Source organism: Rhinoraja longicauda, chromosome 2 (assembly GCF_053455715.1).
Source record: "Rhinoraja longicauda isolate Sanriku21f chromosome 2, sRhiLon1.1, whole genome shotgun sequence".
Taxonomy (NCBI): Eukaryota; Metazoa; Chordata; class Chondrichthyes; order Rajiformes; family Arhynchobatidae; genus Rhinoraja; species Rhinoraja longicauda.
The window spans coordinates 85,067,492-85,139,580 of NC_135954.1; the positions used below are offsets into that span (position 1 = coordinate 85,067,492).

The 72,089-nt window shown below is 41.7% G+C and overlaps 1 long non-coding RNA gene across 1 annotated transcript; it reads left to right on the forward strand.

Moving 5' to 3' along the window:
* Positions 1-15,989: 15,989 nt before the first annotated feature.
* Positions 15,990-26,496, forward strand: LOC144610343 (uncharacterized). Its single transcript, XR_013549408.1, has 4 exons — positions 15,990-16,040; positions 17,696-17,749; positions 20,125-20,169; positions 26,469-26,496. It is a non-coding gene; the product is annotated as an uncharacterized LOC144610343 (long non-coding RNA).
* The last annotated feature ends 45,593 nt before the right edge of the window (positions 26,497-72,089 follow it).

The window sequence follows — 72,089 nt, forward strand, 5'->3', positions numbered from 1 at the left end:
AAAAACAGAATAAAGTTCAATTAGGTCTGTGCCGGTTCGCTGTGCGATGTGACGATCCAGCTCAGCAGGACCGGTTCATAGCAGCTATGGCCCTGGGGATGAAACTGTTCCTGTGTCTGGATGTGCGGGCATAAAAGGCCTTGTAGCATCTGCCCGATGGTAGTATTTCGAACAGACTATTGCAGGAGTGTGAGGAGTCTTTGTGAATACTGGTGGCTTTTCTGAGGCATCGTGTGTTGTAGATGCCCTCCAAGGCTGGTAGCTGTGTTCCAATAGTCTTCTGAGCTCTATGGACTACCCGCTGAAGAGCTCTCCTCTCTACCTCCGTACAGCTGAGGTACCACACAGGGATGCCGTGCGTTAGGATGCTCTCTATGGTGCAGCGATAGAAGGTCGTCAGCAGCTGTTGGGGCAGACCAGACTTTTTCAGTGTTCTCAGGTAGAACAGTCGTTGCTGCGCCTTCTTGACCAGCACCATGTAGACCATGTGAGATCCTCCGATATGTGAGTGCCCAGAAACTTGAAGCTGGACACTCTCTCCACATTGTCCCCATTGATAAAGATCGGAGCGTATTCCCCGTTGTATGATCTACGGAAGTTGATGATCAGCTCCTTGGTCTTGGAGGTGTTTAAGGACAGGTTGTTATCTGAGCACCAGTACGCCAGGTTCTACACCTCCGCTCTGTAGTTTGTTTCATCATCGTTGGTGATCAACCCGATCACCGTTGTGTCGTCTGCAAACTTGACAATGGTGTTGGTGTCGAATGCAGCAACACAGTTGTGTGTGAATAGGGAGTAGAGCATGGGGCTCAAAACACAGCCCTGTGGTGTGCCGGTACTCAGGGTGATAGTGGAGGACAGGTACGGGCCCATTCTCACTGCCTGTGGTCGCTCCATCAAGAAGTCCAGGATCCAGTCGCATAATGATGAGCTGAGGCCTAGCTGGTGGAGTTTGGTGATGAGCTTGGTGGGGATGACCGTGTTGAAGGCAGAGCTATAGTCAATGAATAGCATCCTCGCGTACATGCCCTGTCTCTCCAGGTGAGTCAGGACAGTGTGAAGAGCCAGAGAGTTGGCATCCTCTGTGGATCTGTTTGTCCTGTATGCAAATTGATGCGAGTCCAGTGAGGCAGGGATACTGGATTTGATGTGTGAGAGGACCAGCCTTTCAAAGCACTTCATGATTATAGGAGTTAGGGCAACCGGACGGTAGTCGTTCAGGTTGGTGATCTTTGCTTTTAGGCAAGGCATAGAGGGTGAGGCCCTAATGTGGACAAATGGGAATAGTTAGATGGATAAATAAGTTGGCGTGGATGTCTTGACCCTTCTTATGTGCCATACACTTTTATAACTAATATATATCTATACTATGCTTTCAATGCAAAGGAATAATTGATCAACATGGTTTGTTTAAGTTTCAGAGATGTTTTCCTTGTCCCAAGTTACTAAATTTTAACATTTGATTTTATTATTTGGTAAAGGGTTTCAGGTTTCACTGGATTCTCCCATTTCAGTGCAATACCATCTCAGTTGTAATTATGAGGTTAGTTACTTTTAAAAGGTGGAGGTATGTTGGAATTGTAGGAAGAAGCCGATGGGAAGTCATTTCTGGCTTTAACTTTTAAAGGCAATGAATAACATTGGTACACAGCTCACAACAGCTTTATGCAAATTTAAAGAAATCTACATTTCACAGAAACTTAGGAATATGTTTGTGTTATGAACAGTTCTCCATTTCCATCATATAGTTATTGATTTCAGTGCTATTGAACTTTTGATAGCTTAACGTAGATTTAGGTTTGATTTCAGACCTGCCGTATTTCACTTGTTCTCATATATCAATTTGAAATTGAAAAAATAATCTAAATGTATTATTGACTATTGTACAGGTTCACCACCAATTTTATGGCAACTGGTGGAGTGGCACCTCCTTTAATCCAGACAAAATTATAAGAGTGCAACTGAAATTCCAGTCACAAGTCCCCCCGAAAAAGTGTTGCTTGGCTGGGGGAGTCGGCCAATCTCAACCTCATCGGGATCTCCGCGCCGATTGGTTGGTCGAATTTGCCCCCTGTAACTGGGACTCAGGTAATCTAGCCCAGCTGGGGCCAGCAGATCCGTTCCTATAGCCAGCTTCCGAGGTCGATTTTGCAGGCCTGTATCTCGGCCCTTTGGCGGACCATTCCGATACTGTTGGACTCCTGTCGGACGCCGTGATTTCATTTGGTCTGGAAAAACAGATAATCCAGAAAGGCTCTGGAACCAAGGATGCCGGAAAATCAGTGGTGGACCTGTAGTACCTTTAGCACATACTTAGTTGCAATCTGATTTTGGTTGAATCTTGCTCAGAAGTAAATTTTACAAAATAACTCATTAATATTTAGTTATCAAAAAGAAATATTTAAATAATTCATGTTGTGACTTATGGTATGTTTGAATAAAGATTGAATATTAGTAATCTTATTCCTTAGTAGTGAAAAAAAATCACCTTTAATCTTATTGGGTGAAGATTTGTTATATTTATGAATGGATTCTTTAAATTGACTGAGTGATATAAAAAAGAACGAAGAAGCAGGCATTTTCAGAGAATTTTGCCTTATTCTCTTTGCATTGGTGGAAACCAAAATAAAAGATTTGATGCTTGACTACCTACACTGCCAATATAGAACCTGCATTAGTGTTTGTATGGTAATTCTTATAACTCTTCTGGTGATGCATGAAATCACGGTCACAAAATTTATTATACAAAATCAGTATGAACTTCGGAATGTTGTTCCGAGGAAGCTGAGAATTATGGTGAGAAATTAAACAAATTAAGTCACAAGGTTGAGTTATGTCTGCTTAAGTGCAAGGGAGAATTCATAGGGATCCTGGTGAAATATATTTCTGCAGATTGGGAATTTCAGCACTAGAGGGCAGATTAAAAACTAGAAATAGGCCTCTCACTAGTGAAACACTCGCACACACAGAGTGGTGGTAGTTTTGAAATATCTTCTCCAAACAACAGACCAATTATTACCTTTAAATTTGAGATTGATTTTTAATCAAAGTATTAAACATATACTGTATATGTATATGTAATTAGATAATAGATTAACCGTAACTCAAAGAGGCACCCAAACAGAATCAGAGCAATGAGAATCCTTGCCACTGCTATTCTAATGATGTGTCATCATCCTAAACTCAGAGCTAATGTTAAGGATCTGTCGGGAGAAGACCACAGTCTAGGGTCCTTCCGCTGCTGGACATTGAGGGGCTGAGTATGGTGTAAACACCCCTCAAACAAGGGAAGGAATATCACCCCAGATGGCCACATGAATGGCAAGGATGTTTCGTGTTAAGACAGGTGCTAACATAACTGTGTATGACATATGCAATATTGAATGGATATTAGGTATGTATTCACATGTTTTTTTTATGGTTTCTGTTTTGTTTTTATTTTTTAATTAGGAATAAAGTTTATTTTTGAAATAACCAAAAAACTGCAAGATTCAGGAATGGAAATTACATGAATTGTTTGCGTGGCATAAAGTGAACATCATCATTTGATTCTCATGATTTAAAAGTAAAATCTCTATTTAGCGCTGTTGGGTGCAGTCATAGAATCATGCAGCACATGATTCCATATACCCACAGCCCTCTCTGTAACAAGGTTGCCCCTCCGTTCGTTGTTGCAAATATTTGATCTGGAGAAGAAATTGCATGCAGCCTGGCTGAGATATTTAAATCATCATTAGACATGGGTAAAGTGCCAGAAGACGAGAGAGTAGATAATGTTGTGCCTCTATTTAAGAAGGGTTGCAAGGAAAAGTCTGGGAACAATAGACAAGGGAGTTTAACATTTATGGCAGGCAAGTTACTGGAAATGATTGTGATGGATAAGATATATAGCTGAATTTGGATAGACTAATTAGGGAGTGTCAGCACATGTTTTTTTTGTGGGAGATCATGCCTTACAAAGCTGATTGAGTTTTTTGAAGCAGTAACCAAAAAGGTTTATGTGTGTAAAGCCATAGAATTGTCTATATTGACTTCAGCAAGGCATTTGATAAGATTCCACATGGTAGGCTGCTTTGGAAGATTAGATTGCATGGGATTCAGGGAAAGCTAGCCAACTGGATAGAGAATTAGCTTCATGGAAAGAAGCAAAGGGTGATGGTGGAAGGTTGTTTTTCGGACTTGTGACTAGTGGTGTGCCTCAGGGATTGGCTCTGCAGCCATTGCTGTTTGTGGTTTACATCAACAATTTGGATGAGAATGTAAAGGCTTGACAAGTAAATTTGCAGATGACATGAAAGTGGGTGATATCATAGATAAGGTAGATGATTATCAAAAATTACAGCAAGATCTTGAGCAGTTGAGCAAGTGGTTTGAGGAATGTAAATCTTCTCTGCAATTTTTCCAGCTGAACAATATCCTTCCTATCACAGGATGACCAAAACTGAACGCAATACTCCAAATGCGGCCTCACCATCTTGCACATCTGTAACATAACATCCCAACTACTTTTCTCAAAACCCTGACTGATGGTCTAATGTATCAACAGCCTTCTTAACCATCTGTGTTGCCACTTTCAAGGAACTATGTACCTGCACTTATAGATCCCTCTGCTCTACAACACTTCCCATGGAATGCAAAACATCTGGCTCACAGGTCATTTCTTTCTGGCCCAACCTGAAGTCCTTAACATGATTGAGAAGGTGATCCACTAGTGGATATTCACTGGCGCTTAGAAGATTGAGAGGTGATCTCATTGAATCATGTAAAATCCTGTAAGACATGGGCAGTGATGTTTCCTCTATCTGGAGAGTCTACAACAGAGAACACAATCATATTCAATGCAGCAAGCTTAACGAGCCTTATGTCATGCTCCTCCATCTCATCTTATGTTCCCATATTTCAAAATAATCGGCTAAGAAAATGATTGTTACAGAAGAAATCCAGCTGTTCTTACCTGATGTCATGTTTAGTGCCTCTATGTATGCATTGCTCTGGTTGACACTTCACTTGTTTTATGGTGACGATAGTAAACTATTCAGTTGTATCAACAATGCCACGTTGGACGACTTGTGCCAATATCACCACTGTCCTGAGAATGAACATATAACAAAATATAACAAAAAACCCTGATGTCACTGCATGTGGCTTCAAAGAAGAAAGTGGAAATTATTCAATGTAGAGCACAATTTATTATATAATAGAATTGTATTCATATTCCAGTGCTTACCAGTAAGTATCCAGAAAAACACGGTTTACTAACAATGTTATTTTAGACAAAGATATGCTGGAACAACCTAATAATTATTTTTCTAGAATCTGTACACTAGGTCAGTATTTAATGTCTTGAGGCCAATATTTCATGTTTTGTAGTAAGCCAGCCAGAAGTGCCTTGTCCAAACTAAACAGTAGAGATTCCTTTTTACTAATTTTCATCAAAGCTTTGCATAGCAGCTATTGTTTCTAAATGCGAAAAAGTGACCTTCCACCATCCTTACCAGATATCTTGCAGCTTCCCTTTACAGTGAAGGCATGCTTTATCATAAATTGACACTACTCATTCTTCCCCATTCACTAGTATTGTTATGAAACACATGAATCCAGGCTTTGCATACTACCTTTTGTCCTTTCGCCATCCATAATTATCTGTTTTTTTCTCTGCATCCCCTTTCCTGGCAATGATGTTGCTTTATCTCTCTCATTTCTGGTGTAGTTGCTTAATTTCTTGCTTGAATGGTGAATGGACAGCCCAAGCTTTGAACTCCTGTTCTTGCAGCATTCAAGGTGGCTGTCTTTAAACATTGCCTGTGAAGAGTCAGCCAACATTCAATTACTTCTTTGTTTCAATCTATGGAACATAGAGTTCACGCAGCATAAAAGAATAACCTGTGTCCTTTCAAATATCAATTACATGGGATTCCTGGAGGAACTGTATTAATCAAAATACACATCTTTAGCCAGAGCATATGCAAGTATGGCTGGAAGTGGCCATCCAGTTAAGCCACTTCTATGCCTTTGTTTCATGAATGGTCTCAACAAGAGCCTACTGTAATATCACACAGAGTGCCATTTAGCCACATTTTCATCAGTCTGTCTTTAGGAGTGTTTGGGAATTCTTTCTTTGGGTTGAGTCCAAGATGAGTCCAAGATAATCTAAAAGGGCTATTCAGATCTCACAAGTTGCAAGATTTCTCCCTTAAGTTCAGAGGGCAATTTATGGAAATCAAATTACAGTACAGTCCTTTATTGTGAAATCTTGAAATTTTCTGCGGAGAAAGAGATTCCATTTCTCAAACATTTACAGCCGGCAGCGTCGCATTTACTCTTCAATGCCAGATTTTAATGAAGCTGCTCAATGACTGGTCAAAACTAAGGAACTGAGGCATAGAAGTTATGGAGTCTTAGATCATACACAAATGACCAATAAGAGGAGATATTGGTTGTTTTAAATGCACTAAGGTGGGTACATTGCCTTATATTCAAATATTATCATCGAGCCTGCCATCAAGGGAGGTGCCAGCAGGCCGACCTCGACCATGTTGAGACCAGGTGCCAGCTCTCAGACACCTCCTCATATGACCATGACCCCACAGACGAACACCAGGCCACCATCCCCCAGACGGTTACTAATCTATTCATCTCTAGCCATCATTCCTCCACAGCCTCCAACCTTATAGTTCCCAGCCCTGTCCTGCCCGCTTCTATCTACTTCCCAAAATCCACAGATGAGGCAGCTCTGGTGGACCCATTGTTTCTGGTTGGACCCTACCTTATCTCCCCTTATCCAGCCCCTTCTGACCAACATCCGAGCCACCTCACATGCCCTTCAACCATTCAATAACTTTCAATTCCAAGGCCCCATTGCCTCATCTTTACCATGGACATCCAGTCTCTTTACACCTCCATTCCCAACCAGGAAGGTCTTAAGGCTCTCCAAATCTTCCTTGAACAGAAACCCAATCAGTTTCCCTTTATTTATGCTCCCCTTGCGAAACTTCTCCTATCACTAGGAGAATTTCTCTTTTGAACCCTCTCACTTTCTTCCAGTTAAAGGTGTATCCATGAGCACTCACATGGGCCCTAGCTATGCCTGCCTTTTTGTTCATTACACCGAACAGTCCTTGTTCAAAATGTACATTGGCACTATCCCCCAAATCTTTCTCTGCTACATCGATGACTGCATTGGAGCTGTCTCCTGCACCCATGCAGAAACTCATCGATTTCATTAACTTTACCATTAACTTCCACTCTCCCCTCAATTTCACTTGGATTATCTCTGACACCTCTCTCCTCTTGATCTCTTTGTTTCCATCACATGGGAGAAACTATCAACTGCCGACTACTTCCCACAGTCTGAACTCCCACAGTCTGGACTAAACCCCCCTCTCATCCTGCCTCTTGCAAAGATGCCATCCCTACTCTTAATTTCTCTGTCTCTGCCATATCTGCCCCCAAGATGAAACTTTCTATTCTAGGGCATCCAAGATATCCTCTTTCTTTACTAAATGCAATTTGCCCCCATCTTTTAGGTAGATCCCTCACCCACATCTGCTCTGTGTCCTGTAGATCTGCTCTCGCTCTCCCTCCCTCTCAGACATAACAAGGATAGTTCCCCCGATCCTTAACTTTCACCCCACCAGCCTCGCATCAAACACATCATTCTCTGACATTTCTACCACATTCAACATGATCCCACCACCAATCACATCCTCACATCCCCACCCCTTTCTGCTTACTGCAGAGATCGTTTCATCTGCAAGTCTTTGGTTCACTCATCCCTTCCCACCCAAACCCTTCGCCCTCCCTACGTACTTGACTTTGCAACCACAGGAGATGTAACACCAGATATAATATCTCCTCCTTCATATCAATCTGTTCTAGGTGAAACAGAGGTTCAAGTACACCTCATCTAACCTCTTCTAATGCATTTGGTGCTCCCGATCTGGCTTCCTTTATATCAGCAAGATCAAGTGTGGACGAGGCGACCGATTTGTTGAACATTTGCACTCGATCTGTCAAGGCCTTCAGGAAGTCCAAATTGCTGACCATTTTAACTCCCCCTTCCATTCCTATATTGATCTTTCTGCCCTCGGCCAGCTCCATTGCCAGAGTGAGGTCACATGTAAAATATAGGAACAGCATCTCATATTCTGCATGGTTAGCTTAAAAACTAATGGTATGAAGATTGAATTCTCCAATTTTGGGTAACAAACCTACAAACACCCATACTTTTGCACCCCACCCCCCATTCTCCCCCTTCACCATGTAGATACGAAACACTCCAATACCTTGAGTCACACCTTGCATAAAGGAAAATGTTTTTGGAGGGTTAATCATTCCTGCAGCATTGTGCTGGACCCAATCACCTGCAACTACTTCCATCTTTGTTTGCTCATGTGGAGATGTTTGCTGCTGATTCCACTATGTTCAATTCTATTTGGAATTCAAAGCAAGACCTGAGAGCCATGGAACTTTGTGAGCTGACATGGTAAAAGTCCAAAATGGGCCAACCAGCAACCTCTGACTTTCGACGGGATTACTATTGCTGAATCCCCCCCACCATCAACATCCATTAACACTAACTTGACATGAATACGTTGGCATCAAAATCCTGCTGGATATCTTGCAGTGAGCAATTCACCTCCTGAACCCAAAACATTTCCACTATCTACAAGCCAGGAAAGTAATTGAATACTTGCCATGTAACTGATTCGGTGGAGCTCTAGCAATGCCTAATAAGCAGGTACTATCCAAGACATAGCCTCCACTTTAATGGCATTGCTAAACAATCAGTAAAAGCAGAAATAGAAGGATATAGAGAAAATGTCTGACTGATTTTCTATCTGAAGGGACTCGACCTGAAACGTCCCCCATTCCTTCTATCCAAAGATGCTGCCTGACTTTCAGTCTGAAGGATTCTGACCCGAAACATCACCCATTCCTTCTATCCAGAGATGATGCCTGTCCCGCTGAGTTACATCAGAAATTTGGGATCTATCTTCAGTGTAAACCTGCAGTTCCTTCCTACACAAAATAAAACATTTTTGTTGTGAAAATCCGAATTAAGAGAAAGGTAATAAATGTAGAATCCTGTAATCTGAAATACAGACAGAAAATGCCTTGCAAAGAAAAACATTTAACCTTTCATGTCAAAGGTTCTGATTCTGATGAAAGGTTTTCAAATTAAAACGTTAACTCGTTCCACAGAGATTTTGCTGAGTTGCTGAGTTTTTTCCAGCATTAAAAAAAAGATGCAATCTCTAGTATCTGGGTTTCATTAATGCCTAAGATCCCAATTGTAAAATGTAATGAGTTCGCAGTTACTTCCAGTGGAGTCAGTAGTTCTGGAAATGCGGAAAGAAGCCAAACAGCGTACTATGCTACTTCAAACAAATTGCTTAGAATGTTTCGTTCCATGGATATAAATATATTTTCTCAAGAAACCGCATGTTTTCGTGCCCTGCGCGTTATAGAACCAAAACGAAATTCTGGATTATATTTTTATATTTGCTGAATACAGATAATTAAATACAAAATGGACAGACATTAATTCAATACAAACTGATGCCTGTTAACTTGAAAAGCTTTGAAGACACTTCCCTCCCACCGCCTTGCGGTCACTAGTAATATTCATGACAAGATTCAATTCACCACAAACGCTTCGGGCGGGTGGGATTCTCACAAGTTCTCACAATTGTCGAATGCTCCGGGATGGAGTTTTGCGCCTAAGAGGGGCTCCAACTTCTCTCCCGATTTCAGACTGAGTAAGATTCGGACTGAATTTTGATTATGAAATCTTTGTTTCAGTTACATTATTAGTATATCGTGTAAACTTTGTTGGCTCATTTTCTTGAGAGGTGATTTGTATTTCAACTTTTAACGTCCTTATTTCATTTGTTATTCAGGGAAGAATACAGAGAATTAATTGCTATTTTAAGTTTCATTGGTGTTGTTCTTTACTGTGGACACAGAATTATGTATAACTGGTTAACGAGACCATCTTTTAAAGCCTAGTAATATTTGGAGAATTGCAATGCAAATCGATCAATGGAACGTATTAATTGTGCTTGCAGGAACTGCAGTTGCTGGTTTTCAAAAAAAGGCTCAACGTGTTGGAGTAACTCATCGGGTCAGGTAGCGAAACGTCAACTATTCATATTCTCCAAAGATGCTGCCTGACCCGCTGAGTTACTCCAGCACGTTGTGTCTTTTTTTGTAGTAAACTAGCGCATGCAGTTCCTTTTGGGGAAGGGCCCAGACCCGAACCGTCACCTATCCATGTAATTGTGCCAAATCCATTTTATTATCTTTTTTTTTCGCGAAGAGATACTGCTGCAGACCCGCGCGCGTTGTGACATAAATGATCATGCTTTTCTGTTACATGGGCATAGGTGCCGGGCCTGAGAAGATGGCAACTAAATTGACGAGAATGATTGCTTTGCTTCTCGTGTTTGTGGCTTTGGCACCAACTGAAACTGGCAGCCGTAACGTCGGGAGAAAGAAGGGGAGAAAACCTCCTGCGTCAATTATCCAACAACTCGACCAAGCAACAGGTACTGCAACATTGCCCACATTTACACATCTATTCGCTTGACAATTATCATCTTTCTTTTCTAAAGCGAAGATGTGATTGGAGATAGTCTCACTGGGCAGCGGTGTAGCATAGATTTATTTTAGAATAGTGATGTAACCGCATTTTACAACTCAATTCATCAGTAGTGGAAGAAAATAACTGTAGATGCTGGTACAAATCGAAGGTATTTATTCACAAAATGCTGGAGTAACTCAGCAGGTCAGGCAGCGTCTCAGGAGAGAAGGAATGGAGAACATTGTGATCTTCTGCGTATCCGAGAGGCGTCTCGGTACAAATGATCCCTTGCATGCAAATAAAGTTTCGTAATTCAACGAAACAGTCAATAAAAATGCACCAGTTTAAAATGAAAAATCCAATTGAATGTGTGGATAGTTTGCACATATGTTAAACTAATCATACATTTCAAAAACAACATTGAGTTATAATAATGCATTTATCACATGAGTCGACATGGACCTCGTCCGCCACCCAAGCGGAAACTTTTGAAAAGGCTACACAAAATACGAGACTCTGTGAACATGGAATGGAAAGTTCTGCTCCAGTTTCCGTTGAAAGATATTCCCTAAAACATCGTCTATATGTTAAAACTTTTGTTTGTTTGTTTGTTCCTGAACTACAGCCAAAACGGTTCACGATAGCGCGACAATTTTAGGCCCACCTTACCCACCGTCGCCCCTTTGGTGCTAGGTGTTATATGTTTAAAGTTATTCACATTTTAAAGTTTAAATCTATCTCCGAGGAGGGAGGGAGGGAGGGAGGGAAGGGGGGGGGGAGGGAGGGAGAGGAGGGAGGATAACGGGGGTTGAGGGGGATGGAGTGGGGGGGAGGGGAAGGAGGGAGGGGAAGGGGGAAGGGGAGGGGAAGAGGGTTGGAGGGGGAGGGGAGCAGGGAGGGGAGAGGAGGGAAGGAGGGGGATAGGGGAGGGGAAGGGGGGGAGGGGGGGGGGGAGGCAGAGGGGGGGGGGGGGGGAGGCAGAGGGGTGGGACGGGGAGGGTGGGGAGAGGGGAGGGGATGGGAGAGGGGAGGGGATGGGAGAGGGGAGCGGGAGGGTGGGAGGAGAGGGTGCTTCACCAATGCAGGAGAGGTTTGGGCTCATCGGGTCCACTTGGTCTATAATATTTTAACAATGCATAAAATTAGTAAAACTAAGAACTGCACATGTTGGTTTATACCAACGATAGACGCAAAGTGCTGGAGTAACTCAGCGAGTGAGGCATCATGTCTGGAGACAAAGGAGAGGTGGTCGGGACCCTTCACATCACCTATCCTTTCTCTCCAGAGATGCTGCCTGACCCGCTGAGTTACTCCAGCACGTTGTGTCTATCAAGAGTCAAGTGTTTGATATGTATCACAACAGAACAATGAAATTCTTAATTGCAGCAGCACAGAAGGGATGTAAACACAATACTCACTGATAAAATATATTAAACAAAAAGATCTATAATTTAATAACCCCAATACTAATGCAAAAAACCCCAAAGTCCTTGGTGCAACCAAATACAGTCCATGGTTGATAGTTCAGTTTGTGTTTTGTATTGTTTTGTAGTGTTCAAGAGCATAATAGTTGTTGGGAAGAAGCTGTTTTTCATCCTGGGGTCATACCATCTTGCCGATGGTTGGAGTGAAATGAGAGGGTGGCCAGGCTGATGGTGGGAATGAATGAGAGGGTGACCAGGCTGACATGACTCTTTGGTGACACTTGCTGCCTTTTTGAGGCAGCACCTCCTAAAAATCCCTTTGTTGGTGGGAAGGTCAGTGTTTACTGTTTTTTGTAATCTCCTTTGTTCCTGGGCATTCGATTAGCCAAACCTGGCCATGATGCAACCAGTCAATATGCTCTCTGCTCTACACCTGTAAATGTTTAAGAGGATATTCATCGATATACCAAATCACCTCAATCATCTATGGAAGTAGAAGCATTGATGGCCTTACTTTATGATTGCATTAATGTGCTGGGCCCAGGACAGATAGTCAGAAATATACTTGTCCAAAGAACTTGAAGTTGTTGGCTCTCTCCACTGCCAACCTGTTAATGAAGACAGGATCTTGGTTCCTCGACTTTCCTCTTGAAAAGACACTGATACAACCTATTTTTTAACCTTGATATAGATTGTGATTTTTATGTGGTACTCAATTGATTTCCTCAGTTGAAATTTTGTTATCATTGAGGTTAATAAGAACTGCTTAAATATTGATGTATCAAAACACGTCAAAATGTTTCACGGGAACAACAGAAAAAGTAGAATGAAGTTAAGTCACATTCAATGGTATTAGGATAGATTGACTGGAACATATTAAGAAGCATCTGCAATAAACAGAGAGAAGAGATGAGGATTAGTTATGTGAAATCATAGATTAATAACATAGTTATTCTGTTTTTACAGATATACAGAATCTCAAGTGTTTTGGTTATAAAACATCAAAATAATTATGGAAGTTTTTAAGTAACATGTTAGAGTATTCTATAGCTGCAGTCTTTATACTTATGATGTCATATTTGCTAAATAATTGGGTCAGAAAAATCTCCAGCTTCAATGATTGAGACTTCCATAGGATGAAAATACAGTAAGTTTAAAATTTTTGAGAAAATGGGACAACAGGAGTACTTTGATAATTGCATAGACTGAAAAAATTTTTTTTTGCTTCTCTAGCATTCATAACCATAATACATAGCAACAATAAAATGTACTCATGAGATGATATTTTTATTTTCAGATGCCGCCTGCAATGTCGAAGTTGCTTTCATTTTGGATAGCTCTGAAAGTACAAAAGATTCTTTATTTGATAAAGGGAAGCAATTTGCAATTGAATTCACTGAAAAGGCTTTGCTGTCTGAGCAGTCAAAAAAATGGAATCTGTTCTGGAGAATGGCTGTTTTACAGTACAGTAGTTCAGTCAAGATGGACCACACCTTCCGAGACTGGCAAGGATTGGATCAATTCAAGAATCGTGTACAATCCATGGATCACATTGGCCATGGCACCTACACTTCATATGCAATAGGCAATGCCACTCAGCTCTTCCAGGCTGAGGCAAAACAGGACAGTGTGCAAATTGTCATTTTAATGACAGATGGAGTAGATCATCCCCGCAATCCAAACCTTCAAAATGTGGCAACCCATGCAAAAGAATACGGAATTTTCTTGTTTTGTCTTGGGCCTCCACATATATCTTCAGACCTGTCAGCTGTGGCAAGTCTTCCATCATCACAATTTGTTCATAGCTTAAGAGATACCAACCTTACCAGGAATTTACTCCATGAAGTGGTAAGTCGAATGCAACTCAGAATTCACGTGACTATTTATCCTTCAGTTTGGAATTGAATTGTAAGAATTAATTTGCTTGCATCAGTATCTAGCAACACTTAAAAATTAAAATATTACGGGGAAAACGTAAATGTGTTAGCTTGTAAAACAAAAGCTGGTTAACATTGCAGATGAGTAATTAGCAACCAAGGATGAATCTTTATACCTTTACCTGTCTCATTGTGAAGATGTTTTGAAGGGTATGTATATGTACCCCATGACCTTTTTTCAGTGTGCTAGCAAGTTTTTAAATTGTGGTGTTAACTTGCCTTTACTTTTTTAAGCATTGGTCTGTCTTGCTGGATGTTTACATTTTTATTTGTTTTGCTGTAATTAACTTTTCATCCATTGCCAGTTTAAGTTGATTTTCAATTTTTTGTTCCATATTTGTGCCAATAATGCTGTTTCCAATCTTTATAGCATGTAGGGCATGATTTCTTAATTCCTTTTATTTCAACACAGTTCATCAGACACTCAGAAGACTAGAAGCCCACACTGCTTTAATAAGTTAGTTATCCTGCGTATTCTTTTCATGCAGTTGATACGGAGCTTGGATTACTTGTCCTCTCTTTTAATGTAACCTATTTACAATACAATACAATATATCTTTATTGTCATTGTACAGGGGTACAACGAGATTGGGAATGCGCCTCCCATACGATGCAATGAATTAATTAGCTAGTCAGTATTAATTTAAAAAACCCAATGAAACAAATTAGAACAGTTTTAAAACAGAATAAAGTGCAAGTAGATCTGTGCCGGTTCACTGTGCGATGTGACCATCCGGCTCAGCAGGACCGGTTCATAGCAACTATGGCCCTGGGGATGAAGCTGTTCCTGACTCTGGAGGTGCGGGCATAGAAGGCCTTGTATCGTCTGCCCGATGGTAGAAGTTCGAACAGACTGTTGCAGGGGTGTGAAGAGTCTTTGTGGATGCTGGTGGCTTTTCTGAGGCATCATGTGTTGTAGATGCCCTCCAAGGCTGGTAGCTGTGTTCCGATAGTCCTCTGAGCTCTATGGACTACTCGCTGAAGAGATTTCCTCTCTGCCTCCGTGCAGCTGAGATACCACACAGGGATGCCATGTGTTAGGATGCTCTATATGGTGCAGCGGTAGAAGGTCTTCAGCAGCTGTTGGGGTAGACCAGACTTTTTCAGTGTTATTAGGTAGAACAGGCGTTGCTGCGCCTTCTTGACCAGCGCAGCAGTGTTATTGGACCATGTTAGGTCCTCCGAAATGTGAGTGCCCAGAAACTTAAAGCTGGACACTCTCTCCACACTGTCCCCGTTGATAAAGATCGGGGCATATTCCCCGTTGTGTGACCTACGGAAGTTGATGATCAACTCCTTGGTCTAGGTGCTATTTAGGGACAGGTTGTTATCAGAGCACCAGTCCGCCAGGTTCTGCACCTCCGCTCTGTATTTTGTTTCATCACCGTTTCATCACTTTACTCAAGGCATAATTTAAAGACACATTCCTACCATTTGCAGAACATTAGACAAATTTGATTACAAATATAAAACTGGCACGCATTATAGAAACATAGAAAATAGGTGCAGGAGGAGGCCATTTGGCCCTTTGTGCCAGCGCCATTCATTGTGATCATGGCTGATCGTCCACAATCAATACCCGTGCCTGCCTTCTCCCCATATCCCTTGATTCCAGTAGCCCCTAGAGCTCTATCTAACTCTCTCTTAAATCCATCCAGTGATTTGGCCTCCACTGCCCTCTGTGGCAGAGAATTCCACAAATTCACAACTCTCTGGGCGAAAAAATTCCTTCTCACCTCAGTTTTAAATTATGTAATTTATAGGTATGAAAAGATCTGAATCTTTAGCAATAAAAACTTGTGAAATACTTAATGCGTACAGCAAACAATGAAATCTTTTGTTTTCTTTTTTCCTTTAGCTGAAAGTTACCAAAGATGCGGTAAGTTTTTAAAATCGGTTTTACCATTGTGCTATATTCAGTGTTGATGCATGAATATACATATTAATTGGTTTTTCAAATGCTAGCAAATGCTAATGCTTTAAAACATGAATTAAGATACCAAAGATACATGTAATATTTTTATATGTTTATAGTGTCCAAGACCTAAGCCATGCACCTGTGAAAAGGGGGAAAGAGGAAAAGATGGAGCTCCTGTAAGTATTAACAAAACATATGTACTAAATTTACTATTTTCTGATGAAGAGTGTTAGAACAGGTGCTGATTGTTGTTGGTATTAAATCTTTTTATCTGACCGACAGATAATGAGGAATATTGGTGGATACTCTCTCTGCCTGAACAAAATAACATGAGAAAACGTAATTATATCAAAATAACATGAGCCCCAAATGTAGGTGTTCGATCATATAGCTGTATGTGAACTTTGTGATTAAATAGAGGAAGCACGTCTACTGTGTATACTCAGGAGAAAAGTGTTTTGAGACATTGATGGGCTTGGGCAAAAGAAAAGGGCATTTCTACTTCCATTAGATAAATGCAAATTGGATTTAGTTGCATTCAGAAGCAAAAGTATCTGTGGTCTCATCTCCATCTGATTCTAACATACTGAAAGACTAAACAGTATAAAACACAAAGTCTGGTACTCCCAAGCATCTTGAGTTTAATATGGTAAACTCCCTGTGAGTGTGATATTGGATTAATAAAGCATAGGGTATTTTAAGACTTGGTATCTGACCATGTCAATGCCCTGTGTGATGCAGAGAAATGCTTGTTGGCATTATTGTTTGGTTTCTTTTTCACACCACTGATTTACAAACCATTCTTCATCCAGCGTAGTGTAATGTAAGTGGAGTAAGTTATCTGGGAATGGGGGATGCAGTTTTCCATGAGAACCCAGAGAGCAGTCCTGCTTCTCTCAGCCTCACATTGGACATTTATGTAAGGGTGATAATGCTGTCAGAATCCCAGTAACATAATAAGATCATGAACTGCATAAATCCACGAGTCTCTTTTCTGATTTTAGTGGGAGCCTCATTTACCTGGAGATCCCACAGAATATTTGTAATATTTAAGTAATTTTCTCGAGGCCAGTTCATTGGCTATATTTAAGAGGGAGTTAGATGTGGCCCTTTTTGCTAAAAGGATCAGGGGGTATGGAGAGAAGGCAGGTACAGGCTACTGAGCTGAATGATCAGCCATGATCATATTGAATGGCGGTGCAGGCTCGAAGGGCCGAATGGCCTACTCCTGCACCTATTTTCTATGTTTCTATGTTTCTAAAACCATTTAGTAGTGGGATGGATGTGTTTAGTTAATTAAAAACAAAAAGATCATCCATAGTGTACAAGTAATCAAAGATCATACTAAATGTTTTCACGGCTCTAGATTTTCTGCCTGTTGTCTTTGAACCTGCTGTCAATCTGAATTTCCACATGAATTATATTCTAGAATCGCCAGATCAGAAGATCAGAAGGTTGGCTTGGATGAGAAAAGTCTTTCAGATTATATAACCTTAAATTTCAAAATGTTAATGAGTCCAGGGACCAACGAGCTTTCTGCTTTCATTCAAGAGGCAAAAATACTGGAAAATCTTAAAACAAGAAGAAATTCTGCTACTAGTTTCCAATAAAGGTTTCGGACTTTGACATTTCACAACAAATTTCAGCAAGATCGGAATACATTGCTTTGTGTATTAAGGAACTGTTCCATGCATTGGGGATTTTCAATTTTATCTTGTTGGCATGTACAGGCAAGCCATCTAAAGAAAATGTATTTTTTCTATGTAAAGTATTATATATGTTGTAATACATTTGCTTGGTAAATATGATACTAATATTTAGATATTAATAGGGAAGAAGGGGAGATCGAGGTCAAGATGGCAGCCCTGGAGAAAAAAGGGTACAGGTACTGAAAAATATTTTATTACAAAATATGTAGAGCATTTAATTATCTCATTAATTAAAAAATAAAAGCTAGTAAGAGTTGTTTCTGTCTAAATTCTAGTATTTTGGGATTATCACTAAGGCAAAAGTACATTTTTCAAATTGTGAAAGCTTTTAATGAGAGAAATAGACTGATTATTTCTTATAGAGATATATGGGTTAAGATCTTAAGATATGTTTCCTTTTCCCTCAATGTCTTCAAAAGATGAATTATGGTAATTTCAATCAACTGAAAGGAAAATCCAAGAGGAATGTTATATTTCAGAGGTGCTCATGCTTATTCTGCTTACTACACACATTGAAATTCCCCAACTTTGTGTGTTGATGGAATAGGAAATCCAGATAAATCCATTAAGCAATCAGTGCAAATAGAACTGATAGCGGTCAATTGCAGTGGTCACAGGCTTAACTACTAATGAGAATTAGGAAAATAATAAATACATCAGTTCTGTTATATTTTATGATAAATTGAATCTGATACTCAGTGTTTGAATGATGTCATTATATGGCAGTTCACAGTGGACTTCACTGCAGACCTTCCATGGAACCTTTCTTGGCAAGATGATTTCAATTGGAACAACACAGAAATTTCCTTTCTAGATCAGATGATCAAATAAATATTCAAAAAGTGCATCATAGTACTTGTTTTCAAAGAAACTAATTTGATTTTTGTTATTTTCAAGACTGGAATAGAGGGGTTAGAACTGGTGAAAAGAAGTGAGGGGAAGCAGTGGGGCAAGAGCTGGCTAGTGATAAATGGATCCAGGTTTGGAGGGAGTGATTGGCAGATGTCAATTGGGAGAGAGTAGGGTGAAGATAGTAACCAAGGTGATAAGTGGAGAATTGGAAGGGCTGCAAATGGTGGAATTTGATAAGCAATCAGTGAATAGAAAAGTGAGGAGTGAAATGTAGAACCAGAGGGTGGGATTGAGGGTAGATGAGAAAGGGGGTTGCTGAATGGGGGATCAAGTGGAGGTAGGGATGGGCGATGAGCAGAAGCAGGAGGTAGAGAAGGAGAAGAGAACAAGGTGATGGGGGCAAGGGGAGGGAATGGAAAGAAAGGTATGGGCGAGGGGACCTTGGTAGACCAGAAGGAGAGAGAAGGTGGGAGAGGAAGGTGGGATTTACCTAAAATTGGAGAATTTAATATTCATGTATTTGGGTTGTAGGCTGCCTGAGTGGAATATGAGGTGCTCTTTTGCCACTTTGAAGGTGGCTACACTCTGGCAATGGTGGAGGCCGAGAACACAGATTGTTATGGGAATGGGTAAAGGGAGTTGAAATGGCTTCCAACCTGAAACTTCCAAAGACATGAAGATTGAATTCACCAATTGCAGTTCAACCACCCCTCTTCATCCTTCTGATCTACCCAGGTCATATCATCATATCATGTCATATATCATATATATACAGCGCGGAAACAGGCCTTTTCGGCCCACCAAGTCCGCGCTGCCCTGAGATCCCCGCACATTAACACTATCCTACACCCACTAGGGACAATTTTTTAAAATACATTTACCCAGTCAATTAACCTACATACCTGTACGTCTTTGGAGTGTGGGAGGAAACCGAAGATCTCGGAGAAAACCCACGCAGGTCACGGGGAGAACGTACAAACTCCTTACAGTGCAGCACCCGTAGTCAGGATCGAACCTGAGTCTCCGGCGCTGCATTCGCTGTAAAGCAGCAACTCTACCGCTGCGCTACCGTGCCGCCCTATCGTGGACATCTTTCTTTTCCCTCGCATTGTTTCCCCTTCACCCAGTTCTTGTCCTCCACTTTCTTCTTCTGCTCGTCACCTGCCTCTGCCCCCTCCCGGTCCCCTACCCCTTTCCCTCATCCCCCCCCCCCTCCCGATTTTGCATCTACCCACCATCTCTCCCATCCTTCTGCATTTCACTCACATCTTCCTTTCTTGTCAGATCCCACCATCCATAACCCTTTGTCTTCTCCACTTGTTACCTCTAGCTTTGGTTGTTATCGCTGTCCTTCTTTCCCCCCATCTGACTCATCTGCAAATGAATCCTTCCTTACCTGGATCTGCCTATCACTTCCCAGTTCTTTCCTCATCCCTTCCTCTCACCTCTTTCTATCAGCTGCATCCCCATGACTCCTTGAAGAAAGGTCCCAACCCAAAACATAATTTGTCCACTTCCCTTCACAGCCCTACCTGCTGAATTTCTCCAGCACTTTGTTTTCTGCTGCATTTAATGTTATTAGATTTGTCCTGATGTTAATTTTCTGTGATTAGAATATGTGGCTAAATATTTTAAATTCAAAACCTGATAAATGCTATAAAAATATATACAACTATAATTTATTTATTCTTTGGTTCAGGGATCTCGAGGCTTAAAGGGGGAGACTGGAATTTCAGGTGAAAAGGTGAGTGCACTTCTGATTTTTAGTGTCATGAGGTAAATATAAATTATTGGACGCCACTTGAAATCAAAATTTGTGTCTGCATCAATGTGAAAGAAATGTTACATATCTCAGAGGCAAAGTTGTTTGAATTAGGGTTTGTTGGAATGAGACAAATACTGAAGTATTTAGTTTAGTTTAGCATTTCTGAGCTCCTTTAGTCTCATACTATTTAGCTATACAGTTAGATTACCTAAAAACCCTTTGCATATTGCTAATTTCTTAAACATTAGCACATAAACAATTTTCTTAATAACATATTTCTGTAATTATTGAATATAGAGCAATACGATGTTGTTGGTACAACTTAGATCACCAAGTTATCTAATCAATTTGAAGGTTGAGAACTTATCAGTTTGCAATTAATCTTACATGACATTTTCTTCTGGATAAGTGTTTTCCTGTCTGGATAGATTACAACACCAAATATATCATTCGCTTTAAAATAATTCATTGAATCTATTTAAGAAAATTGGACTCTATCTTCTTTTTCCTTATTGGTTGAACTATCTGCATCCCTGGGTCTTAATTCACGTTAATGTATTTAGAAATTAAGAAATAGGATCAAAAGTAAGTCTTACCTGTCCTGAAAGCCTTTACCAAATTCAATAAAATTTTGCCTTATTTGCTATATCTATTTTGTTTTTCTGCATTATTCCTTGATTCTTTTAAGTCCCCCCGAGTTTATTCATCTTAATCTTGAATATGTCCATCACCTATACAATTCCAGGTTTCATGAGGTTCATCATTCTAAAGATTCACAGTCTTCAATTGGAGAATCTTATCCTCATCTCAATCTGAATTTACTGAACCTTATCTTAAATGACCATCACTTTAGCCTCCCTCCTAAAATCAATAATTTTATATTTCCACATCCAGGACACATATAATGGATATATTTTTGTCAAAACAGATCTGTTAAGTTTTGTTGGTGGGAAATGGAACGGAAGGTAGTGGCATTGTAACCATTACGCAGGACAAAGTGGATTATTCACACATCCCGTCCCACTCAAAACTCCTTGGTTCACTCATTCCTTCCCACTCAAACCACCCCCTCACCAGGTAAGTGTCCCTGCAACCTTAGGAGATGTAACACCTGCCTGCCCTTACACCACCTCCCTCACCTCCATCCACGGACCCGAGCAGGCCTTCCAGGGGAGACAGTAGGACTGCATCCAGTGTTCTCGATGTGGGCTCCTGTACATTGACGAGACCGAGACATAGACTCGGCGACCGTTTCGCTAAACACTAGCATTCAGTCTACCAAGGCCAACTGGATCTCCCAGTTACTAACCACTATAATTCCCCTTCCCATTTTCATACTGACCTTTATGCTGGAATGAACTCGCATGCAACTTGGAGGAACAGCACCTCATTTTGTTTGGGTAGCTTGGGTATGAACATGGAATTCTCCAATTGTAGGTAATCTCTACAAACACCTTCCTCTCCCCACCAGCCTCTTCACTAAGGAAGACACAAACAATCTCCCAGATGTACTGGAGGACAGAGGATCTAGGGGCGTAGAGGAACTGAAAGAAATTTTCATTAGGCGAGAAATAGTATTGGATAGACTAATGGGACTGAAGGATGGTAAATCCCCAGGGCCTGATGGTCTGCATCCCAGGGTACTCAAGGAGGTGGCTCTAGAAATAGTGGACACATTGGTCATCATTTTCCAATGTTCAATAGATTCAGGATCAGTTTCTGTGGATTGGAGGATAGCTAATGTTATTCCACTTTTCAAGAAAGGAGCGAGAGAGAGAATGGGGAATTACAGACCAGTTAGCCTGACTTCAGTGGTGGGAAAGATGCTGGAGTCAATTATTAAAGAGGTAATAACAGTGCATTTGGATAGCAGTAAAAGGATAAGTCCAAGTCAGCATGGATTTATGAAAGGGAAATCATACTTGACTAATCTTCTGGAATTTTTTGAGGATGTGACAAGTAAAATGGATGAAGGGGAGCCAGTGGATGTAGTGTATCTAGACTTTCAGAAAGCCTTTGATAAGGTCCCGCACGGGAGATTGGTGACTAAAATTAGAGCACAAGGTATTGGGGATAGGGTGTTGACATGGATAGAAAATTGTTTGACAGACAGGAAGCAAAGAGTAGGAGTTAACGGGTCCTTTTCAGTATGGCAGGCAGTGGCGAGTGGAATGCCTCAAGGCTCGGTGTTGGGGTCGCAACTGTTTACCATATATATTAATGATTTGGAAGAGGGAATTAGAAGCAACACTAGCAAGTTTGCGGATAACACAAAGCTGGGTGGCAGTGTAAACTGTGAAGAGGATGTTAGGAGGTTGCAGGGTGACCTGGATAGGTTGAGTGAGTGGGCAGATGCGTGGCAGATGCAGTATAATATAGATAAATGTGAGGTTATCCACTTTGGCGGCAAAAACAAGGAGGCAGATTATTACTCAATGAGGTTAGGTTAGGTAAGGGGGAGGTGCAGCGAGACCTGGGTGTCCTTGTACACCAGTCACTGAAAGTTGGCGTGCAGGTAAAGCAGGCAGTGAAGAGAGCTAATGGAATGTTGGTCTTCATAACAAGAGGATTTCAGTATAGGAGTAAAGAGGTTCTTCTGCAGTTGTATAGGGCCCTGGTAAGACCACATCTGGAGTATTGTGTACAGTTTTGGTCTCCTAATTTGAGGAAGGACATCCTTGAAATTGAGGCAGTGCAGCATAGGTTCACGAGATGGATCCCTGGGATGGCGGGACTGTCATATGAGGAAAGATTGAAAAGACTAGGCTTGTATTCACTGGAGTTTAGAAGGATGAGAGGAGATCTTATAGAAACATATAAAATTATCAAAGGACTGGACAAGCTAGATGCAGGAAAAATGTTCCCAATGTTGGGCGAGTCCAGAACCAGCGGCCACAGTCTTAGAATAAAGGGGAGGCCATTTAAAACTGAAGTGAGAAAAAAAAAATTCACCCAGAGAGTTGTGAATTTGTGGAATTCTCTGCCACAGAGGGCACAGGAAGCCAAATTACTAGATGGGTTTAAGAGAGAGTTAGATAGAGCTCTAGGGGCTAGTGGAATCAAGGGATATGGGGAGAAAGCAGGCACGGGTTATTGATTGGGGACGATCAGCCATGATCACAATGAATGGCGGTGCTGGCTCAAAGGGCCGAATGGCTTCCTCCTGTACCTATTTTCTATGTTTCTATGTTTCTAACCTCCTTCTCCCCCAAGGCTCTTAAATTACATATGCAATTTCTCCACTAATCACCGACCTTCCTCCTATCCAGCCCAAACCGATTTTCCACTCATGATTCATTTCACAAGCCACAATTTCTGCTTCCCTCGTACTCTTCTTTCCAATGCCTGAATGTGACTTTCAAGCTTGGGCTTCACTACCAGGCTCATTGCTAATTTTCTACCTGGATGGCTGCCAGGAATAGGAACAAAAGAGAGAAATTGTGTCAGTCTATTAAATTTGGAGGAATCCCTGTGCTATTACAGTTCTGGTATTTGTGGTGCTCTGATCACCAATCCAGCATCCCTCTATCCGTTCTCCATCAATCCCATTGGTGATTGCAACTGAATGTTTTTGTTTAGTGTAGTGTAGTGTAGTGTAGTTTAGTTTAGAGATAGAGTGTGGAAACAGGGCATTCGCCCCACTGAGATTGTGCCAACCAACAATCACCCATACACTAGTTCTATCCTACATTTTACAGAGGCCAATTAACCTACAAACCTGCATGTCATTGGAATGTGGGAGGAAACCAGAGCACCCGGAGAAAACCCACACGGTCACAGGGAGAAACTCTGTACAGACAGCACCCATAGTCAGAATCAAACCTGGGTCTCTGGTGCTGTAAGGCAGCAACTCTACCACTGCCCCATGATGCCTCTCAAATTTGTTCAACAGGAATGACCATAACCCATGATAAGTTTTACTCTGCAAATGGAAAGGCAGAAGGGAAAATCGGAAGTGTCGGTATTACAGTATAGCAAAGGGGATTACAGAGGCATGAGGCAGGAGCTGGCCAAAATTGATTGGAAGGAGGCCCTAGCAGGGAAGACGGTAGAACAGCAATGGCAGGTATTCCTGGGAATAATGCAGAGGTTGCAGGATCAATTTATTCCAAAGAGGTGGAAAGACTCTAAGGGGAGTAAGAGACACCTGTGGCTGACGAGGGAAGTCAGGGACAGCATAAAAATTAAGGAGAGGAAGTATAACATAGCAAAGAAGAGTGGGAAGACAGAGGATTGGGACTCTTTTAAAGAGCAACAAAAGTTAACTAAAAAGGCAATACGGGGAGAAAAGATGAGGTACGAGGGTAAACTAGCCAATAATATAAAGGAGGATAGCAAAAGTTTTTTTAGGTACGTGAAGAGGAAAAAAATAGTCAAGGCAAATGTGGGTCCCTTGAAGACAGAAGCAGGGGAATTTATTATGGGGAACAAAGAAATGGCAGACGAGTTAAACCGTTACTTTGGATCTGTGTTCACTGAGGAAGATACACACAATCTCCCAAATGTTCTAGGGGCCGGAGAACCTAGGGTGATGGAGGAACTGAAGGAAATCCACATTAGGCAGGAAATGGTTTTGGGTAGACTGATGGGACTGAAGGCTGATAAATCCCCAGGGCCTGATGGTCTGCATCCCAGAGTACTTAAGGAGGTGGCTCTAGAAATAGTGGAAGCATTGGAGATCATTTTTCAATGTTCTATAGATTCAGGATCAGTTCCTGTGGATTGGAGGATAGCAAATGTTATCCCACTTTTTAAGAAAGGAGGGAGAGAGAAAACGGGTAATTATAGACCAGTTAGTCTGACATCAGTGGTGGGGAAGATGCTGGAGTCAATTATAAAAGACGAAATTGCTGAGCATTTGGATAGCAGTAACGGGATCATTCCGAGTCAGCATGGATTTACGAAGGGGAAATCATGCTTGACAAATCTACTGGAATTTTTTGAGGATGTAACTAGGAAAATTGACAAGGGAGAGTCAGTGGATGTGGTGTACCTCGACTTTCAGAAAGCCTTCGACAAGGTCCCACATAGGAGATTAGTGGGCAAAATTAGGGCACATGGTATTGGGGGTAGGGTACTGACATGGATAGAAAATTGGTTGACAGACAGAAAGCAAAGAGTGGGGATAAATGGGTCCCTTTCGGAATGGCAGGCAGTGACCAGTGGGGTACCGCAAGGTTCGGTGCTGGGACCCCAGCTATTTACGATATACATTAATGACTTAGACGAAGGGATTAAAAGTACCATTAGCAAATTTGCAGATGATACTAAGTTGGGGGGTAGTGTGAATTGTGAGGAAGATGCAATAAGGCTGCAGGGTGACTTGGACAGGTTGTGTGAGTGGGCGGATACATGGCAGATGCAGTTTAATGTAGGTAAGTGTGAGGTTATTCACTTTGGAAGTAAGAATAGAAAGGCAGATTATTATCTGAATGGTGTCAAGTTAGGAGGAGGGGGAGTTCAACGAGATCTGGGTGTCCTAGTGCATCAGTCAATGAAAGGAAGCATGCAGGTTCAGCAGGCAGTGAAGAAAGCCAATGGAATGTTGGCCTTCGTAACAAGAGGAGTTGAGTATAGGAGCAAAGAGGTCCTTCTACAGTTGTACCGGGCCCTGGTGAGACCGCACCTGGAGTACTGTGTGCAGTTTTGGTCTCCAAATTTGAGGAAGGATATTCTTGCTATGGAGGGCGTGCAGCGTAGGTTCACTAGGTTAATTCCCGGAATGGCGGGACTGTCGTATGTTGAAAGGCTGGAGCGATTGGGCTTGTATACACTGGAATTTAGAAGGATGAGGGGGGATCTTATTGAAACATATAAGATAATTAGGGGATTGGACACATTAGAGGCAGATAACATGTTCCCAATGTTGGGGGAGTCCAGAACAAGGGGCCACAGTTTGAGAATAAGGGGAGGCCATTTAGAACGGAGATGAGGAAGAACTTTTTCAGTCAGAGGGTGGTGAAGGTGTGGAATTCTCTGCCTCAGAAGGCAGTGGAGGCCAGTTCGTTGGATGCTTTCAAGAGAGAGCTGGATAGAGCTCTTAAGGATAGCGGAGTGAGGGGGTATGGGGAGAAGGCAGGAACGGGGTACTGATTGAGAGTGATCAGCCATGATCGCATTGAATGGCGGTGCTGGCTCGAAGGGCTGAATGGCCTACTCCTGCACCTATTGTCTATTGTCTATTGTCTAATTGGCAGTGAGTGAATATTAGACCTGATTTTGAATATGTTATGGTGTTCTCTCACAGATGATTGTATTTCTTTTTGTATTTCCAACAGGGCAAACCTGGGTTCAAAGGACACAAGGTAAAAAATAAATAAATAATTTTCAAATTTTCTATACTTTCCCTTCAATGAAAATATTTCCCACTGGAATTAATTATATTTTCCGATGGCCTTTACATTGGTCTGCTTTTATGGCTCTTGCAAGCTCTGCAACAACTGGAGAATTAAGCTTATGTAGTCTCCAACCAGAGAAAGGCATATGGTTTGCTTGGCTTCATTGGTCAAATCAAGACGTTTTGATGTAGCTTTATAGGATTTTGGTTAGGCCACATTTGGAGTATTGCATGCAGTTCTGGTCACCACAGTGCAGGAAGGAAGTGGAGGCTTTGGAATCGGTGCAGAGGATGTTTATTATAACGATGCTTGGATCCAAAGAGAAGTTGGATAGACTTGGATTGCTTTCACTGGAATGCTGGAGGTTGATAGGAAACCTAATAGAAATATATAAAATTATGAGAAGCATAGATGGGGTAGACATTCCTAACCAGTTTCACAGGATGAAATTATCAAATATTAGAGGGCATCGCATTGAAGTGAGAGGGGCACCATTTTTAAAGCAGACTAGACCATGTGGACCCGTTGGGCACAAACCACTCCTGCATTGGTGCAGCACTCTCTACTCCCCCTCCCCTCTCCCCCCTCCCCCCCCCTCCCCCACTCCCCCCTCCCCCCTCCCTCCCTCCGCCCTCGCCCTCCCACCCTCGCCCCCCCTCCCCCTCCCCCTCCCTTCAGTATCTAGATGTGTGGGGCAGCTATTTTTAGATAGAAGTTGGTGAGTGCCTGGAATGTGCTACCAGGAGTGGGTGGTGGAGGCAGATATGAAAGTGGCACTTACGATACTTTTAGATGGGACACATGGATATGCAGTGAATGGAGGGATATGGATTACGTGCAGGCAGATAAGAGTTGGTCTTGGCATCATCAATTATCAAATATTAGAGGGCATCACATTGAAGTGAGAGGGGCACCATTTTTGGGGCCTTCCATCCCCTTGCGGGGGCTGTGCGTGTCGGTTGCCTCGGTAGCGGTCGAGCTGTCTGTCCGTGGGCGCGGGGGGGAAGAGAGTGGAAGTTTTGTTGCCTTCCATCACAGTGAGGGGGTGTTTGAAGTCACTGTGATGCATGTTGGTGTTGGGGTCGTGTGTCCTGTGTTCTTTTCTTTTTTGCTGTGTCTTGTGACTGCTGAAATTTCGTTCGGTATTTATACAATACAATACAATACAATACAATATATCTTTATTGTCATTGTACCCAGGGGTACAACGAGATTGGGAATGCGCCTCCCATACGATGCAATAATTTAGGTAATTTAGACAGCAGCAACCCAACGAAACGAACAGTTGTAACAGTTTTGGACAGGGTAAAGTGCAAGTTGATCTATGCGTTGTGGCCATCCGGCTCAGCAGGACCGGTTCATAGCAGCTATGGCCCTGGGGATGAAGCTGTTCCTGAGTCTGGAGGTGCGGGCATAGAAGGCCTTGTATCGTCTGCCCGATGGAAGGAGTTCGAACAGACTGTTGCAGGGGTGTGAAGAGTCTTTGTGGATGCTGGTGGCTTTTCTGAGGCATCGTGTGTTGTAGATGCCCTCCAAGTCTGGTAGCTGTGTTCCGATGGTCCTCTGAGCTCTATGGACTACCCGCTGTAGAGCTTTCCTTTCTGCCTCCGTGCAGCTGAGGTACCGCACAGGGATTCCATGCGTTAGGATGCTCTCTATGGTGCAGCGGTAGAAGGTCATCAGCAGCTGTTGGGGTAGACCAGACTTTTTCAGTGTTCTTAAGTAGAACAGTCTTTGTTGTGCCTTCTTGACCAGCGCAGCAGTGTTATTGGACCATGTTAGGTCCTCCGAAATGTGAGTGCCCAGAAACTTGAAGCTGGACACTCTCTCCACACTGACCCCGTTGATAGAGATCGGGGCATATTCCCCGTTATGTGACCTACGGAAGTTGATGATCAGCTCCTTGGTCTTGGTGGTATTTAGGGACAGGTTGTTATCCGAGCACCAGTCCGCCAGGTTCTGCACCTCCGCTCTATAGTTTGTTTCATCCCCGTTGGTGATCAGCCCGATCACCGTTGTGTCATCTGCAAACTTGACAATGGTGTTGGTGTCGAATGCAGGAACACAGTCGTGTGTGAAGAGGGAGTAGAGCATGGGGCTCAGAACACAGCCCTGTGGTGTGCCGGTACTCAGGGTGATAGTGGAGGACAGGTGCGGGCCCATTCTCACTGCCTGCGGTCGTTCCAGCAGGAAGTCCAGGATCCAGTCACATACCGAATGACAATAAAGTTCTGTTATGTTATATCTTCAGTATTGTTCTGTAACAATGTGCTGCATGCAGTACAAAGACTGGAGGTGACAGCTGTAAAGACATATTTTACTGGACTATTGTATTTAGTAACTAATCACGAGAATTAAACAGAGAAGGAGCCTGTTGCTGGTTGATCATGAGGGAAATAGGTTACTTAAGAAGGGCTATTTTTTTCTTAAATAAAGTAATGGAAGACAGAGCATGAGCACTGAAATGAATACATACTTGGATTCTGATAAGATGAAAATGACAAATTCTTGGAAATTATATTTCAGAGACTTACTTAATGTCATTGGTTCTGAGAAAATTACAACAAAGTGTAAAACAGAGGTTTTTTACCATTATAAGAAAGCAGATGGTGAGGTGGGATGGGAGACATGGTTAAAATTCAGAAAAGATGTGATAAGGTATTTAGAAGCAGATTGTTTTTCATTGTTTAGGAGCATAAATCCAGGAAATTTATGTTGGACTAAACGTAAAATATTTAGATTGGAAAACAATATTTATATGGAGAAATATGAAATTGTGGTAGTGAGTTCCAGGGTTTAATGGCCAAGGTAAGAAAAGGACATGGCGAATCAAGGGAATTTAATTTCAATTACAAAAGTGTTAATAGACAATAGACAATAGGTGCAGGAGTAGGCCATTCGGCCCTTCGAGCCAGCACCACCATTCAATGTGATCATGGCTGATCATTCTCAATCAGTACCCTGTTCCTGCCTTCTCCCCATACCCCCTGACTCCGCTATCCTTAAGAGCTCTATCTAGCTCTCTCTTGAATGCATTCAGAGAATTGGCCTCCACTGCCTTCTGAGGCAGAGAATTCCACAGATTTACAACTCTCTGACTGAAAAAGTTTTTCCTCATCTCCATTTTAAATGGCCCGCCCCTTATTCTTAAACTGTGGCCCCTGGTTCTGGACTCCCTCAACATTGGGAACGTGTTTCCTGCCTCTAACATGTCCAACACCTTAATAATCTTATATGTTTCAACAAGATCCCCTCTCATCCTTCTAAATTCCAGTGTATACAAACTTAGTCGCTCCAATCTTTCAACATATGACAGTCCCGCCATTCCGGGAATTAACCTAGTATACCTACGCTGTACGCCCTCAATAGCAAGAATATCCTTCCTCAAATTTGGAGACCAAAACTGCACACAGTACTCCAGGTGCGGTCTCACTAGGGCCCTGTACAACTGCAGAAGGACCTCTTTGCTCCTATACTCAACTCCTCTTGTTATGAAGGCCAACATTCCATTGGCTTTCTTCACTGCCTGCTGTACCTGCATGCTTCCTTTCAGTGACTGATGCACTAGGACACCCAGTTCTCGTTGTACATCCCCTTTTCATAACTTGACACCATTCAGATAATAATCTGCCTTCCTATTCTTACCACCAAAGTGGATAACCTCACACTTATCCACATTAAACTGCATCTGCCATGCATCCGCCCACTCACACAACCTGTCCAAGTCACCCTGCAACCTCATAGCATCTTCCTCACAGTTCACACTGCCACCCAGCTTTGTATGTTAACTTGAGTGAAAGTATATGCCAATATATACGTTAGATTGATTGAGTGGCCATTTTCTAATTCACATATGTAATTATTTTCAATGTTTAATCAAAACGTAACCTTTGGCAACTTTTAAAATAATGATCGAGAAGGAAAACTGAGGCTATTTGATTGTTCAAAGAGATAAATATTGGCTGGTTTAACATTACATTTATTTTTTCAGGACTCGTATTTTATCTTTCATGTTTCAGAGGGTTCTTAATGGTATTTGGTGGTGGTAGATGTATTTAAGGTCTGTCAAAATTTCATCTTGTTTGACATTTCTATAATTATTCCCTATGCAGGGCCCGAAAGGTGAATGTGGGATTCCGGGAACAAAAGGCGAAAGTGTAGGTATATTTTCTACATAGGTTTTAAAATGATTTGCTACTTCCTGTATTCACCTAAAGAGCTTCAGTGCAGGAATAGGAATATTTACTTCCTGTTGTAATTTCCAGGACTCAGAATTTTTAACTGCAACTAGATGTATGAAATCTATTTAATTTTTATTCCTTATCTCATTGTTGTTTGTGAGATATAACTGTGTGAAAATTGGTTGACATGCTTTGCACACATAACAGTAACTGCACTGCAAGAGATGGTTATAGAGCACAATTGAATATTAAAAATTCAAAAGATGCTGTTAAATGTGTTTTTGGTGCTTAACCAAATTAAAAAATAGTTTTATAGATGTTTTCAATTTAAAAAAAAAATGTTATTGAGCTTCCTTAAATTATTTCAAAACAGCTTTTAGATCTACTATTTCTTTATGTATATTTTTGTTAATTTTATCTAATACTCTCCTTTTGAAGTAATTTTGGGACCATTTACTAGAATGAGCTTGTGGTTTTTATAACTGATTTATAACATATTTTATAATAATACAACAAAACTCTCCAAATGATTTCTTGGCTTATAAAAAAAAGTGGACATTTACTCCTAGAATGTTTAAGATTCTCCTGGTTTGATTTTTGTGAGAATTCTTCAGTGTGATTATCTACTTCATGATATGACTGTGTTAGACCTCAGTGGTCAACTGTAGCCACTATCTAAACTTAACCCATGCCAGGAACAGTAAAGTCCATGTCAAGAGATGATTAGACCTTTGTGAGAAACTTTATTTCAGGCCAACAGCCAGTGCTATTGCTCTGCAATAGATTTATAATTATTTATTTTGAAGCACAGTTACAGAACATTTGCTTGTCAGTTTACAGACAAAAAAGGCACTGTTTCCGAAATCATCATAATCTTTAATGCTGGTTTGCTGCAGCAAATAGTGTAGAAAGATATGTAGCCTCTGCATGTAATTGCAAAATTAAAAAAATACTAAATGTGGTTATCAATCAATGCAAAATGACTCACGTTGCACTGCATTAGGATGTTGCATGCCATTATTTTCAAATGAACAAATTGCCTGAGTTTTATTTAACATACTGCTTATTTTTAAAGGTTGTAGCGATCAATGCATTAACATATACAAATATTATTAAAAAGACTTTAACTGATTCCGTTTCGTTTGTTCTCCCTGATCAAAAATAAGTATCAATGTCAGCCGATAATTTTTCATTATTAAACCTTTAATAATTGAGTTTCAAAAGATCCCCGAGGTAGAATATTGTATTGATTTAAAACCATTGCATAAAAAACAACATGTCATTTCAGTCCTGTGGTTGACCTCCATCTTGTGACCATCCCCTGAATCTCACAAGAAAAAAACATCTTCTCTGTTTCTATCCAGTCAACGCATCACAGAATCTGACATATTTCAGATTCTTCTGAACTCCACCAAGTGCAGACATGTTTTTTTTTGTCGACAATTTACACTTATACCAAGCGAATTAACCTACAAACTTGTATGTCTGGAGTGTGGGAGGAAACTAAAGATCTTGGAGAAAACTTGGAGGTTTGTAGGTTAATTAGCTTGGTATAAGTGTAAATTGTCACTAGTGTGTGTTGGTAAGATAGTGTTAAATGTGTGGGGATCGCTGGTCGGTGCGGACTCGGTGGGCCGAAGGCCCTGTTTCCACACTGTATCTCTCAACTAAATAAAGTAAACTAACAGAGACCACAATTGATAAAAGGAACCTTCATTACCTGAAACACGTGTGAACTGCTGGTAAGTAGCAGGTCACGGGGAGAACGCACAAACTCTGTACAGACAGCACCCGTAATCAAGATCGAACCCGGGTCTCCGGTGCTGCAAGCGCTGTAAGGCAGTAACTCTACCACTGCGCCACCGTGCCACCCTTCAATAAATTAAAATCTTATATTCAAAATGAATATTCTGACTTTGTTAACTTCTCTCTAGAATATGACATTTTTGATACTGCCTTGTTCTTCTAGGGTCCAAAAGGGTCACCAGGTCCAACAGGAGAAAGAGGACCACCGGTAAGTGAACATTGATAATGTTACGTCAAGTGCTCAAATTTTCAACACAGCAATCAAGCTGATTATAATATCTATTGATCATTGCAGTTGTTGTAATTTGGTCAACATTTTGTACTCTTGTTTTATATTCATTACTTGATCGAGAAATAATTTCATTCCATAATTCCATATTAAAGGTAGGTTGGAGTGCCTGAGAGAAGTATTTATGTGACTATTTAACCTGTCATTTCCTCGGGCACCCATTAGTTCTAGATGAAGGATGCAGTATAGTTCGACTGTCTCATAATGGGACGGTTGATATAAACGTAAGAAATACGAACAGGAGTACATCACATGTCTGCCAGAGCATTAGTTGCTTATCAACAAGATCATGTTAATCTCATTTTGGCTTCAAATGTACTTTCCAGTCGATTGCTCATCGCCCTTGACATCCCTATTGTCCAAAAACCTGTCATCTCAAATTCAGTGACTCAGGCTCTATAGCTTTCTGGTTTAGAGAATTTAAAACTGTCCTGAGCTTCCAGTTGAAGAAATACCTCCTCATCTCTGTTTTAGATTTCTTCATTCACAAACAATGTGCCTTCTTCTGGATCGCCTCACAGGAGAAAGAAAAACACTGGATATTAAATCCCTGAGAATTTTAAGCAAAGAAAGCTGGAGGAATTCAGAGGTTTGAGCTGCATTTCTACGGCCGTGGTGGTGGGGAGGGGGTTGGTGGCGGGGAGGGGGAGAGAAGCACAAGCTGCATTTGTGCGAGAGTCAATGCTTGGTCTTGATTATTTTGCGGTAGGAATGATCAACATTTTAGATCAAGACCCTGTGTCAGGACTGACCGTGGAGAGGAAAGATAATCAGTGTGGAGAGGGGATGGGTGAAACAGAGGCCAGTAGGTGATAGGTGGATCAAGGAGGGGTGAAGGATGATGGTCAGATAAAGCCAGGTGGGGGAAAGGGAGGGGGAGGGGTGGAGTAGGTAGACAGACAGATTTCAGTGATATTTTGAAGCAAAAAGGGGCATATGGAGCCTGATGAGGGGAGGGGAAGGTGAAGGTAATGACAGCTGCTAGAGGCACAACCCTGACAGTACCTACTCCTCTTTAGACTGGCTTCCCTCACCTCACACCTCTTCTTTCATATTCTCATTCCTGATGTAGGGGCTTGACCTGAAATGTGCATAGTTCCCATCACCCCCATAGACGTTGTTTGACCTACTGAGTTCATCCAGTGGATTGTTTCTTGCTCCAGAATCCAGCATCTGCAATCTCATATGTTTTCTTCAGAATCTTGCATATTTCAACAAGATTAACGTCTTAATTGGAGATGGAGATTTTTCAGTACATTGACATTTCCTGAATTGCAGTTAACCACATTGCAGTTAAACATTCTCCAGGTGTGGCTCGTTTAAGGGGAGAGTGCGGCATTGTAACAACTGGTGCTGTGGTGGCCTGGGTTTAGGTGGACAAAGCAGCGATAGAAGGAAAGTTACTGATCATCCACCTCACTTTTTCACTGGATACCAAAGTTCATAAAGGCAGAATATTATGAAGTTATTCATTGCACAGTCCCTCTGTCCTTGCCTAACCTTCCTGCCTTCAGAACAGCTAAAGCTAGTGACTTCCGATTGATCCCATCTAATCCTTCCCTGGAGGTAAATAGTCTGCACCAGGAATGTTGAAAGAGGCCTCTCCTCATTGGGCAGTGAGAATCCATTGTGAAGCACAGTCCTGCAAAGCATGATAGCCACACCAGTAAAAGGAAAGGTTAGCAAAATAATGTATGAAAGTTAGTAAAGTAAGAATGAATATTAAATATAATGAATTTAAAAAAGTTATATTGATTTTAACAATAATGTAATTGGAAAATATTTGAGTGAAATATCAGAAAATTTAGTGGTTTTGCCTTGACAATCACAAATTACAATGTTAAGTATAATCTTCAGATGTTTAATTGGCTTGGAATAAAGATTTCAAGATATGTTAAGCTTGTTGTCATGAACTGTTAGCAATTGTGCAATCTGCATTTATGGAATGTGAATTGGGTTTATTATTAATCCTGTAAGAATGCAAGGGAGTCTTTGAATGAATAAATTAAAATCTGCACGTACATTGTTCTTGATCAGTACAGACTGTGTGTTGTGGGATAGGTCTGCTGGCTGCAAGGTTTGTTTTATCTTGATTGTTATAAGTAAAGACACGCTGTTGAGATTCTTGATATTTAACTCTTAGGCTGTCATGATCAATCCCAATATTTATAATAGTGTGACATTGAGTCACACAGCATGGAAACAGCAATTCTGCCTTCCACATCCACGCCAACCAATGGGCACCAATCCAGATTAATCCTATCTTCCTGCTCGGCCATAGCCTTTGATGCAAAGGTGATTTAAGTGCCCATTTAGACACTTCTCAAATACTGTCAGTGACTCTGCTTCCACCACTCACTCTGGCAGTGTATTCCAGGTACTCACCACCTTGGGTGTAAAAGGTCCTGCTCAGATTCTTTCTAAACCTCTTCCTCTTGCCCTAACTCTATGTCCACTAGTTTTATTCATCTGAGGGAAAAAAATCCTGCAGTCTGCCTCATCTATGCATTCCATAATTTTATATTCCTCAATCATGTCTTCTTCTTAATCTCCTCCGTTCCCGTAAAAACAGATCTAGTCTATAATGATAATGAATGAAGACTAAAACATGATTTATGTTGTTTAACGAACACCATAATAGGAATTTCTGAGTAGTTTCCAGATTTAGCTGACTTAAAGCTCTGAAATGAATATTTGACCCTTTGTGTGGTACTTAAATACATTATTCCAGATAAATTCTGATAATGATATAAGAATCTTAAACACATGATTAAGGCATAAGACCCATCTAAAAGGTAATTAATTATATGCTAACATGCTCGACATATCAAGAGCAATAAACTATTAATTATAATACCTTAGATAGATACAAAATGCTGGAGTAGCTCAGTGGGTCAGGCAGCATCTCTGGAGAAAATGCATGTGATGTTTTGGGCCTGGAACGTTCTTCTTTGATATAATACCTTGCTGGCTTATGGAGGGGCATATGTGTGTTTTTAATGCAAATGTGCCCAAATATTGCTTGAAAAAATCATTGCTTGAAAAAATAATGTTAAAAATCTTAATTATGTTGTCTTTATCATTGCAATAATTAAGAAAAATCAGAATATTTTAATTATTTTTTAACAGGGACTAGCTGGCCCAGCTGGCGAGCAAGGTCCTGAAGGAATCCGAGGCCCAAAGGTAGGGGATGTTTGTTGCTTGTGGTGTTGAATTTTCATCAGAAATATATGAAATACAAATATACTTTACATTTGATGAACTTCATCAATAAAGATCGACATTTGCAAAAATAAGAAAGCAATGCGCATCTGTTTATTTTTTTCATATTCACCAGTTGTTAAATGTTGCTGCATCCTAAACACAAGTCAAAAGTGATATGTTTATTGAATCCTCATCTTAGGTCTCACTGGAACAAGGCTTAATATGATGCAATGAAGTTTCAATTGATGATTTACAGTATGTTCGCATGTTTAACAACGAGATGGATGTTTGTGAAAACTGAGGTGGTTTATGATTTATGTGAATTAATCGTATTTGGTGTTGGATGGTTAAACTAGAAATTATCTTGGTGTAACCAAACTTGCATATTTGATCCATGCTATAGTAGAGAGCAAAGTTGGAGAAGATCTACTGTGAAAATCTATTTGGTGGTTGGGTGGCGTAGGAAAGTGTGGGTTGATTAAAATAGCGCGAGGGAGATGAATACAGGTTTTGTTTTTGTGGATGAAATACCAGAGCTGCCAAAGATAGCTGTTTTCAGAAAATCGTGTGGTGAGACTAGAGTGAGTCTTTGTCGCAGTAACCAGCAGCATAAAATGTTATATATAGCAGATCAATATGCTGGAGATAGAAATCCTGAAAGTTTATGGCTGGAAGTGATTGTTGTGTGATGAGCTATCAGAGGCTGGAGAGGGTTTTGGGGTTGATTCAATTTCCACTAGAATCCTGACAATTTCTGGTTCAGTTGGAAAGCTTAAATGATTCAAAGAGAGGCCTGAAATAATGCAGCACCAGAGGCAGCAAAGTGAATCGCGCACAAGTGAGGTGAATGAAATAATGCAGCAACAGAGACAGCATAGTGAATCGCATACACGTGAGGGGAATGAAATCCTCATTTCTGCTTAAAATTTATGAACCAGGCATTTGAATTATGCCAATCTAACAGAAAAATAAATCAATGCCAATTTTAGATTTAGAATTAATTAATTCTAAGAAAGAGTTCCAAATAACTCTTTTCAGCTGTGGCATTTCTAGATGACAAATAGTCTTTGTTGTCTCGCATGGAACCACAACCATTCTGGTCTGTTTAAGGAGTTATACTTGAGAAACAGTAGTCTTTTCAAATGTTCTCTGTGCTTTAATCAATCCATAAAATTATTGACTTGTTCCTGAATCCAAACAGAATATTTTCGGGATATTTTCTGGAAAATTGACTCCTAACTATTTGGCACAGTGCACTTCTTATTTCCAAACTATTCATTTTTAGTCATTTGACTATTTTTGGGACAAAAAGCGGAATCTGGGACAAAAAGAAGAAATATTAGTAGCATTTAGCATGTTAGGAAACACGAACACCAGAAAAAAATTGAAGCTTTACTCTTCAACAGAATTGTAGCCAATATCGGAAAAGGAACAATATAAAGATAAGTGAGAAAATAAACATGCATATGCATGCACATAATACAAAAGAAATAGAAAGATTTTAAATTACTCAAGTAGGAAAATAGTGAGGGGGATGGAGTGGGTGAGTAGGTGATGGGGGAGGAGGGGAGTGGGGGAGAGGTGGGTGCTAGACCAATGCTGAATAGCTTTGGGGGGTTGAGGGGGGATGGCGTGGGTGAGTGGGTGAAGGGGGGTGGGTGGGGGGAGGGGGGATAAGGGGGTTGAGGAGGAATGGTGGGTGAGTGGGTAAGGAGGGACAGGGGAGGTGGGACATAATCCTAATGGTAATATCAGACTTTAGACTATCATGCCCTCCAAGACTAACCCTATTGTAGATTCAGTAGGCATGCAGTTGTATCTGCTACCATTATCCCATGCCCACGCTAACCTGTCCCAAATTGCTGGATAATTGAATTTACATCCTCTCATACCAGAGTTTTCCCAGGAAAGCATCGCTAACTTCAGGTACAATGCAAGGGGCTGATCTGCTTTTCTGAAAATTGTTTCATTGCTATTGGGCTTTGCCCTGGCTGGATCCCACTTGCAACTACCTGGATGCCAGAATATCTCTGCAGTTTCAGCGTACTGGGTGTAGACTAAGAAGTGCATTGTAAACTTTTAAGTGGAAAGATGGTGCCCTAATATTGCTTTCTGACAACATTTGTCTTATTAGAATAAGATATTACAAAGAAGATGCTTCCCTATACGAAGCATCAGTAATGATGACAAATAACAATGTCTGTTGTATCTGGTCATTGTATCTTGAGGGATTTGGTGTAGAGATATTATGGGCAAGAAAGTAACAGAATCACGAGTAATTTTTGCTTCATAGTTCCGACCAGCGAATGACTGTTCAGCAGCATGTATGACATTATCACTCATTATTAGCCCTCCTCTTCCATTCCTTCTGTCTATTATGCTTTGAATTAATTCAAAGAATTGAGTATGACTTTAGCTCCCAGCAGCTAAAATGCCATTCAAAGTAAGTGTGGCACCTGGAGAAAGAGGACAGTTGCTGGAGATTTGAGCTGTTTTTGTGTTGAACAATAGTGAGAAATGTCTGCCTGTATCCTATTTATCATATAGTTAAAGCGTAGGTTAAATTTAATTTCTAGTCATTAATTTTTCCTATAAGAATAAATATTGTTTGATTACCTTGTTTTTCTCTTTTATTTATTGTTTGCATTTTTTCCTAAAGGGTGATCGCGGTCTTACTGGTTTAGATGGCCCAATAGGAAACCCTGGAATTGGATACCCAGGAACACAGGTAATTAACAGCATCCTCGCTTTACCTGTAATGGAAATATTTGTCAAATTATTTTTCTCAGCTCCATGTTTTCATTTCCGCTGGGTATTTGCAAGACAAATATTGGTACGTAATCAGCAACATATTACAAGAGGCAAACGTAAAAATTCCAAGCTCTTGCGCCACACCATTTGTTATCCAAATTTTAGCCTATTTTTGAGAGCAATATCCAACCCACCAATCATTCAATCAGATCCAGTCTACTTTCATATGACAACTTGTTTAATATAATAAAATGTCAAAGTTCTGCAACAGGAACAAGAAGTTTAAATTCTCCATGCTGAGAGTTTTAGTGTTAGGTAGACCAGGACAAGTGAAATGGGATTTGAATACCAGAAATGATGAATATTGAATGCTGTTTGTTAAAACAAAATACTGTTTAACATGCCAATAGAATGCTGGCATATAATTCAGGGGTGGAAGTTATTTGATTGCTGCACAGAACTCTAATTGATGTCATGCTACTGGGCACCACAAGTCAGAGAGGACACATTGGCTTTGTGTTGTGTTTTCTATGTATTTTTTTAACTAGAATAAAATTATGGTGGATTCGATAATAGGTGAACAGTTTAGCAATGTGAAAATTAAAAAAAACTAATTTTATAATATACTAGACAGGATGAGCAGAACATTGGCAAGTAAAATAACAACTTCTTTGAATTCAGTGGCCACAAAAGGATGGGCAACCACAACTGCAGGTGGACGACCATGCAGAGATTAATGTACAAAAATCAACAGTTTGTTGTAATTCTGCAGGGCTTCAGTGAAACCACATTTAGATTTGGTATTATTGTTTAAAAAGGGATATAATTGCTTTGGAAGCAGTTCTGAGATGATTCACTTGGTTGATTTTGGTGGTAATAGTTAACCTAATGTGGCAAGATGGAATAGACTGAGCATGTATCCTCTCCAGCTTACAAAAATAAAAGTTATTTCATTACATGTACAAGGATCCAAGAGAGAAAGGCAGAGTAGATTCCGAGAGTTACTTTTCTTGTAGAGGGTCTCAGGAGACTTTGGACTTCGAATGAGGAGACGTTTCTTTACTCACAGGACTGTAAGATGGGGGAAGCCCACAGAGTCTCAGGAAGAACTTGCAAACGCCACATAGGAAGTCAGGATTCAACCTGGGTCACCGTAGCTATGAGGCAGCAGCTCTACCATCTGTGTCACTGTATTAACTGTACCCCTTGACCTCGAAAACATTTAGCTAAGCCGTATTTGATAAAGTGAAAAGTCTGAGCAACATGTATTATGGGTATTTTGATAACAGGTATTCAGAGAAAGAGAATAGCATGGCATTTGTTACAAAGAAAGAGTTCTTAAAATCAAAGACAAATAGCCAAAGAGTTAACAGGTTTATAATGAAAATTCATGAATGGAACTTCTGTAAATCAAAGAAACCCTGCATAGCCTACTCCCATTTCCATTTTGAATGCTGTTTGTTAAAATAAAATATTGTTTAACATGCTATTAGAATGCTGGCATATAAATAGGTAGGTAGAGATACAGTGCGGAAACAGGCCCTTCGGCCCATCGGGTCTGCCACGACCAGCGATCCCCGCACATTAACACTATCCGACACCCACTAGGGAAAATGTTTACATTTACCAAGCCAATTAACCTGTACGCCTTTGGAGTTTGGGAGGAAACCGAAGATCTCGGAGAAAACCCACGCAGGTCACGGGGAGAACGTACAAACTCCATACAGACAGCACCCGTTGTCAGGATCGAATCTGGGTGTCCGGCGCTGCATTCGCTGTAAGGCAGCAACTCTACCGTTGCGCCACCGTGACGGCCCTATAATTCATGGATGGAAGTTATTTGATTGCTGCACAGAGCTCTAATTAATGGAGCACGTCAGGGCACCATAACTGAGAGAGGACACATTGGCTTTGTGTTGTATTTTCTCTGTATATATTTTTTGTAGAATAAAATTATGGTGGATTCTATAATGGGTGAACAGTTTAGCAATGTGAACATTTTTAAAAACCTGATTTAACAAGAAATGTTGGCAAAACATTAATTTCCTACTGAATATAGATTTTCTTCTTTTGAATAAGGGTCAAAATAAAGTTTTATTGTATAAAAGAAATTAAGCAATTTTCTTTGTCCATATTTTTAACGTGTTTTAAAACCTTTAGGAAAACATTAAAAAAGTGAATTTATTCACAAAATGCTGGAGTAACTCAGCAGGTCAGGCAGCATCTCGGGAGAGAAGGAATGGGTGACGTTTTGGGTCGAGACCCTTCTTCAGACTGATGTCAGGGGGGCGGGACAAAGGAAGGATATAGGTGGAGACAGGAAGATAGAGGGAGATCTGGGAAGGAGGAGGGGAAGGGAGGGACAGAGGAGCTATCTGAAGTTGGAGAAGTCGACGTTCATACCACCGGGCTGCAAACTGCACAGGCGAAATATGAGGTGCTGCTCCTCCAATTTCCGGCGGGCCTCACTATGGCACTGGAGGAGGCCCATGACAGAGAGGTCAGACTGGGAATGGGAGGGGGAGTTAAAGTGTTGGGCCACCGGGAGATCAGTTTTGTTAATGCGGACCGAGCGCAGGTGTTCAGCGAAGCGATCGCCGAGCCTGCGCTTGGTTTCGCCGATATAAATAAGTTGACATCTAAAATGAGGCCCGCCGGAAATTGGAGGAGCAGCACCTCATATTTCGCCTGGGCAGTTTGCAGCCCGGTGGTATGAACGTCGACTTCTCCAACTTCAGATAGCTCCTCTGTCCCTCCCTTCCCCTCCTCCTTCCCAGATCTCCCTCTATCTTCCTGTCTCCACCTACATCCTTCCTTTGTCCCGCCCCCCTGACATCAGTCTGAAGAAGGGTCTCGACCCAAAACGTCACCCATTCCTTCTCTCCCGAGATGCTGCCTGACCTGCTGAGTTACTCCAGCATTTTGTGAGTAAATCGATTTGTACCAGCATCTGCAGTTATTTTCTTATATTAAAAAAGTGAATCTATCTCCTGTAAATTTATCAGTGAGATGTTTTATCAATGCCAGCAGCACCAAGTAAATGGATTGTCTTTATGTCCTTAGGGTGTAAAAGGTTCACAAGGTCAACCTGGTCCACTTGGTCCACCTGGGATTGGAGAATATGGAGTACCCGTAAGCACCATTATCTCTTTTAAAGCATTGTGATATTATCGTGATATTGGTACATATCATTAACCATAAGCTACTGAAAAAATGTTTTAATTGCTGCAATAATTTAACCTGTGTTATGTTACTGTTCAGATTTTCACAGTTGTAACCTAGTTGAAAATAATGAGCCTGGTTTTATGGAGGTTGAAAGGGGACATGCACAGTGTATGATCATTTTACATTGAGGACTATGAAAGTCTTAACTAGATTAGTTGATGGAATGGGGATATGCTGTAAAATATGTAGTTTGGTTCCTACAATAGGATAAAGCTTCCACTTGATGATTTTGGAAGCATACCAAACTGTTGAAGCACACCAAACATTCCCTAGGACTTAATGTCCAATTAATTTAGGTATGTTTTTCTTTAAAGATCCTTTTCATACGTCCCAATGTTTACCAAGACCTACAACTCCCAGTTCCAAGAGCGCCCTTATGTGCTGTGGATCATTGAGTCACCCATCCTCAATAACACTGTCTAATCAACCTGTTTTTGGACCTTGGTGGTTTCTGGAAACAAGTGCATAATGCTACATGGTAGAAATTTTCAGTGAGCTTAACGATGTTAGGTGATTGAGACAAAGCCCCTTCTTTAAATGAATACCCCATGCTGAAGTCTTCAGGCCAAAGTCTCTTTTTAAAGACTGCACGTTGTTTCCATTTATGATGGCAAAACAGATGTCTTTAAATAGCAGTAATAGTAATGAATACTTCCCTAAATGAACTGACCAAGAAAAATCTCCCCTAAATATCTCCTCTGACCATGACTTGGAATATGTTTAATGGAGCAGGTGCAGAGCAATAGCAGGGTGCTGCATAACATAGACACATCGTCTTTCTTTCTTTTGTATGTCAACTACAACAATCAAAAGTGGCAATTGGTGCTTCAGAGTACCGTAGTTGATGCTTTGCTGCAAATTTTGCCAGTTCCGTAGAATTACCCAGGGTGAACGACAAGGATGTAAAGCAGCTCCCACCCTAGACACATTGTGATTTATCTGTTGGCTGACACTAACTTGGAATGGTTGGGAAGTTGACACAGCTGAAGATGTTTTATCATGCACTGGGATGGAAAACCCAAGGTCAACACCTGCATTAGAGAAAGAAGATTGAACTTTGTTGCCTTTCATCACAGTGAGGAATGTGGAATCCACTGTGGTGGAAGTTAAACATAGAAACATAGAAAATAGGTGCAGGAGGAGGCCATTCGTGATCATTGTGATCAAGGCTGATCGTCCCCAATCAATAACCCATGCCTGCCTTCTCCCCATATCCCTTGATTCCACTAGCCCCGAGAGCTCTATCTAACTCTCTCTTAAATCCATCCAGTGATTCGGCTTCCAATGCCCTCTGTGGCAGAGAATTCCACAAATTCACGACTCTCTGGGTGAAAAGGTTTTTTCTCACCTCAGTTTTAAATGGCCTCCCCTTTATTCTAAGACTGTGGCTTCTGGTTCTGGACTTGCCCAACATTGGGAACATTTTTCCTGCATCTAGCTTGTCCAGTCCTTTTACAATTTTATATGTTTCTATAAGATCCCCTCTCATCCTTCTAAACTCCAGTGAATACAAGCCTAGTCTTTTCAATCTAAGTTTATGTTAACTTTTATGTGGCTGTGTGTCTTGTTGCTTTTCACTTAGTAAGGCCGTATGGTAACTCAAATTTCATTGTACCTTAACAGTACATGTGAAAATAAACTGACCTTGAAACCTTGAATTCTTACATTAGAAAGAGTGGTGGAATTACAGCTAAGTGGGAGAGGGTGATTTTTGTTTTCTGCAAGAAATTGGACAATATTTCTAACCATACATGGCAAGATCGGTTTTTGGTGGATGCCTGCCTAAAGCTGCCATTGTTAAATTTGTGATTTTAACAATGTTAATTTAAAGGTGTGTTTTCTGTGAATGTTTAAATATTTTGATACTATTATTGGAATGAAAGCTTTATAGCAGCACATCAGTCTCCTCAGTGTGGAGCAGTTTGATACCATTTGCCAAACAGCAGGGATGTAAACGAGGGGTAGCAAGTGCACACATAAAGATTGTTAGGAATAGGTTTTCATCATCATTGTCTATGTGGTAATTCAGCACAGTCAAATTTCTCCTTGCTTTATTAAAGATTGTACATGATTTTACTTCACATAGATTCTATAATGGGCAGCATTGGTGAAGGTTGGAAGACCTAATTAAAATTGATGAATTGCCTACTTACAGAGATTATCTAACCTAATCTTGATCCTGAGTTCAGGGTTTTTTCCGGTTTTTAGGTCGAATCTGCTTTAGACAATAGACAATAGACAATAGGTGCAGGAGTAGGCCATTCGGGCTTTCGAGTCAGCACCGCCATTCACTGTGACCATGCTGATCATCCACGATCAGTACCATGTTCTTGCGTTCTCCCCATATCCCTGGACTCGGCTATCTTAAGAGCTCTATCTATTTCTCTCTTGAATGCATCCAGAGAATTGGCCTCCACTGCCTTTTGAGGCAGAGAATTCCACAGATTCACAACTCTCTGGGTGAGAAAGTTTGTCCTCATCTCCGTTCTAAATGGCCTACCCCTTATTCTTAAACTGTGGCCCCTGGTTCTGGACTCCCCCAACATTGGGAACATGTTTCCTGCTTCTAGCATGTCCAATCCCTTAATAATCCTATATGTTTCAATAAGGTCCCCTCTCATCCTTCTAAATTCCAGTGTATACAGGCCCAGTCGCTCCATTTTTTCAACGCATGACAGTCCCGCCATCCTGGGAATTAACCTTGTGAACCTATGCTGCACTCCCTCAATAGCAAGAATGTCTTTCCTCAAATTTGGAGACCAAAATTGCACACAGTACTCCAGGTGCGGTCTCACTAGGGCCATGTACAACTGCAGAAGGACCTCTTTGTTCCTATACTCAACTCCTCCTGTTATGAAGGCCAACATGTCATTAGCTTTCTTCACTGCCTACTGTACCTGCAGGCTTACTTTCAATGACTGATGAACAAGGACACCCAGATCTCATTGTACTTCCCCTTTTCCTAACTTGACACCATTCAAATAATAATCTGCCTTTCTGTTCTTGCCATCAAAGTGGATAACCTCACATTTATCAACATTTAACTGCATCTGCCATGCATCTGCCCAAGTTACCCTACATCCTCATAACATCCTACTCACAGTTCACACTGCCACCCAACTTTGTGTCATCTGCAAATTTGCTAATGTTACTTTTAATTCCTTTATATCTAAATCATTAATGTGTAATGTAAATAGCTGCGGTCCCAGCACCGAGCCTTGCGGTACCCCACTAGTCACTGCCTGCCATTCTGAAAGGGACCCATTAATCCCTACTCTTTGATTCCTGTCTGCCAACCAATTTTCTATCCATGTCAGCACCCTACCCCCAATACTATGTGCTCCAATTTTGCCCACCAATCTCCTATGTGGGATCTTATCAAAGGCTTTCTTAAAGTCCAGGTATATTACATTCACCGGCTCTCCCTTGTCCATTTTCCTAGTTACATCCTCAAAAAATTTGAGAAGATTAGTGAAGCATGATTTCCCCTTCGTAAATCCATGCTGACTCAGACCGATCCTATTACTGTTATCCAAATGTGCTGCTATTTCACCTTTTATAATTGACTCCAGCATCTTCCCCACCACCGATATCAGGCTAACTGGGTCTATAATTTCCAGTTTCACTCCCTCCTTTCTTAAAAGTGGGATAACATTAGCTACCCTCCAATCCACAGGAACTGATCATGAATCTATAGAACATTGGAAAATGATCACCAATGCATCCCATGATTTCTAGAGCCACTTCCTTAAGTACCCTGGATGCAGACCATTAGGCCCTGGGGATTTATCAGCCTTCAGTCCCATCAGTCTGCCCAACACCATTTCCTGTCCAATGTGAATTTCCTTCAGTTCCTTCGTCACCCTAGGTCCTCTGGCCACTAGTACATCTGGGAAATTGTTTGTGTCTTCCTTAGTGAAGACAGATCCAAAGTACCTGTTTAACTCGTCTAGCATTTCCTTGTTCCCCATAATAAATTCACCTGTTTCTGTCTTTAAGGGACCCACATTTGTCTTAACTAATTTTTTCCTCTTCACGTACCTAAAGAAGCTTTCACTATCCTCCATTATATTCTTGGCTAGCTTACCTTCGTACCTCATCTTTTCTCTCCATATTGCCTTTTTAGTTATCTTCTGTTACTCTTTAAAAGTTACCCAATCCTCTGGCTTCCCGCTCATCTTTGCTATGTTATACTTCTTTTTTATTTTTATACTGTCCTTGACTTCCCTTGTCAGCCACAGTCGCCTCTTACTCCCCTTAGAAATTTTCTTCCCCTTTGGAATGAACTGATCCTGCACCTTCTGTATTATTCCTAGAAATACCTGCCATTGTTGTTCCACTGTCATCCCTGCTAGGGTCTCTTTCCAGTCAACTATGGCCAGCTCCTCCCTCATGCCTCCATAGTTCCCTTTGCTCAACAGTAATACTGACACTTCCGATTTTCCCTTCTCTCTCTCAAATTGTAGATTAAAACATCATATTATGGTCACTACCTTCTAATGGCTCCTTTACCTTTGAGTTCCCTTATCAAATCTGGTTTATTACAACGTGAAATCCAGAATTGCCTTCTCCCTGGTAGGCTCCAGTACAAGCTGCTCTAAGAATACACCTTAGAGGATAACTCCCATTCGGGTCTCTTTACCCTTACAATTCCTCAGTTCTATCCGTACTGACTCTACATTTCCTGATTCTATGTCACCCCTCGCAAGGGACTGAATTTTATTCCTTACCAACAGAGCTACCCCACCCCCTCTGCCCACCTGTACGTCTTTTCGAAAGGACGTTTTCCCCTGAATATTCAGTTCCCAGCCCTGGTCCTCTTGCAGCCATGTCTCTGTAATTCCCACAACATTATACTTGCCAATTTCTAACTGAACTTCAAGCTCATCCACGTTATTTCTTATACTTTGCGCATTCATATACAATACTTTAACTGTGGTATTCACTTCCCCTCTCACACCACTTTTGCCCCTGACCTTACTCTCTTATCCCTTCTCATTAATTCAGGAGTTGTTTGTAACTTTTCCTGTACTCACTTCCCCTTTAACTCCATCTTTATACCCCCAATTTGTACAGGTCATCCGTACCCTAGAAGAGATCTCAGTGGTCTATAAATCTAAATCCCTGCTCCATGCACCAGCCCCCCCAGCCACACATTCAGATCCCCTCTCCCCCTGTTCCTGCCCTCACCAGCACGAGGTACAGGAAGCAATCCAGAGATAATCACCCTTTGCAGTTCCTTCGTTAAAATCCGAAGGCCACAAGCTCCTAAACCTATTTCTACATTAAAGACATATCTTCTCCCACACTTTCCTGTTTTCTCTTGCAAGGTTTAGAAACATGGTTCTATCATCAGATTCTCAGAAGTACATTAACATTTTGCACAGCTGTAAAAGGGTTTGGATTTTCCATCTCACTTGGCAATGAAGAACATCTTTCTGAATAAATCTTTAGATTCTAGTCCCTCCTTCTCAGAAGCTTTATTGTGTGAGAGCATAGACTCAAAATCTGCACTCCAATAGAGATAGCAGGATGAGTGTCCCTCTTACAAAAAGTAATTGTGTAACCTACCATAAATTGGAATGTGATACGCAAAATCATCCTGGAAAACCCAGTCACATTTATGACCTAAAGGCGGAGACAAAAGTGTTGCCTGTCAATAGTCATTTAGCAGCACAACAGATATGTAAACACCACAATTTTAAAAAGTCTATGTTGTTCTGAGCTTATTTGGAGGTTGCAGCTTTTATAGCCTGATGGTGGTAGGAAAGAGCTGCTCCTGAACCTGGACGTTACAGTTTTCAGGCTCCTTTACCTTCTTCCCGATGGCAGGAGTGAAATGAGAGTGTGGCCAGGGTCGTGTGGGTCTCTGGTGATTCTTTTCTGAGGCAGCAACTCCTGTAGATCCTTTCGATGGTTGGGAGGTCAGTACCCGTGATGGACTGGGCAGTGTTCACCACTTTTTGCAGTCTTTTTGGTTCCTGGGAGTTCGAGTTGCTGAACCAGGCCGTGATGCAACCAGTCAACATGCATCACGGCATGTACACCATGTACACCCGTCGAGGTCCAAGGGAGTATTTGTTGACATACCAAATCTCCTCAACCTTCTAAGGAAGTAGAGGCCATGATAGGTTTCTTTATGATTGCATTAATGCGCTGGGTCCAGAACAGATCCTCAGAAATATGCACGCTCAGCAATTGGAAGTTTTTGATTCTCTCTACCACTGTCCCATTGATGAAGTCAAATTTGTGGATCTTCCTCTTCAAAACCTTCCTCTTCAAAAGTCAACAATCAGTTGACAATCAGATAAACAGAAAGATAACTCAGCCTGCTAATTTTGGAATCATGATTGAAGAATAAAACAAAAACATAAAGTGAATTAAATAGTCAAGGAGATACCTTTGCACTAGTTTAAGGTAGTTTTCAGCAAAGCACAGAGAGTTTAAACTGATGCTAGCAATTCCCCCACAATTTTGAGAGAAGATCCTGAAACTTAAAGTTGTGGCAATCCTGTCCAACTGGCAGAAAAAGTATCATGTCCTGTGACCATGGTATCTCGAGAATTCTATTTCCTCCACAATACTTGCTGATTAAGTAACCAGCAAAGCCAACTTCCCATTTGGAAAGGCAGACTATGTCTACTGGAGTTACTCAGTTCCTGAAGATGTAGCCAATTTCCACCCACTACTTTCCACCCCCCACCACCCCCCACTTCAGTCTGTGAGCTGCCAAGCACATGGAGATATTTATACTTAAAGTCTGCCAAAAGTATTCATACTCGGTTGAACCCGGCATATTTGCATGAATCAGAGCGGAATTCTCTGCCCTACAATCTTGGCAGTTGTCCTCGTAGAGGGAAATATTCTGGCTTGTTTTTCAGAAATTAGAACAGGAGTTGAATGTGCCTGTGTTTTTGGGAGATTCTAAACATCCCGCTACTCTTACTCCTAGCACCAAAACAAAAATACTGGGGAACCATATTATGTATTTAAATTCCATGCCAGGAATCAATTTTGTTTAAATTCATTGTGGTCAATAATCATTATCAGCATCCACATACAGTAAAATGTAAGGTATAACAAAGTGATCTCCTTCCTTAATGTTTGTACAAAGCCTTTCACGGAAGCGGTTTGCGAACTGTTGAGAGGTTACAATACCTATGGCAACATGCTTCTGTTGGGATATCAGCCACCTCCAGTGCTGCTGTGTTTAAGCTTTGATTTTACTTGACAGGTTACTGGAAGCCTCAAATACTGGGGGGGGCCATAGTTGATCCTAAATGCAGGATCCATCTTCTTGACATGCTGTCACTTTTAACCTGTTACCTACACTCAAAACCATGTTTTCCTCTTTCAAATTCAACTAAGCTTCTACAATAAGAACGATTCCACTGATAAACACCAGTTTAAAGTAACATCCAGGAATCATATCTGCAGGACAACATGCAGCTCAGTGTCTACTAATACACATGTTATAACAACAAATACATAGTCTACTGTGCCAGACACATTTAATTAAAAAACTTTTCTCACTATTTCTGTAATATATGTTGAGTGCCAACATAGACATTATAATTACTGCAAATAGACACAAAAAGCTGGAGTAACTCAGTGGGTCTGACAGCATCTCTGGGAAAAGGATAGGTGATATTTTGGGTCGAGACCCTTCTTCAGACGAAGAGTCAGGGGAAAGAGAAACGAGAGATAGAGACAGTGATGTAGACAAATATAGAAACAAACAAGTGGACCAGTTGGGACCAAACCTCCCCTGCATTGGTGCAGCACCCTCTCTTTCCCCCCTCCCCCTCCCCTCCCCTCTCCTCTCCCCCTCCCCCCTCTACACCCCCAACCCCTCCCCCTCCTCCTCCTCCCCCACTTCGCCCTCCCCCTCCCTTCCCTCCTCCCTCCCCCCTCCCTCCCCACTCTATCCCTAGGAGATAGATTTAAACTTTAAACTTTAAAATGTGAATAACTTAAAAAACATAACACCGATTTCAATGAAACATCTTTCATTAGCACCAAAGGGACGACGGTGAGGAAGGTGGGCCTAAAATTGTTGCGCTATCGGGTACCGTTTTGGCTGTAGTTCAGGAACAAACAAACAAACGAGTTTTAGTATATAGATGAATAAAAGATGTGCGAAAAGTAACGATGATAAAGGAAACAAGCCATTGTTAGCCACGGCCTAGGTGAGAATGAGTACGGACAATGAGGCTCAACAAGACGACTTTCAGTCTCGACCCAAAACGACACCCATTCCTTCTGCTTCTGCTGTCACTGTTTGTTGTCGTACGCCTGACTGAGGTCAGTTGACAGGGCTCACTACGGGGAGATTGGCAGCTGACCTACAAGCAACACCTTGAAGCTCTCCGTGCTAAATTCTCGTCACGGAACAACCTGTGTTGCTTGGCTGGATCGTCATGGGGAGCCAGACCACCTACTCTCCGAACCAGTGCTCTTGCACTCGTGTACAGCGCTGCTGAGTACGCCGCCCCAGCATAGTGCCGCAGCGCTCATACCAGCAAGCTAGACGCCACCCTCAACGACACCATGCGGATCATCACCGGCTGCCTACGCCTTACTCTGACGGATCTCCTGCCGGTGCTCGCAGGTATCGCATCCGCCAAGTTTCGCAGAGAGTTCTTCACTCATAGGCTGCTGTGCAAGGCCCCATCGGATGCCAAACATCCTTTGCACCACCTTGCCCAGGATTCACAGCAACTGGGACCTCAACGCCTGTCATCTCGTCGCCCTTTCTCTCGTCATGTGGCTCCGGTTTCAATATACTAGGAGCACGGAGAACCAGCTGGGAATAGACTTCGCGACCTCCTCAATTCACTGTCGCACCGAACACCACAGGCCCACCCGGCTCGGACATGCCCCGCAAAGAGTGGGTCGTCCTGAACCGACTCCGCACAGGGGTCGGCCGATACAACGCCAACATGCATCATTGGACGTTGCATTCATCAGCAGCCTGCGTGTGTGGAGCAGACCAGCAAACAGCGCAGCACGTCATTTTTGACTGCGCTGTCCTCTGCCCCCCCGGTGGAGAGGTAGACATCATGGCCCTCGACAACAGCACATTGCGCTGGCTACAGCGCCTGGAGAGCGTCACATAACTTCTGCTGCCTCAAACGCAAGAAGAAGAAGACCCATTCCTTCTCTCCTGAGATGCTGCCTGACTCGTTGAGTTACTCCAGCATTTTGTGTCTACCTTCAATTTAAGCCAGCATCTGCAGTTTTTTTTCCTACAAGACGATTTTGAAGCTGTTACGATTTTGATGGGGGGGGGGAGGAGGAGGGGGGGGGGGGATGCAAGGGTTACTTGATGTTAGAGAAATCAATAGTCATACCACTGGGTTGTAAGCTGCCCAAGCGAAATAAGAGATGATATTCCTCCAATTTGCATTTGGCCTCACTCTGACAATGGAGGAGGCCTAGGACAGAAAGGCCAGAGTGGGAATGGGAAGGAGAATTAAATTGTTTGGCAAATGGAAGATCAGGTAGGTCTAGGGGACGGAGCAAATGCGTTCAGCGAAATGATTGCCCAGTCTACATTTGATCTCACCATTGTATTAGAGTCCATACCTTGAACAACGGATACAGTAGATGAGGTTTGAGGAGGTGCAAGTGAAACTCTGACTAACCTGAAAGGACAGTATAACAGTATAACAGTATAACAGAACTTTATTGTCATTCGGTATAAATACCGAACAAAATTTCAGCAGTCACAAGACACAGCAAAAAAGAAAAGAACAGTCCCTGGACAGAGTCGAAGGAGGAGGTATGGGGACAGGTGTTGCATCTCCTGCGGTTGCCGGGGAAGGCACCTGGTGGTTTGGGTGGGAAGGGACGAGTGGACGAGGGATATGACATCCACAGTAATTGTCAAACTCAAGTTCCACTGTTCACCCATTTATTGGAGCTTGAGCAAAAAAGCACCCCACTCGTCCTCATACGGAGCTGTAGAGTTCTTAAAAATCATAGCTCATATAGTATCCTTAGCATACTTACACGTGGTTTGCATCATGAAAATCTTAGGTTACATGTCATATATGAGCATTTTCTTGCCTAAATAACAGATATCAAGTTATCATTTTAGCCTGCGTGACATTAGATCCTGCCCTTGGTCATTATCTGACTTTCATAAAACATGTCTTTCATTCAATCAAACAATCAATACCACTTCCCTGCAAAGATTATTTTTACTGAATGTGCCTATTATTAGTTGCCACACTTCCTCGACTTGCCATCTGTGTTTACAATCTCCCTGTATTCTAGCTCATGTCACTTATTTTGGGAACAAGCCTGTGGCTTCTATTCATTTTACATCCTGAAGCGATCCATTGCCTGCACATCTGGAGCAAACAGATCAATCAAAGGGCTTGTCCCACTTAGGCGATTTTTTTGGCGACTGTCAAAGTCGTAGCAGATCGCCAAAATGTTCTTTTCCCGCCGACAATGACCACGACAATGCCGAGTCAGGTCGAGATTGCACCGTCTTCGGAAACATCGCAAAATTCCCACGCTGTCGATGCTTCTCCGGCGTCCTAATTTTCGCTGAAATCACTGACAAGTCGGTAAGTACTTGAGAGTTTTGAACTACAACACCTTGTATGGGTTACTTAAAAACCAAGCTTCACTGTAACAAGGAATAAACTGGATTTACTTCCAGTTTACTAATAGCTGTATTAAAAAAATATATATTTAAAAAAGTGGTTCAGTGGCTTTTCGTGAAAAGTGTGTGGGCATTCTTTGAAAATGTTAGGGAGATGCATATCTGGTTTCTGGGTTGTATATCTGGGTTGGGAGCCCACTTTAAATGTAATGGCTGAAGCCAAAAACATTGCGAAAATTCCCACGCTTACCTGACCGTCAAACTGTCGCCTCTACCTGTCAAATGTCCTGACAGTAAATAAATTGGTTAAACACAAGCATTTTATGGTATTTTGAAATGACTTTACCTATTTTAATATTATGTGCTTCTAAATGCATCTTAAGAGTACCTATCAAACCTGGGGACAGCATGCAACAGCGACCGCAATAAGCAACGATACCTGGCGATAAGCCAGCTGTCGCCGAGAGATTTCAAACCGTTTGATTTCTCAGCGACGCGCTGAGATCCACTACGATCCACTACGATCTTTGGAAGACTCCTCACGATCATGCCCGTGACACCCCGGCGAACTGTCGGCGACAGCATGGTTGCCGGCAGTCGCCTTAAAATTGCCTAAGTGGGACAAGCCCTTTACTGTATATGCGGATACTGGGGATCTCACTTAAGAATGGACTAATTTTGACATGCAGGTGAATCAGCATCTACCTCGCCAATATTCTAACTTGCACATGTTAATTATCTATTCAATAAAGTTTTTCAAACCACTGTAGGTGTTGGAGGGATAAAAATCAGCGCCTCTCCCATCCCCTCACTGTATGTTATCTTTGATCATCAGCAATTAATAGTATAAAAATTGTGCTGATCTGTAGATAAGTAAGTAAATTAGGAAAGTGGCTTTGGTCATTCAAAGACCAATGAATGGCAGGATATGGTTCTATGGATCTAATACTTAATTTGTATTGTGTTCTGGATAGCCAATGACTTATTTCTCATAATGGTGACTGGCAATATGCAACATTAAACCACATTTACCTTTACCACATTTCACAGGGGCAAAGAGGAGATCCTGGTGCAAAGGGTGAAAAAGGACAGACAGGACAAGGTGCTCCAGGAACAAAGGTATGGAATTACTTACAGTTCAAAAAAACACTCCACAATAATCCCATCTGGTTAATGGCCAAACATAAGAATGGTGTGCTGTGAACCCATGCTAACCTGGAGGTTGAGCATTAAAGCTTCAGTTAATCGATCCCAGCTGGTCTTTGTCTACATGATTAGAGTGTTTCCAGGCTGTGGAAAGATGGAAATGGGTAGGTTTCCTGTTTCTGCTTATTACCCACTAATCAGAAAGTGTTGTTTTGATGCATTTCAGCTTTCCTCTGTAAATAAGTTGCAAACATTCATTTTCTTGGCCCACACATAAAGATTTGATATTTAGTTGAGATACTACTATCGCTCCATTGAGAAGATGAAAAAAATTAGTTGTGAGCTTTATTTACAAGTATTTTAACGAAGAATGTTCATTTGCTACTGGTGAAAACTTGACTCATATTTATTCTGAAATTTTTCTGAGCATTTCATCTAAATAAAGTGCTGTGTCACTGCGCATCATTGGATATCAGGAGGAAAGGGTTTGTTCAAACATGGTCATCACACTAAGTGACCCTTTGGTCAGTCAAGGAATAGGACGGGTTGAGACTGAGCAGAGCAGTGCCAGTTGCAGCAGAGGAGATGGCCAGCGGGACAAAGTGGTGCCTCACTTTCCCCACTGTCGCACAGGATACCATTTATCTGAGCCTTCTTCACAGGCCATCTGGAGCCCGTGTACCTGCTCACTTAGTTCCTTAATCTTAAAGCCTGCAGTGGTGTAGCCAGCACACTCTGTACTCCACAACGTCAATGGACATAGATATCTGGAACCCACAAATACTGCCCTACACTACCTGTATATGATGTGCCACAAAGCATTAAATCAGCAGATCTTCACAGTGTCTCCAGGCAATATCACATTATGGTAATCATATACAATAATGTGTTTTTGACAAATAAAATCTTTGCAAACATTAACATTTATTGATTATAATCTATGTTCAATTTCAAAAAATTTAAATGATATATATAAGAGCAAGATTCCTATTTGTTTTGCTTGTTTAGATCATATCACCAAAATGAGTTCCGAACACCCTACTGGAGCAGAGAGAAAGGGGCTGGTGATTTGAAGCAGGGAAGTTGAGGTCAATAAATTAGGGAACAAGAAAGGAGTGGAAGAGGGTTACATGGCTACATCCTAATAGTAGATTGGGGAGAAAGTATGGAAAATGTAAACAGAGGACGTCTTGGTCTTGGAAATGAAGGAGAAAGGAGAGTAGATGGTGAAAGGAGAGTAGATCCTAGAAGGGTAGATGATCCTAGAAAGGATGGCAGATTCTCATCCCAATCTCCAGCCCACACCTCTTTCCCTCCTTTCTTAATCCTAAACATATCTGAAAGAATTGATCAAAATACCCAGAATGTGAATCCTTGTGTTTTCCTTGAAGAGAATTTGTTTTAACACTTACATTCTGATTTTTCTGAATATAAATTGAATTGAGCAAAGCAGCACAAACAGAAATCTACTTGCCAATCTGTTGAATCTGTGGTGTCCAATGCACCAAGGTAAAGCAAAAGTTTGGATGGGAGTCGGGGAAAGTGGATGGGGAAAATGTTTAAGAATATCTTTGCTGAATGTATCACAAATGCATTTGAACTTTCCTTTCAGTTTTAGACTTTTTAGATTTCAGTGATTATTTTCTTGTGCATTTAATGGTTAGTTCCATGTTTACCACCAGGTAAATCCTGAGCAGTGGAAGAAATATGTGGAGGAATAAAATTGTACATACAAGTTAGCTGCTCTCTGTTCATGAACAGTTGTAAGCATGAACAAATTTTCACCTTGAATCAAAAGAATAGTTTTTAAAAGAATCATTCAGAATCTGCCGGATAATTTAACAGTTAACATGGGATCCCAACTGAATACAGACGTTTGACAAATATTTGTATTTCTTCACTTCTGGAATAAATAAATCCATTCCATACAGATGTTTGCCTTCATTATTTTCTTTTTCTTAACAATTATTGATGTTCTTTTTCCTCACACTAAGAATCTATTTAATTTTAGACAGAGTCAGGATCAATTATTGTTACTTCCAGGATTTCAGGAAAATTATACATCTGCAATAATGGATTTGCCTGAGACTTTAGAATTAATTATATTTCTTGTTTTGTTTAAATCACATAAATGCAAGAATAGTTTGGTAAGCAAATTCGTTTATATCCTTTAAAATTCCCGGAACTGTGGGTTCTTTGCTGGCATACAGCAAATTGTATAAATGCTTTGTTATTTTGGCGCAAGAATTGTCAGGCTCACCATATATAATGTGACATGAGAGCTGATTACTATATTAGATGTAGGAATCAGTATGATTAGAATATTTTTTTAGCTTTAGTCACAACCTCAGATCTACTGAAATAATTTTAATGATATGAGGAAGTGCACCAAATTCCAACTGGTTGTAGAGTTGTTTACTCATGTTTTAAAGACATTGCATAGACATTGAATGTTCTGTCAACTATTTATCTGACAATTGGCCTGAAATATGAACTCAGTTTTTCTCTCCGTGGATGCTGAGTTGCTGAATATTTACAGTGCTTTTAGCATTACATGTCAACATATTTTGGAAGTCCACAGATGACCTTTTGTCATCAGCCAGCTTGCCCAACCAAACAGGTTTTTGTTTTCCCTTCATCAATACATTTAATAACACTGTGTTCAAAGAAAATAGAACATATTTCAATAAATATGTTTCTGAACTAATAAAGAAAGAGGCATTGTTGGATGCAGTTTTAATGTTTTGGGCAAGAGATACATTATGGAATATGATAAAATTGTTTTTCTCAGAGTAGTTAGGATTGGTGAGGGTGGTGGGGACAGAACCAATCAGTGTCTTTAAAAGGGAATTAGATGGGCACTTGAAAGAAAATAGTTATTTGAGAAGAGAGTGAAGAAATGGGACGATGAAATTGCTCTACTAGGAGACTGAATGGACGATGGGTCTGAACTTCAAGATTAAAAAGAATGATTGAATCTATATCCACTACCAAGCACGCATCCATATCAATCACACATTTCTTCTTGTATCCCTATCATCTCCCCCAAATACACTGATTATCCTGCCACCCATCTACAGCAACCTGCCAACCAGCACATGCTTGGCATGTGGGAAGAAAACAGAGCACCTATGGGAAACCCACACAGTCATAGCGAGAATGTGCAAACTTCACACAACTGGGTCAGGATTACACAGGGGCCCTAAACTATAATGTAACACCATTATCTGCCACCAGTGCAAATCTGGAAGGGAGCCGGACCATAACAAGGCAGACATTAAACGTTTATTAATGCTAAAGAAATGCGTTGTTAATCTTTTTACTTGAGTGTAAATATTATTGATATAATTATTGATACTGTACATGCTTAACTTTTGTAGGGTGACATTGGCTATAGTGGCCCTAAAGGCTCTCGAGGAGCTCCAGGAACTGGAATTAAAGGTGTCAAGGTAGAAATAATTTGCCAATCTTTTCTTTTAAAATGTTAAAATCTACAAAGAACTCTCAGAATAACTCAATAGTTTAACATTCATTGCAGAACTGTTACTGAATCGCTTTGATTAGGCAGACCACAGGTAAAGTCCAATTTTAATTCAGTCAAATAGAGTACTATGTCTGGTCTCAACAGTTTTACTGAGAGAGAAATATTTGACCGAGCATTCCTCTCCTGGTCATTACTGAGAATCACAGTTGGAGACAGCATGTGTTTCACTTTCCCCTCCTTTTAATGGAGGAAGGGGGGGGGGGGGGGGGGTTCCCCTCCATTAGCCATTTCCACAGTTCACAACAATGTATACCTCGTGGGATCACACCGTCCCTAGCCAATAAATGACCTATCAGGGATCCACCCTACCTGAGGTTATCAGTTGCTGTTCCCGATTTGTCTTTGTCTTTCATTGCTTCCAATATATTCTCCACATCAACCTGGTCAAGACCCCTCAGGATATGATATGTTTTTTTTCTCCTCTTCTAACCTACATCCTGAGATGCTGCCTTACCTGCTGAGTTACTCCAGCATTTTGTGAAATAAATACCTTCGATTTGTACCAGCATCTGCAGTTATTTTCTTATACATCTGATACAAGCCTAGCCTGTTTAGTCTTTCCTCAAAAGCCAGCCACACATTCCAGGTGTTGGTCTGATAACCTTACCTGAACTTATTCCAATGCATTTACATTATTTAAGGAAAATGCTAGCGGGCCATCTGCAGTCAGCAAGTGGGAGACATAGTACATCAACAGCATTTTTCTGCAAATGCCTAATCCGAACTATCCATCAACAAAATGAAAGATAGCACTGTAGCATCATGTGCAAAGGAGATTGGACCATATTGCACTGGGCCCTGTGCCATCAGAAGCACTTTCCTACTGTTTCCAAATTTCTCTGATGAGCAGAAACATTTAGAAACTGTGGAAGACCAGCAAAATAATTAAAAGTAATTGCACTTGAAAACACATTCAACATGTAAGTTAATTACAAATGGTAATGTTAATTACAAATGGTAATGTTAATTAGATAAGGAAGCACAAGGATTTACCTTAATTTATCACTGAGTGATTAGGGCTACACCAGATGCACCAGCTATGACTATCAAAGCTGCCACAGCCAGACATAAAAACAGCTTTTTTCCCACGAGCAGTAGTTCTACTCAATAGCAAAAAGTCTGTAGCCTCCTTTTGCTCTGATATTTTATTTCATTCTTCACATGTTTAAATTATAAAGTTTTATTTTTAATTGTCTACTGTATATCGTGTTGTTACTTGCGAGCAAAGTACCAAGCAAATTCCTTGTATGTATACATACTTGGCTAATAAAATGTATTCAGTTCAATTCAATTCAAAACTAAAGGTTCCAAAACAATGCATATCTGCTTTCTCAGCTCAGTGTGTTATAGAATGCCTTGGACTCAGAAGCAGGTCCTGGGGAAGGTTGCGAGGCAAGATGGTGGTACTATCCTGCTGCGTGTTCTGCAATTATACACTGCAGTACACAGGCACAGTCCAGAATGTGTTCATATAGGCAGCACAGCCATCTGAGATGCACAAACATTGGGATGAATGTCTACCTCGTGAGTGAAGAACAAAGTTCGGGATGAGCTGAAATATCATCTGTCCTCTTCCTCCACAGATGCTGCCTGAGCTGCTGAGTTCCGCCAGCATTTTGTTTCATTGCTGAATATTCCAGTATCTACAGTTTATTGGATCTCCCTTTGGAAAATGGTCTTGTTACTTCTCTATAAAATCTCAAATGCAGTAACATCACCACTGAAAAGAAATGAGGGAGGTTCTAAATGTGATTGCTTAACACACTGATAAAATAATTTAAAAAAACCTAATAACAAGAAAACAGTTCTAAACTTTCTGTACTAAAATTCAAAATATTGCTGTGATGGACGAATTAGCTAAGTTACTGGAAAGGCATAACCACACCATGCATGCATGGTTCATGCTCATTCATAGAAACATAGAAACATAAAAAAATAGGTGCAGGAGTAGGCCATTCGGCCCTTCGAGCCTGCACCGCCATTCAATATGATCATGGCTGATCATTCAGCTCAGTAGCCTGTACCTGCCTTCTCTCCATACCCCCTGATCCCTTTAGCAAAAAGGGCCACATCTAACTCCCTCTTAAATATAGCCAATGAACTGGCCTCAACTACCTTCTGTGGCAGAGAATTCCACAGACTCACCACTCTCTGTGTGAAGAAATGTTTTCTCATCTCGGTCCTAAAAGACTTCCCCCTTATCCTTAAGCTGTGACCCCTGGTTCTGGACTCCCCCAAATCACAGAGCTTCTATTTTAATATCAGTACTTGGATAATCCGTCCATTTTTGAAATTAAGAGAAAGCATGTTTGAAATAAAATAAGGATATTTTTGTCTTCTCTTTGCTGCAGGGTGATATTGGCCACCCTGGACCATCTGGTCCTCAAGGCAATGCAGGAATTGGGTTACAAGGTGAAAAGGTACTGTATCACTAATGTATTTTTATCTCTAACAGAGTGACAGAGAGATGCAGCATGGAAACAGGCTCTTCAACCCATCGAGTCCACACTGATCATCCATTTACACACAAATCCTACAGACTCATCAATTCCCCCAGATTTTACTACTCATCTATATCATAATCATAATCGTCATTTATTCGCCAAGTATGATTTGCAACATACGAGGAATTTGGTTTGCATACAGTCATAACAAAAAAAAGCAACATGACACACAACTACATAAAAATTGACATAAACATCCACCACAGCGGCTCCTCCACATTCCCCACTGTGATGGAAGGCAATAAAGTCTTATCTTCTTTCCTCCTTTCCTCCCGCGGTCGAGGGAGTCGAACCATCGGCAGCCGGCGATCGAGCTCCCATGTCGGGGCGGTCTAAGCTCCCGCATCGGGGCGGTCGAACTCCTGCGGCTTGGAGTTCCCGAAATCGGTCCACACCCAGGGACAGCGAGCTTCACGGTGTTAAAGTCCGCAGCTCCCGCAGGTTGGAGCACCAAAGGCCGACCCCTGGCAAAGCAGGGATCGCCGCTTCAAGATGTTAAAGTCCACAGGCTCCACGGTTTTGGAGCTCTAGAAGTCGCAAACAAGAGGCCGCCAACTCCACGATGTTAGGCGACAGTGCGGAGGGAGATACAACACGTAAAAAGTCACATCTCCGTCGAGGAAAGAGATTAAAAAAGTTTCCCCCACCCCCACCCCCAACACCCCTCACAAAATACGAAACTAAAGATACACTAAAACATACATTTTACAACAAACTAAAAACTCAAAGAAGGAAAACACGAAGACAGACCGTTAGCGAGGCAGCCATCGTGTGGCGCCCCCTGGTTGTTCTATAATTGGGGTAATTCATAATGGCTAATTAACCAATTGACCTGCACATCATTGGGATGTGGGGGAAAATTAAAACACCCAGAGGAAACTCATAAGGAGTCAGCAGCAATATAGAACTCCTCAAAGACAGCACCTGTCAGGATTGTAACCAGATCTAGCACTGTGAGGCTGTGGTTCCACAAGCTGCACTCCTGTCCTGCCCATAATATATACGATACAATACGATACGATAAAACTTTATTCATCCGTGGAGGGAAATTGGTCTACCAACAGTCAGAATACACAACAAGGTACGCGAAAACTTGAAATTAAAATTAAATTAAAAGTGAGAAAAAAAAGAATAAAGACAAATGACTGTTGGCTGTCTGTTGTGTGCACAGTGCCTTAACCAGAACAAATGAACAAACAAACAAATGAATGCAGACTTATCCCCTGGGCAGAGGATTCTAAAACTTGAGTGCCCCCCCCCTCCCCCACACCGGGTCCTCCTTTGTTCTCCCACCGTCCCTCACGGCGGTCCCCCCACGCCAGGTCCCCATTGTCTTCCCCTCCCCTCCACACGCTCATCGACCGCTGATCGCGGGTCAATTGCGAGGCTCTTGTCGCCGCCGAGGCCCCACCAACGGCGAGGCTCCCGCTGCCACCGAGGCTCCCGCTGCCACGAGGCTCCCGCTGCCACGAGGCTCCCGCTGCCACGAGGCTCCCGCTGCCACGAGGCTCCCGCTGCCACGAGGCTCCCGCTGCCACCGAGGCTCCCGCTGCCACCGAGGCTCCCGCTGCCACGAGGCTCCCGCTGCCACCGAGGCTCCCGCTGCCACGAGGCTCCCGCTGCCACGAGGCTCCCGCTGCCACGAGGCTCCCGCTGCCACGAGGCTCCCGCTGCCACGAGGCTCCCGCTGCCACGAGGCTCCCGCTGCCACGAGGCTCCCGCTGCCACGAGGCTCCCGCTGCCACGAGGCTCCCGCTGCCACGAGGCTCCCGCTGCCACGAGGCTCCCGCTGCCACGAGGCTCCCGCTGCCACGAGGCTCCCGCTGCCACCGAGGCTCCCGCTGCCACGAGGCTCCCGCTGCCACGAGGCTCCCGCTGCCACGAGGCTCCCGCTGCCACGAGGCTCCCGCTGCCACGAGGCTCCCGCTGCCACCGAGGCTCCCGCTGCCACCGAGACTCCCGCTGCCACCGAGGCTCCCGCTGCCACGAGGCTCCCGCTGCCACGAGGCTCCCGCTGCCACGAGGCTCCCGCTGCCACGAGGCTCCCGCTGCCACCGAGGCTCCCGCTGCCACCGAGACTCCCGCTGCCACCGAGGCTCCCGCTGCCACCGAGGCTCCCGCTGCCACCGAGGCTCCCGCTGCCACGAGGCTCCCGCTGCCACCGAGGCTCCCGCTGCCACCGAGGCTCCCATCGCTGCCGAGGCTCCCATTGCCGCCGAGGCTCCCGCTGCCGCCGAGGCTCCCGCTGCCACCGAGGCTCCCGTTGCCGTTGAGGTTTCCGCTGCCGCCGCCGAGGCTCCCATTGCTGCCGCCGCTGAGTCTCCTTCGGCCCAGACAGGCCTCGCCACCCGATTTCTCCGGCTTCTCCGCAGTCCCCTGGGTGGCCTTGGGGTGACGCGGGCGCGTTCAGGTCGTCAGCGGTGCGGTTGTTTGGCGGGTCTACTATAGACTTTACTATATGATGTCTACTTATTATTTGCTATTTATTAATTGCATTTTGATTTTATAATAAGCATGGTCGTGAAATAGTCATAATATTGTGTGCAGTACCTGAGTATTATCTAATGTGTGCGTGCTATTTCATACACCTTTTAAGAATCCTGACATTGGATCTGGTCTAAGTTGTGCCTGACATCTGTTCAGTTTGGTCTGCTTCATCTCAGCTCTATTCCTTGAGTATTGGGATCACTAACAAATTCTCAAATAAAGTAAAGAACGTCAGAAAAACTCAGCAGGTTAGGCAGCCTGAGAAGAAAAAGAAATAGAATCAACATTTTAGGCCAATGCCATTTTATCAGAATCCTTCCACGGATGGTGCATTCACAATTGATACTGCCCTCTCCTCTCCACCAAAGTATTTTTAGCATTCTTGTTTTATTTCATATTTCTACCATCCAAAATAATTTCTTGCCTAATCAGTCACACTTTGCTCACTGGATGATTTTTGTTGATTGACAATGATAATGAGCAATAGAACTATACCTTATCTTAATCTTTTTCATCAGCGTTTACCTTCTCAACAGCAGGCTCCTTGCTTCCGGAGCACATGTGCCTATCCTTACCTTCCATAAGAACATGAGAAATATGAATTTTTCTTAAATTCCGTCTTCCTATGAATGAAGACCAATATTCCATTTACCTTTTATTTTTTTCCTGCACACACAGCATTTTATGTCTGCCATCGATTTAAACCAACATCTGCAGTTCTTTCCTAAACATCTTCATAATTATCCTCTGCAATCAATGGAATCTTATTTTTCTTGCGTTGTAAAGAATTATACAGAGTTTTTGAGGTTTAGTCCTAAAAACACATGTGCAGTTCTACCATAATCTCCGTGCTCATACGTTCAATACTTCAAACAATAAATGAAACTATTCTATTTGCCTTTTAACATGTTTCATATCCCAACATCTCTACTCAGTGCTGTTACCAATGCCTTCTTAATGACCCCTTCTATCTGTATTGCTCCTTTCAGGGAACCATGTACCTCTATCTCTAGGTTTTTTTGTTCATAAGATCATGTGATAGGAGCAGAATTAGGCCATTCGGCCCATCATGTCTACTCCGCCATTCAACCATGATTGATCTATCTCTCCCTCCTAACCCCATTCTCCTGCCTTCTCCCCACAACCTCCGACACCCGTACCCATGACACTAAGCTGTTCTTTGTGAATAGCTTTGTGATCATCTTTGTGAATAGCTGAGGGGTACCTTTCTCTGGACAAAGAACAGGACAATCTCACCTTTACTACTCTTTAAATATCAAATCCACATTACCTATGGACAAATTTGCATCTTCAATGTCCATTAAGAACGCTGATTCATTCATGAAGGGTGGGAATCGAATACAGATTGGGAGACTTTGTCTGTGGAAGCCTGGAAAGATGGCAAGCCATTTATTTATTAAAGGATCACTGCAACAGTAATCCTGCCATAACCTACGATCATCAAGTTCAGGATCCTCTACATCCAATGAAAAGTGACAGGAAGTGCAGTCAGGGCATGATTAAAATAAATCATTTTGAAGTTGCTCAGGATGCTCTGGGAACAGTGTGAAAAGGTAATTAAGAATGAACAGTTTCACTAACAATGCACTGAATCTTGACAAGCTTTACATTTATTTTATACAGGGGGACCAAGGCTTTATAGGACCCCCTGGGCCAAGTGGTCCAAGAGGAGAAGGTTTAATTGGAGAAAAGGTACATAGTTAAATTACTGTAATGAATTGAACATCTTTTATTACTTTCATGGAGTACCTGCCAAGAAATTGGATCATGTTTTCTCATTCAGAAAGCAGGACTGTGGACATAGATGAATTTCGACGAGTTTGCAGTTTTTTTTCTGTGCTTTCTGTTCATCTGATGCACTAAATCAAGGGGGAATCCATAGAAGTGTAGTGGTGTCCAATGGTAGCCACGCACACGTGGGCATCATCTCGGATAATTATTGACATATGACATGTATAGCAGGGACCACTTGTCGAACTAGCAGTAGCAACACATGTGGAGACTGCTTCCGTGTCACTTACAGGGTTTGTCAAGTCTAGCATGGGAATCCAGCAGAGACAGGTCCTCTTTCGATATTGTATTTAACTGTCATGTTAGCTTTCCCTGAGGCCATCCAGCCTCTTCCTCCCCACCCCACCCAACTCTGTAACCCTTACCCTGCCAAGCTCACAATGTTTGCCCAGCCTCTTCATTAACTATTGATCTGATGTCTGTGTCTTGCCCAATCCAAATCCCTTTGCCAAACATCCAGCCCAAGCCTCCATTTGAACCCCAAGACTCGCTCTTCTGCAAATCCTGTGATCCAATCCAAGGAGACTGATTTCCTTGTGTGATCTGCAGTGGTAAAGTGTGCATGAAGGAGGCCTGTGATAATTTAAGTCCTACTTATCTGTGCACTGATAAACATTTTTTTTTTAATGTGCCTCGTATGCTACTGTCTTTTTCTGCAGCAGTTTCTTGAATGAAGCATTCACTGGAATGCTGCCCTTGGCTCGTTTACATGCTGAACATGTGTTGTTCAATTTATAGGCCAAGTATTTCAAGTAAGGGGCTGGGGGTCAGAATGTGAACTTCCTCTCGCCCTTCCTCTAACATTTCAGGATTTCATTTGCTGCACAAGCAAATTCCCTATAGTTTTTGTTTTATTGTTAACATTTAAATCATTTAGATCCCAGATTTTTAAGATTTCATTAGTTTATAGAACTACATTTTTCAAAATCCCAGTGGTGTTAACATGTTATTTTTCACATCTTTCAGCAACTGGTTTGATGCTCACTTTTAAATTAGTTGGTATTTTTCTATATTTAATTTCTCATACAAACAAAAAATATATATTGTTGGTGGTGGGACTAGTGAATCTGTTAAAATGTATATTAATGAAATCAATACATGATCAAATGGATAGAAATGCATTCATGTTGCAATGTATAAATAGAGCATTTGATCTTGTCCATGTCATCATTTACCCTCTTAACAAATTAATAATTCTGATCCCCTTTATCTATCTAGCCAGGTCATTCAATAACAAGGATCAGACTGACCTGATTATATTAGACTTCAGTCAGGCTTTTGACAAGGTTTCCCACAAGCCGCTCCTGTACAAGCTCAACCATGTAGGAATAGATGGCAACCTCTTAAAATGGATTGAGATCTTTTTGACAAGGAGACACCAGCGAGTTTTCTTGGAGGGAGAAACATCTATTGAAACTCCTGTGATATCAGGTGTGCCACAGGGGACTGTCATGGGACCATTGCTCTTCCTACTGTATATCAATGTCATTCCAAATGCAGTTTTGTCCAGCGTTCAACTCTTTGCAGATGATGCCTTAATTTATAGAGAAATTAAAACACCAGAAGACAGCTTGTCCTTACAGAAGGATCTGGATGCTCTTTGTGAGTGGGGAAAAACCTGGCAGATGTCATTCAATAAAACCAAATGCCATACGATGCATGTCTCACAGAAGACTAAACCACTTTTATTGGAATTCAACATGGGTAGCCATACATTGCTTGCTGTCGACCATCACCCATGTCTAGGAGTCGAATTAAGCAAAGATTTTAGTTGGGTGATGCATATTGGTCAAGTGTCTAACAAAGCAAATAGAACTCCTGGCCTTCTTAAAATAAATTTTCACGCATGTAGTACATCCGTCAAAGAGAATGCCTACAAGTCCTTGGTCAGGCCCAAATTGGAGTATTGTGGAGCCGTATGGGATCCTTTCAACAACAACAACAAGATCACCCTGGGGAAAGTACAACGCTGAGCAGCCCGCATTGTATGTAATGACTACAAGCGCAAATCAAGCGTGAATAATATGCTGACTTCTCTCGGATGGGATACACTAGAGCTCCACTGAATCAGGCTAAGACATTGCAATTTACAAGGGGATTCACAAAATCAAATGTTTTACATAGGTTATTTATTATTCCTTGAATTGAGCTGAAATCCCATGAGTCTGCATTCTCCACAAGTCCCTCTCCTGTTCCCTAACACTGAGCCTAATTTCATTAAGACCGACAAATTATATTGTGATATTAGCAGCTCAGTTGGAGATGCACTGTTCAATCCGAAAATTGGACAGTAGACCTTGAACTTCTTATCGAGTCCACATCACAAGATTAGAATTTGTTCAGCCAGAGCTGAACACACTTCTCGGCATCTGCATACAATTGAGTCTTGTGCTTCTTGCGCGTAGTGGTGGAAAGATTGGTGTTAACAGGGCTGTGACATGAACGCTCTTTCCTTGACCCCGACCTTGAACTGAGCTGCAAACTTAGGGGAATCCAGCACCTCTGACTGCTTTGCTCAACTATTTAAGCACTAAAATTTCAGGAACCCAAAAGAGCTGCTTTTCAGATAGTGCGACTCTCTCAGTTAATTTGTGACTTTTGTATTAAATAAATGAAATGTTTAAAATATATTTATTTGCAATTTGGTAATCATCAAATATTAACAAGTTAAATAACATTAAATATATTAATAAATAAAAATATTAAATTACAGGGGGATCGAGGATTCCCTGGAGAGAAGGGTCCAAGAGGAATAGGACAGAGTGGACCTCCAGGTCCAAAGGTAAGTATGTTATAATTTGTCAATGCCTTTTATATAACCAATTACATCTCTTGATACATTTTGGCATAAGCACAATGTCATCTCAAAATTTGTATGTTCTTTGGAGTAACTGTTGTGTGATATCCAGTTACTGCAGTTGCAAATATGCAAGATTGGTGTGGGGACATGCTCTAATGTTACAGTGGTATTTGAGGGAATCTTCAAACTTTTCCGTCTGAGGTGGCACAGGTATCAAGATAAAGTGTTAAAATTTATCACATTTTGCTGCTCACATGTTTGATGAATAGATGGTCCTCAGTAAATTGCTTTCTGCTATATTCTGTAGCCTGTGAGGACAGGTACTATGAACCTGTATATTGGAAAGATTTTATAGTCCATTATAAAGGATGAAGTTTCTGAGTACTTAGAAGCACATGATAAAATAGGCCAAAGTCAGCATTATTTTGTGAAAGGGAGATCTTACCTGACGAACCTGATGGAATTCTTTGAGGAAATAAATAGCAGGATAGACAAAGGAGTGTCAGTGAATGTTGTTTACCTAGATTTTCAGAAGGCTTTGATAAGGTGCTGCACGTGAGGTTGCTAAAGAAGATGCGAGCCCATGGTATCAGAGGAAGACAGCACCATGGGTAGCAGGTTGGCTGGATGGCAGAAGGCAAAGAGTGGGAATAAAGGGGGCTTTTTCTGGTTGGCTGCCAGTGACTAGTGGAGTTCTGCAGGGGTTGGTGCTGGGGCTGCTACTCTTCACATTATATATTATTGATTTGGATGAGGAAATTGAAGGCTTTGTGGCCATGTTTGCAGATGATAGATGGAGGGGCAGGTAGTGTAGAGAAAGCAGGGACTCTGCAGAAGGACTTGGAGACAGGTTGGGAGAGTGGGCTATGAAGTGGCAGTTGGAATACAGTGTAACTCAGTGTGGAGTCATGCATTTTGGTAGTAGGGAGAAGGACTATTTTCTAAATGGGAGAGAATTCAGAAATCGGAGATGCAAAGGGACTTTGGAGTGCTGGTGCAGGATTCCCAAAAGATTAATTTTCCAGTTAAATCGATAGTAAGGAAAGCAAATATAATGCTAACATTTATTTTGAAAGTATCTAAAAATAGGGATGTTATGCTGAGGCTTTAAAAGGCAGTAGTCACACTGCATTTGGAGATTTGTGAGCAGTTTTGAGCACCATATTTGAGGAAGGATGTGCTGGCGTTGGAGAGAGCCCAGACGAGGTTTACGAAAATGATCTCAGAAATGATTGGGTTAACATATGATGAGCATTTGATGGCACTGGCCATGTACTCGCTGGAGTTTAGAAGGATGAGGGGTGACCTCATTGAAACTTACTGAATAGTGAAAGGCCTGGATAGTATGGATGAGGAGAGGTTGTTTCCACTGGTGGGAGAGGTTAGGACTAGAGGCCATAGCCTCAGAATAAAATGACATACCTTTAAAAAGGAGATGAGGAGGAATTTCTTTAGTTGTATGGTGGTGAATCTGTGGAATTAATTGCCGCAGAAGGCTGTGGATGCCAAGTCAATGGATATTTTGATGGAAGAGATTGATAGATTCCTGATTAGTATGGGTGTCAGCAGGGCCGTCTTAACGCATGGGCCTGATGGGCACTTGCCCGGGGCCCCACGAGCATAGGGGCCCCATGCTGATCTGTGTATGTTAAGTGACTTGCAATAAATAAATACTACTTTAAAAATGTAGGTTCAATAAGTGCTTTTTTCGCAACATTTTCCATCCCTAAGTGCTTCTCACAGCGATCTGTAAGTGCTTTTCACAACAATGTAGCACCCTAAGTCCATCGCTAAGTGCTTTTCGGTAAGTGCTTTTCGCCGGCACGACAGGGGGGGGGCTGGAAGGGAAAGGGGGGTGGGGGAGAGTAAAGGTAGGGGCCCCAGTACACTGCTTTGCCCGGGGGCCCATAATGCTGTAAAAATGGCCCTGGGTGTCAGGGGTTATGGAGAGAAGGCAAGAGAATGGGGTAGAGAGGAAAAGATAGATCAGCCATAATCGAATGGCAGAAGAGACTTGGGCTGAAAGGCCTAATTCTGCTCCTACAACTTATGAACTTACTGCCTTCAGTGTTCACAATGTGGCTCTCATACATTGGAGAAGCCAAATGGAAATTGGGTGATTGCTTTGCAGAATCCCTGTATTCAGTCCACAGGAGTGAGTGGACTCGAAGGACTGAATGGCCTAATTCTGTTTATGAACTTCATATGCTTCATAACTTATGAACTTATGATCCAGGGTTGGATTTCCTAACCTCATTGAAATCATAGCATGATTTTCTTGAAATGTTTAAAAGGATTGAATAAGGTAGCGAAAAGGAAATATTATCTTTGCAGAGGGCGTCTCTTAAAATATATCTTAAAAGTAAAGGGAGGCTATTTAATGGTAATTAATATCTGAGAGCATCTTATCAGGCAAACAGTAAAAATAAATCTGTAAACGCAATGAATCAAGATAAGTTGATTGAAATTGAGATGGACATACAATTTCTAGATTATTGTCAGTTCTGTTTATAAATTGATAAATCATAGAAAATATGTGGAACCTTGAATCTAATTCCAATGATGCCACTGACTGTTTTTTTAGGGGGATCCCGGAGTGCTGGGCACTGCAGGAACTCCTGGAATTCCTGGAGATTCTGGATCAAACGGAGATAAGGTACTGTGACTATTTACATCATCTCTCTTTGTTCTCCCTCCTTTTCCTGACAGCAGTAATTCGTGCTACTATTATGTTCTGTTCATAGATGACAGCCCTTTACCTAAACATTCGTGGTATGTATAATACTAACCCTCAGTGTCTAGCATCAGACTTGGTTTTTCTCCAGCTCTCAATGGCCCACTGAACTTTTCCATTGTAATTGTTAGCAAGGATTTGGGACAAAGCTTTCATTCTGTATTATCTATTTCCATGTATTTGTACAAAAGGTTTATGAATGTGGAGTTTTAGAAAAAAATTACAAAGCAACATGAACAGCATGATGCAGCAGATAAGCCTTTAAGGTCACACCTGCAAAGTTTTATATTTGAAACTCTTTACAAAATCACCTTGAATTGGTTTTGTGCTTCTTCTGTGCGTGTTTTCCCACACCAACAGCAGTTGATTTAGCTGCAGAATGTCTGCTCAGTCTGGCGTTTGGCATTGTGCCACAATATGCCAGTTGAAATTTTTTTTATGCAAAATGTTTTATACAACATTACCATTCACTCTAATTCAACATGGATTTCTCAAATTATAATTTGAAATAATATCTAATGTGAACTATTCATTTTACTAATGTCTGCATTTTAGCTGTGTGGACAATCCAGTAGAATAGGTATCCCATAGTCCTGGACGTCTATGTGATGTCTCTGCACACATGCAGCCTGAGTGACAGGCTGCAGCTAACTTAGGCAGTAAGCCTGAGATATAAGGTTGTAATGTGCAAGAGCAGATTAAATATAGGTTAAAGCTTGCAACATGGACAATCATTTTGTGGGGTAGGGGAATTCTGATGGTGGTTGGACGTCCTGACCACATAAGGTTCTCAGTGGTGTCTGATAAAGCAGTGTGGATTTTGTAATGGTGGGGTGTAGTGGTTATACAAATGGTGTTGATGATGTGGTTTAAAAGTCCTTGAGGATTCTGACATTGATCAAAGAGCCATTAGTGGAGCAGATATTATGAAAGTGTACTAGTGGCCTGTTGCCCCTGGAAGAATCCTTCTCTAGTCCTCCTCCCCCTCCTCCTCCTCCTCCTCCTCCTCCTCCTCTACCTCCACCTCCACCTCCACCTCCACATCCACCTCTACCTCTAATTCATCCTCCTGACAAACAATTGTATAATGTCTCTCAGCTTATGGATTCAGACCTTTCAGCCACTGGGTTTGCCAAGGACTGAGAAATCTAGCCAATTGTGGTTTAAAATAGAACAACAATATGAATTAAGACGGGGAACTCCAGAATAATAACTAACCAACTCAAAATGTTGTCCTCCAGAGATGCTGCAAGACCCATTAAGTTACTCCAGCACTTAGTGTTCTACACAAGATTGAAGCATCTGCTGTTCCTTGTGTCCACATTTTACTCTTCACTCATGTTGGTCAATCAACCCTTGATCTGTCTCTGAAATGGGCGGATTTGGTTTCTGTTCCAGGTCATTTGCATTTTAACTTTTTAAACAACTTAAGACATTCTTTTTTCTGAGTTAAAATTCCTGGTTGTTGGTTACCTCTTTTCTGTAAGTTAACTTTTAAAGAGGCATGTATTAACATACTCCCTATTGATATTTAACTCGCGATAACTGCGGACTCATTTTATCATGAGTGCAGTAGCCTCATTTTGTGCTCCCTCAATGTGTTGCATTTCTCTGTGATGAACCTTGGTGCAAAATGCTGTAGTTTTCTGCTAGACTGCTCAGGTTGCACTTTGGCGTGCACAGGGCCACACATAGTTCAGAACCCAGAACAAATTATGGGATCCTGTGGCACGTCTTACACACATGCACACGCACACACATGCAGGCACATGGACACGCGCACACACACGCACACTCACGACACACATAAAAGCATGCACATGCACAGATTACTGGAAATTACTGGAGACCATCTTGCCCATAATTTCCTTATCTCCACTGCAGCTTGATCTGCAGCTGGACTGCTTCCCACAGGTAGGCCCCAGTGTAGAAACGACCTGGGAGTTTCATGTTCTGCATACGGTGTAGCTCGGGGTGAGTCGCACCGTCACAATTTTTAACATGTTTCACCCAGTTTGCTAATTTGTGGGTCTCCTGAACGGGAACTAGTACGACATACATTACTCTTTCAGTCCACCAAAAAGTGTACTAGTGGCCTGTACTGGTACTGGTGCACTCTCAAACTGAAACATCAACCATCCCTCTGCCTCCACAGATGCCACTTGACATGCTGAGTGTTATTTTCCAGATGGCAGAATGAAGTACTAGACTCACACATTAGTTGCCTGTATCACGTGCATTTTTATTACCCAGAATTCCCTGCTTATATTGAACACCAACTCATTAACATTAAACATGAATGTGTATGAAGACATTACACTGCTCTCCTTGATTTTTAAAGTAGTATTAAATCTAAGTACTCGGTTACAATTATGTTGTTGTGATACTTGATTTAAACCAGTATTGTTTATCCTGTATTTATGAAATTTTAAATGATAAACATAATATATTTATTTTGCA